General features: G+C 50.9%; 1 protein-coding gene across 1 annotated transcript; it reads left to right on the forward strand.

The window, feature by feature from the left end:
• Positions 1–11,848: 11,848 nt before the first annotated feature.
• DMAP1 (DNA methyltransferase 1 associated protein 1) lies at positions 11,849–60,292 on the forward strand. Its single transcript, XM_065409458.1, has 12 exons — positions 11,849–11,896; positions 12,746–12,828; positions 13,970–14,079; positions 16,986–17,077; positions 18,191–18,386; positions 31,165–31,323; positions 32,876–33,043; positions 34,312–34,497; positions 37,324–37,395; positions 53,558–53,630; positions 55,624–55,907; positions 60,209–60,292. Exons 3-12 carry the CDS (start codon positions 13,978–13,980, stop codon positions 60,266–60,268), a joined length of 1,392 nt encoding a protein of 463 aa, XP_065265530.1. The 5' UTR covers positions 11,849–11,896; positions 12,746–12,828; positions 13,970–13,977; the 3' UTR covers positions 60,269–60,292.
• Positions 60,293–60,948: the final 656 nt, after the last annotated feature.

The raw sequence follows: 60,948 nt of genomic DNA on the forward strand, positions 1-60,948 counted from the left end.
GAGACCAGGCATAGCAGGTCTGTCCTGGGCTGAGCTGTGGACTGCTCCAGACCACACGCCCTACTCAGGAGTCACCCAGCCCCATAGGGTGAGGGAGGGGAAATCTGCGCCCATCACAGCTTCCTCCTGGGGATGATGGCTCCAGTGACTGACCCAGCCTGCAATATACCTGTCCTGGCACCAGGGGTGAGGTGCCAGCTCTCAGGGGTGCAGCCCAGGGCCGGGCGGTCAGAGTCAGAACACAGGGAACAAGCTGGGACCCACGCAGTCCAGGGATTGTAACCCCCTGCCCAGGGGCTCTGCCCCCATCTCCATTCCCCCGCCACTCGGCCCTCAGCTCCGGCACAGCCGGGGCAGCCGGGTGGTGCCAACGACAAGCGGGCGCCCTGGCTCAGAGCTCAGCCCTGGGTTGCGGGGGGGAATGCCCAGGTGGGCTCTGGGCACAAACCTGCTGGCTGGAGAGACGAGGCCCAGCCTGGCCCAGCAATCGGAGCGGGGGGGGGGGGAAGGGCAGGAGTCCTGGGGGGCATGCTGCGGTGTGGAGGGGAGACAGGCGCTGCTGAGGATGGATGGAAAACGGCAATGGCAGAGAGCGAGGGCTGCAGGGGGCAGGACGGGCGGCTGGGAAACACGTGGCAAAGACCTTCGCCCTGCAGAGGGGCTGGGCCGCGCTGAGATCGCCTGGGCATCACGGTGGGCACAAGGGCAGCCGGGATGGGTGAGCGCATCTGACTCTGCCAAGGGCGAGGCTGGGAATGGCCCAGGGTAAGGGTGCACTGGACAGGCAGCACCAGACACTTCCTGCAGTGGGCCCACAAGCATCAGGGCTGGTGAATGGTACCTGCAGCGTGTGCATGTGTGTGCACATGTGTATGTGTACATGGGTGTGTGCATGTACGTGTGTGGGTGTTTTCCAACATGGGTATCCAGGCCGGGACACACACCCCCCGCCCCAAAATGCACATGGCCTCCCAAGATACCCTCTGTTCCACAAGCCCCTAGAATGAGGGGGGGGGGGAAGGTAATGGGGTTAATGGGGTTAGGTCAAGTTCACTTGGGGGGTAGCATTCACAAGGCCCCTTCATCGTCCCCCAGATCCTATTACCCGCCCCTTTCACTAGGCAACCGCAAAATGTAACGGCCTGGTGGCTCGGAGCAAAAGGGTTGTGAGGACCCCAAATCCAAGAGCAGAGCTGGGCCTGTCACCCGTCCGCCATGCTACCGGGCTACCCAGATCAGACCCCCCCCCCGAGGAGTGTCACCTCAGTGTCAGCCACTCAGATAAGGGCTCGCTCCAGTGGGGTTCAAACTGGGGGCCTGAGGCTGGGCAATGGCCCAGCTTGCCTGAGTATTTGGAGACATGGTCTGTATCTGGGTGCCCTGGAGCCCACGATTCCAGGCCTGGGGAAACAGTGCAGGGAACCCTGGGCTTTTGTTTTACAAACCTGCCTTCTAAGCAGTGCAGGGGTGTCTGCACAGAGCCAGAACTAACCCCGGGGTGCCAATTGCCCCCTTTATCTCAACAGGCTGGGAAGTGTTTCACTGCTGCTCCTTTAGCAGGAACCTCCAGCTACTGTGTTTAGCCCACAAGCCCACACTGCCTCCCCACCTTCTGTGATACACAATTGTGGGGCCACCACAAAACCAGGCAGCATGTTGAAATGCTAGGGGCAGGTAAAGGGACTGGAATGGAATATTCAAAGGGTTGGTGGGGTTTGCACTTTTGTATTCAGTTCAGTGCGGCCCAGATCCCCACAGGGGTTTAGATGACTAACTCCAGTTGATTTCTCTTTGAGGATCTGTGCCTAAACCCCTTCATCTGTTAGCATGTCCCCCCTCCGTCTTCTCTTCTCCAGACTACACAAGCCCAGTTGTTTCAATCTTCCCTCATAGGTCATGTTTTCTAGACCTTTAATCATTTTTGTTGCTCTTCTCTGGACTTTCTCCAATTTGTCCACATCTTTCCTGAAATGTGGCGCCCAGAACTGGACACAATCCTCCAGCTGAGGCCTAATCAGCGCAGAGTAGAGCGGAAGAATGACTTCTTGTGTCTGGCTTACAACACTCCTGCTAATACATCCCAGAATGATGTTCACTTCTTTTGAAGCAGTGTTACACTGTTGACTCATATTTAGCTTGTTGTCCATTATGACCCCCAGATCCCTTTCCGCAGTGCTCCTTCCTAGGCAGTCATTGCCCATTTTGTGTATGTGCAACTGATATTTCAGGAAAGATGTGGACAAATTAGAGAAAGTCCAGAGAAGAGCAACAAAAATGATTAAAGGTTGAGAAAACATGACCTATAAGGGAAGATTGAAAAAATTGTGTTTGTTTAATGTGGGGAAGAGAAGACTGAGAGGGGACATGATGCCAGTTTTCAAGTACATAAAAGGTTGTTACAAGGAGGAGGAAGAAAAATTGTTCTTATTAACCTCTGAGGATAGGACAAGAAGCAATGGGCTTAAATTGCAGCAAGGGAGGTTTAGGTCGGACATTAGGAAAAACTTCCTGAATGTCAGGGTGGTTAAGCACTGGAATAAATTGCCTAGCGAGGTTGTGGAGTCTCTGTCACTGAAGGATTTTAAGAACAGGTTAGACAAACCCCTGTCAGGGATGGTCTTAGTCCTGCCTTGAGTGCAGGGGACTGGACCAGACGACCTCTCGAGGTCCCTTCCAGTTCTATGATTCTATGATCTTCTCATTTAAACAAAGCTGCCCCAGAACCTGCCACCTCAGCGGAGGGTTGCAGGGCCTGTTAGGCCATGTAGGGCCAGGCCCTGCCACGCCCAGGAAGCAAAGGCAGCCACGTGGCTTGAGTCAATTGGGAGCCCTGTGGAACAGAGGGCAGGCAAGGATCCCGCACTGGCCCTAGCTGTGAAGCAATCAGCCAGTCAATCAGTGGAACAGAAACTGGTTAATTTCTCACGGGTGTTATACAATGGCAGCCAGCAGCCGTGGGGATTTCAAAGCACCTGCCTGGTTTAGCTTGAAGTGATTCAATCAGTCCATGAATGAAAAGCAGCTTGAACTAAATAGCAGGTCTCAGGGCGGGGCCAACTCACCTGTGCTGAATGCAGGTTTAAATACAGTCTGAGGCACACACCTCGGCCCCCTGCCTGCTTCCAGAGCACCGCAGCCCCCTCACTGATGCACAAAGCGCCAGGGCCGTGATGGTGCAGCTCTGCTCAACTTCAGTTCAGGGGCACCCCTCTGCTTCTCGTCTTTCCCCAGCCTTTCTCCCTTCCTGCAGTAACTCCCCACTTCTACAGGGGGCTTAACCCCCACCCCTTCCAGCTGCTGAAGGATCAGCAAGGAAGCGGTTAATGCTGCCATGTCACCATTGGGCACCCCAGTAAAACCGCTCAGGACCAGGGCAGTTCAGTCTGTAGAGCCATTTTTCCAGGCTGGCTGCAGTCTCAGGCAAACCTCACTGGGTTAGTCACACTCACTTCACATTTTGAAAGTCTCCCCCCCCCCCCCCCCCCCCTTGAAACTGCGAAGGCTGGATGGAAACATCCATTTTCAACGGAGAGCTGAGAATCTGCAGCCTGAAATGCCGCAGGGGTCAGGAGCAGCCCGGGGCCCAGGCAACCGACACCACGGGCCTATCTGGATTTATCCTTCTTATTGCTCTGTTTTGCTGCAGTGCTTAGGAGCCCTAGGGTTGGATCAGGACCCCATTATGCCAGGGGCTGTACAAAGCCCAGCCCTGCCCCAAGCAGCTTACAATCTAAGGCCAGGTCTATGCTGCAAAGGTTTCCTGGCACACATATTGGTCAGGAGTATGGAAAAATCCACCCCCCACCCCACAGCTGTACTATGTGCTAAAAGGAGGAATTTAAATCGGGTCAAAGGGGGCAGATGACAAAAACCCACCTGTAGGTCTATTAAAAAAAAAAAAAGTGACCTTAACAGAGGGCTGAATGTTGTGGGAGGGGGAAATGGAAAATTACAATAGGGTCATAGGAGCAACAAGAGGGAAAACTGTTGGAATCTGCTCAACATCTTAAATGTCTGTAGACAAACGCAAGCTCTGGAGAATACGCAGGAAGAACTGGATGAATTAGTCCATAATATAAATTATGACTTAATTGGCATCACCGAGATCTCATGGGCTCAGCCTCGGGACTGGAATGTTGGTATTGAGGGGTACAGCTTGTTAAGGAACACCGGGGAGTGGCAGGTTGAATGATGCACTTGTTCTGAGATCCAGCAGGACGGGAGAGGCAGACCAGTTGAAAGTCTCTGGCTGAAAATAAAAGGGGAAAAACCAGGGGCGCTGTCATGGTTAGGATCTATTACAGCCCACCGAATCAGGTGGAGGAGGCATTTCTAGAACAAACAACAGCAACCTGGTAGTCATGGGAGGACTTTACCCAGACATCTGCTGGTGAAGCAAAATGGCAAAACACGAAAGGCCAGTAAGTTTTTGGAATGTGTTGGAACTGTTGGGTTCAGGCAGTGAAGGAAGTAACCAGGGGGCAGCCAATTTAGATGTGATTCTGACCAACAGGGAAGAATTAGTCATGAATCTGAAGTTTGAAGGAAATTTGGGTGAAAGTGACCATGACATGATACATTTCATGATTCTAAGGAAAGGAAGGAGTGAGGGCAGCGGATGTCCAGAAGCAGACTTTAACAAACTCTGCAAACTGGTAGGTCAGGTCCTGTGGGAAAAAATTCTTAGGGATAGAGGAGATCTGGCAGTTTCTCAAGAAGACAATATTAAAGATGCAACAGTAAACTATCCCCATGCAAAGGAAAGATAGGAAGAATAGCAAGAGGCTCCATTAGGAGCTCTTTAATCACCTGAAAAAAATCAAAAGGAACGCTACAGAAAGTATAAACATGGACTAATTGCGAGAGAATAGTACAAAAGAACAGCACAAGCAGGTAGGGACAAAATCAGCCAGTCTAAGGCTGAAAATGAGTTACCCCTGGCAAGGGACATAAAAAAGCCATAAGAAAAGGTTTTATAACTACATTAGGAGCAAGAGCAAGACAAAGGAAGGTGTAGGTCTTCTGCTTAGCAGGGAAGGAGAGCTAACAATGGATGATACCAAGAAGGCTGAGGTGTTTAACACCCATTTTGCTTCAATCTTCACTAAAAAGGTAAATTGTGACCAGGTACTTAACACAATTAATATTAACATTAAGGGGGAAGGAATGCAAGCCACAATAGGGAAAGAACATGTTAATGAATAGTTAGGTAACAGCTGTATTCAAGTTGGAAGGGCCTGATGAAATTCATCCCAGGGTATGCAAGGAAATAGCTAAAACAATCTCAGAACATTAGCAACTATCTTTGAAAGAATTCCTAGCAGACAGGTGAGATCCCAGAGGACTGGAGAAGGGCAAACATAGTGCCTAGCTTTAAAAAGGACTTGGGGAATTATAGACCGGTCAGCTAAGCATTGGCCTGCTGAACCCAGGGTTGTGAGTTCAATCCTTGAGGGGGCCATTTAGGGATCTGGGGCAAAAATCTGTCTGGAGATTGGTCCTGCTTTGAGCAGGGGGTTAGACTAGATGGGGTCCTTTCCAACCCTGATATTCTATTATTCTACCCTAGGGCATCGCTTGCTGGAGGAATGAGTAAAGGTTCTGTGTATTCACCATCCACCTGGATTAAGTTTCAATCAAAGACAGTGAAGAGGGTTGGGAGGAGAAGGGGGGAAGAAATTCCTGCTATTAGTCAAACCATTTAAAAAGGACTTGGGGAATTATTAGGGTTACCATATTTACCAAATTAAAAAAGAGGACCCTCCACGGGGCCCTGGCCCCGCCCATTTCCCACCCCCACCCCGCCCCAACTCCGCCCCTTCCCCGCCCCAACTCCGCCCCCTCCTCCCTCCCACTCCCAGCCACACGAAAAGGGCTGCCCGAGCGCTACCGGCTTCACGGTTTGCCGGGCAGCCCCCAGACCCTGCGCCCCCAGCCGGCGCTTCCCCAGCGCAGCTGGAGCCTGGGAGGGGAAGCGCCCAGCCGGGGGCGCAGGGTCTGGAGGCTGACCGGCAAACCGTGAAGCCGGTAGCGCTCGGGCTTCGGGCAGCCCCCATGCCTCCGGACCCTGCGCCCCCGGCCGGGCACTTCCCCTCCCGGGCTCCGGCGGCGCAGGGTCCGGAGGCAAGGGGGCTGCCTGAAGCCCATAGCGCTCGGGCAGCTCGGCTCTTAAACAGAGCCGAAGAGTCAGGGGAGGAGCAGAGCAGTCGCGGGAGGGGAAGTGCCCGGCCGGCATTTTCCCGGACATGTTCGGCGTTTTGGCAATTCCCCCCGGACGAGGGTTTGATTACCAAAAAGCCGGACATGTCCGGGAAAAACCGGACGTATGGTAACCCTAGAATTATAGACCGGTCAGCTAAGCATTGGCCTGCTAAACCCAGGGTTGAGAGTTCAATCCTTGAGGGGGCCATTTAGGGATCTGGGGCAAAAATCTGTCTGGGGATTGGTCCTGCTTTGAGCAGGGGGTTGGACTAGATGACCTCCTGAGGTCCCTTCCAACCCTGATATTCTGTGATTCTATGAATACCTGGACACAAATTATGAAACAATCAATTTGCAAGTGCCTAGGGATACTAGGCATATAAGGAATAGCCAGCATGACTATTAGGAGTCAAGAACAAATCCTGCCAAACCAACCTAATGTCCTTGTTTGACCTGACCTAGTGGATATGGGGGAAGCTGTAGTTATGAGATATCTTGATTTCAGCAACACTTTTAACATAGTCCCACATGACATTCTCATAAGCAAACTAGAAAAATGTGGTCTAGATGAAATTACTATAAAGTTGGGTGCAAAATTGGTTGAAAGACCATATTCAGAGTAGTTATCAATGGTTCGCTGTCTAACGGGGGGGGGGGGGGGTATGTTTCCAGGGAGCTCTTGCAGAGGTTAGTCTAGGTCCGATACTTTTCCACATTTTCATTAATTATTTAGATAATGGAGTGGAGCGTATGTGTACAACATTTGCAGATGATACCAAACTGGGACGGGCTGCAAGCACTTTGGAGGACAGGGTTAAAATTCAAAACAATCTTGACAAACTGAAGAATTGGAAATCAACAAGATGAAATTCAATAAAGACAAGTGCAAAGTACAACACATAGAAGAAAAAATAAAATGCACAACTACAAAATGGGGAATAACTGGGTAGGTGGTAGTGCTTTTCAGCTTGGAAAAGAGATGACTTATGGAGTGGAGCGTATGTGTACAACATTTGCAGATGATACCAAACTGGGACGGGCTGCAAGCACTTTGGAGGACAGGGTTAAAATTCAAAACAATCTTGACAAACTGAAGAATTGGAAATCAACAAGATGAAATTCAATAAAGACAAGTGCAAAGTACAACACATAGAAGAAAAAATAAAATGCACGACTACAAAATGGGGAATAACTGGGTAGGTGGTAGTGCTTTTCAGCTTGGAAAAGAGATGACTAAGGGGAGATATGATAGAGGGTCTCTAAAATGGTGTGGAGAAAGTAAATAAGGAAGGGTTATTTACTACTCCTCATAACACAAAAACTAGGGGTCACCAAATTAATGGGCAGCAGGTTCAAAACAAACAAAAGGAAGTATTTCTTCACACAACGCACAGTCAACTTGTGGAACTCTTTGCCAGTGGATGTTGTGAAGTCTAAGACTATAACAGAGTTCAAAAAATAATTAGATAAATTCATGGAGGATAGGTCCATCAATGGCTATTAGCCAGGATGGACAGGGATGGTGTCCCTAGCCTCTGTTTGCCAGAAGCTGGGAATGGGCGACAGGGGATGGATCACTTGATGATTCCCTGTTCTGTTCATTACCAGCATTGGCTGCTGTCGGAAGACAGGATACTGGGCTAGATGGACCATTGATCTGACCCAGTATGACCGTTCTTACGTACTGCTGAAAAGGATTTGGGTGATAGTGGATCACAAATTGAATATGAGTCAACAATGAGATGCAGTTGCAAAAAAAGCTAATCTCATCTTGGGGTGTATTAACAGGAGTGTTGTATGTAAGACACGGGAGGTAACTGTCCCGTTCTCCATGGCACTGGTGAAGGCGCGGCTAGAGCAGTGTTCAGTTCTGGGCCCTACCCTTCAGGAAAGATGTGGATAAATTGGAGAGTCCAGATGAGAGCAACAAAGATGATCAAAGGTTTAGAAAACTTGATCTACGAGGAAAGGTTAAAAACATGGGGCCTGGTTAGTCTTGAGAATAGAAAACTGATGGGGTTAAGGGCTGTTATAAAGAGCACAGTGACTGATGGTTCTCCATGTCCACTGCAGGTAGGAAAAGAAGTGATGAGCTTCACCTGCAGCCAGGGAGATTTAGGTCAGATAGTAGGATTCAGAAAATCTTTCTAACTCTCAGGGGAGTTACGCTCTGGAACAGGCTTCCAAGGGAGGTTGTGGAATCGTCACCATTGGAGGTTTTTAAGAACAGGTTGGACAAACCCCTGTCAGGGGTGGTCTAGGTTTATTTGGTCCTGCCTCAGCACAGGGGCTGGGCTAGATGACCTCTTGAGGTTCCTTCCAGCCCTACATCTCCATGATTCTATGCTGGCATCCCCCATTTTTGTGGGTCTTCTCTGAACCCTCTCCAATTTATCAACATCGTTCTTGAAATGTGGGCACCAGAACTGGGCAAACTATTCCAGTAGCAGTTGTACCACAGTGCCAAATACAGAGATAAAATAACCTCTCTGCTCCTACTTGAGATTCCTTTTTATGCATCCCAGGATTGCATTATTTTTTTCGACCATGGCATCACACTGGGAGCTCATGTTCAGCTGATTATCCACCACAACCCCCAAATCTTTTTCAGAGTCCCGGCTTCCCAGGAGGGAGTCCCCCAGCCTGTAAGCATGGCCTACGTTCTTTGCTCATAGTTGTATACATTCACATTTAGCCACATTAAACGCATGTTGTTTACTTGTTCCCAATTTATCACGTGATCAAGATCTCTGTGAATCAGTGATCTGTCCTCTTCATTGTTTACCACTTCCCCAGTTGTTGGGTCATCTGTAAACTTTTTGAATGATGATTTTATGTTTTCTTGCAGGTCACTGATAAAAATGTTAAATAGCATAGTGCAAAAAACCAAGAGACCTGCTCAGTGACAATTGCCCTTTAGTTACATATTGAGACCTATCAGTTAGCCAGTTTTAATCCACTTAATGTGTGCGATGTTCATTTGATATCCTTCTAGCTTTTTAATCAAAATGTTGTGCCGAATCAAGTCAAATGCCTTACAGCAGTCTAAGTATATTACAGCAACACTATTATCTTTTTCAAACAAACTTGCAATCTCATAAAAAATAATGTTTGACAGGAACTGTGTTCTATAAACCCATGTTGACTGGCATTAATAGGATTACTCTCCTTTAATTATTTATTAATCAAGTCCTGTATTCTCTGCTCCATTGTCTTGCCAGGAATTTATGTCAGGCTGGTAGGCCTATAATTACCTGGCTCATCCTGTTTACCCTTTTAAAAAAAATGGCACAACATCAACTGTCTTCTGGAACTTCCCCAGGGCTCCAAGACTCATTGACAATCAACATTAGCAGTCCAGTGAATTTTTCAGCCAACTCTTTTAAAACTCTGGATGCAAGTTAGCTGGACCTGCTGATTTAAAAATGTCTAACTTTAGTAGCTGCGGTTTAACACTCTCCAGAGATACTAGTGGAAGGGAAAGAGTATTGTCATCACCAGATGATGAGGCTATATCATCTGTTTTCTCCCTGAATACAGAACACTTCTGCTTTTTCTGCATTATTATCAATAATTCTACAATTTCCATCTACTAATGGACCAATACCATTGTCAGGATTCTTTTTGTTCCTATTATATTTTAAAAACTCCTTCTGACTGTCCTTAACTCTGCTGGCCATAGATTTCTCCTTGTGTCCCTTGGCTTCCCTTATCAATTTTCTGCAATTCCTAGCTTCTGGTTTATATTAATTCCTATCAACTTCCCCTTTTCTCCAATTGTTTTTTTATATATATATATATATATATATATATATATATATAAAATCTGCCTTCATTTCCCCTCTAATTCCTCCTAGCTCTATCTGTGTCTCCCCCACCAGAATAAACAGAGTTTGGTCCCTTCACTACAAACTTTTGCCTTCATAGCTATGTTGGTCAGGGGTGTGATTTGTGACTGACAGAACTATGCTGGCAATAGCCCCTAGTGTGGACAAAGCTTTTACCAGTTCCCCAAATGAAACAAGCCATACCTACAAAAGGCACCTACACTGGGGCTTTTGCAAGCATAGCTAAATCAGCTAGGGGTTTGATTCCTGCCCTCCCCCCAGCTATGTTGGCAAAACTTCTATGTAGACCACGCAGCAAGTGGGGCTGGAATAAGCTATCCCACCCAAAGAACACTTTTGCTGGTGAAAGCTGTGTCCACATTAGGAGCGCTTTGCTAATATAATATACTGGTCTAACTACACACAGATCTGACCAAAGAGAGGGCCTCTCTCTCACACAGCGCTGGCTGCGGTGTGCCATGCTGAGCTATGCAAAGGCCAGGCAGACAGCAGCATGAAGTGAAGTAACACCCAGTCTCACTCAAGGGTCACATTTCCCAGTGCCCCCTGCAGATCTGAGCCACTATTTCTGAAACATGGAATCAGTGAATGGTGCTAAAGACACAACCTCATGTGGCTTCCTACAGGGCTAGTTCCAGGGCTTAAATTCAGTCAGAGCCGTCCGGAATGGTAAATATTTTCAACCCCCCTGGAGTTTTTATAGCATGGGGGGCTCCAGGAAATCCTCTATGAAAATGTAAGCCCAGGTTAGTTCCCTTAACTCCTTCTGCTGTGCTTGGCCATTAGGTAGCTGAGACAGGAGTGTGCGGGGGGGGGGGGGGGAGGGGGAGAGTGGCTCAGGGGTGTGGGTACAGGCAGTATGGAGGGGTGTTATGGAAAACAGGGAGGAGGGCAGCAAAGGTGGGCGGGGGGCAAGGGAAGCAGTATGTGAGGAGCTCCTCATAAGAAGCAGCTTGGACACTTTCTGCATTTGTTGCGGGTAAGGCCAGCAGCTCGGTCTCCCACTGTACAGAGGACAGGGAAGGGCAAGGGCACCCCCTAGCGGTACGGAGCGGCGGGTCCCGCTGAGCAGCCCATTCCCTCCGCCAGCAGACAGGGTAGGACGCCGAGTACCTGGTCCCTAAGCCATGAGTGCAGGGGCCTGGCCGCCGTGACTCTCCAGGAGGGTGACCAGACAGCAAGTGTGAAAAACTGGGACAGGGGGTGGGGGCTAACAGGAACCTATATAAGAAAAAGACCCAAAATCGGGACTGTCCCTATAAAATCGGGACCTCGGGTCACCCTCCATCCCACGTGTGCGGGGGCTGTGGCTGCTCCCCGCGGAGCTGCGCGAGGGGCTGGCCAGCCCCCAGGATCCAGGCCGCAGAGCCCCCCCCAAACCAGAGGGGGAGGGGAGGGAGAGCTCAGGGGTTGGTGCATTGGCTGCTAAACCCCGGGGTGGGAGTTCAGTCCTTGGGGGGCCACAGTCAGTCCCTGGCCCTGCGAGTGAAGGCAGGGGCTGGACTCTGCCCTGTCGGGGCCCGGCCGGCGCTAGGCGCTGGGATCGCTCCATGCGCTGGACTGAAAGCCGCCGCGTTCAGCCGCTGGCCGGGGGGCCGGAGCGTGTCCCGGGCTGGCTGCGCTCACACCGGGTCGGGCCCGCGGGGGGGACCCAGGTTCTCTCGGCGGGACCCCCGGGACTGAGGGGCCCGGCCCAGGCTCCGGAGCGGGCGGGCGCCGCGTTCCGGTTCCGCTCACGTTCCGGGCACTTCCGGTTCGTAGCGGCGGAGACCGGAAGTGCCTCGGGTCGGACCCGAATTGCTGTGACACCTGCCCCGGCTGCGCTGCCTAGGGTGGCACCGGCCCAGGTGGGAGAGGGGGGCGCTGGGAGGATGGGGTCGGGTCTGAGGATGGGGTCGGGGTCCTGGGGGGTCGGGGCTGGGGGGTCTGAGGATGGGGTCGGGGTCCTGGGGGGAGGGGTTGGGGGGGGTCTGAGGAGGGGGTCGGGGTCCTGGGGGGAGGGGCTGGGGGGGTCTGAGGAGGGGGTCGGGGTCCTGGGGGGTCGGCGCTGGGGGGTCTGAGGCTGGGGTCGGGGCCCTGGGGGGAGGGGCTGGGGGGGGTCTGAGGATGGGGTCGGGGTCCTGGGGGGAGGGGTTGGGGGGGGTCTGAGGCTGGGGTCGGGGCCCTGGGGGGAGGGGCTGGGGGGGTCTGAGGATGGGGTTGGGGCCCTGGGGGGTTGGGGCTGGGGGGTCTGAGGATGGGGTCGGGGTCCTGGGGGGAGGGGTTGGGGGGGGTCTGAGGCTGGGGTCGGGGCCCTGGGGGGAGGGGCTGGGGGGGTCTGAGGATGGGGTTGGGGCCCTGGGGGGTTGGGGCTGGACATAGGGTCTCTGGGCAGGGATTGAGGGAGTTTGCTCTGATGGCTCCTGAGGTGGGGCAGGTGGGGCAGGGATTAGTGGGCCCTGGGGAATCTGTATCCAGTTGCGATGCCCTGAGAGGTCACAGATGCAAGGCCAGAAGGGACCATTCTGATCAAGTCTGACTAGCTGCCCCCAAGAATTCCTAGGGCAGATCTGTTAGAAAAACATCCCATCATGATTTGAAAATGGATCCACCAGGACCCAAAGGGCCTTAATCGCCATCTCAGCCCCCTAGGGAAATCCCAGCCAGTTTTACCCCTGGGCTGTGACTGAGGGGTCATTTTGCATTTTCTCCTGTAGGTAAATCCCAAGGAGAAGTCAGCACTAGCAGCCTTTGCAGTGGGAGGGGGTCTGTACAGAGTGGAAGTCTGGGATCCGGGCAGGTAACAGGACTGATTTTCAAACCCCATCCCACTTGGGCAAGTGGCAGCTTCTCATTTACCAGGATTTTCCTTCTTTGAAAAGTTTATTTTTACTGAGCCCATGGGAAAGCAGCACAGCCATACTGGTGCCTGTGAGGAATGTGCTCTAATAAAAGTCATCCTCTCTTAACTGGCTGGGTATCTGAACGGATGAGCAGTCATCCGTGGGAATCTTTTATACTCTTAGGAGATGAAGATCTAAGAGGGGATATTTTAGCGGATTATCCATCAGGTTTGAGATGGCTAGTCTCCCTGGAACCACTGGTTCAAATCTCAACAGCCCTGGATCCACAATAAATAAGTAGAATTCCAGGCACTTTATTGTGTGTGGCGCTTTGGATAAGACCTTACAAATGCCGTCCTTCTCTGCTCTGTGTGGGCACTAAAGATCCAGTGGGGTCACTGTCATGATAGCGAGAGAGCATTTGGCTAGAAATGTCCCCTTTTTCACTGTGTGACAGCTGGCGCCACACCAGAGGTGGCTGCATCTCCGTTGGTGCAGTATATATAAAGTTGAAAATATTTGGTAAATTTTGCATTATTTTATGTTGGAAAAGTCATTTTTTTCCTCAGCTTGTCAGTAGTTTTAGACTTGACCTCTGTCCTCCTTGTCAAAATAATTTGGCTATTTTTAAGATATCTGAAGCATCTAGTGCTGGCCATTTTCAGAGACAGGTTTTTGGGCTAGAAATACCTTGGTGTGAGCCAGTATGGTGATGCTTATGTTCTTTTCCAGGAACAGGTACCCCGCACTGGTATCCCTCGTTTTCTATTGCTAAGCATCTGAAGAATAAAGTCCATTTTAGAATCAAATATCAGGGCTTTGGAGCTGTGCTCCGGCTCCTCTCCAAGTCCAGGCAAAAACCTACTGCTCTGGAGCTGCTCCGCGCTCCAGCTCCAGGCTCTGCTCCAAAGCCCTGTTTCTGCTGAACAAGGCTGAATGACTTGGTCTGTTTGCTCTGTGGGGAAGAGTGGCAAGGGCTGTTGTACATGGGAGGAGGATGAGCAAAGTGGTTAATTTTACAGAGGACAATCTGCCTATATGCCCTGTGGATGCCCGTTCATAGGGCTCCTGTTTTAATCGCTGTGTTTCTTTCAATAGAGAGCAAGATGGCGACGGGCGCAGACGTGCGGGATATTCTGGAGCTGGGGGGTCTGGAGTCAGAGAACACGGGAACCATCAATAAGAAGGACATCATCAATTCTGATAAGGTACTGGGGTTAAGGGCCTGAACTCTTTGCCCTAGTCACCAACTTGAAAATCACACTTGTGTCTGAAAACTTTTTACCTACTGTTCTCACAAGTGTCATCTCAAATGACTATAACTGAAAGAATGGGAGGAAAACAAATATTTCTTACTATTACAGTTGTTTACTTTTGGCATTTCCATGGAGTATCTGGCATCTTACATGTACGTCCATCTCCTGGCTTCCCAGTATCTTCAGTTACCCATCTCCTTGTGTTCCAGAGGGTTGTGTTCACAGAATCCAAACGTTTCGTCGGAAATCTAAACAGTCAAATGCCAAATGTCTGGCAAACTCAAGAAGGGAAGGCTTTGGGGTTAAGGCGTTGAAACTGGGACTTGGGAGACCCCGAGCTATGTCTCTGGCTTGACCACAGGATCTCTGTGTGACCTTGGGCAAGTCATTTAGGCCTTGTCTGTATTAAGAAAATTTGCACTGTATCCCAGTTTCCCGCCTGTTAAATGGGTATAATACTTCTTCCATACTTCACAGGGGCATTGTTGTGCTCAGACACTATGGGGATGGGACAATATAAACAGAGAGATGGACAGGAACTCCAGATCCAAGAGAACCATGACTGTAGAGTAGGTCCCAGACTGTCCAATTTGAGATGAAACTATATAATAATAAAATGCCACGGCACTCAAAGCACTCCCCAGCCACTGTTTCCTCTCCATTGAAATGTCTATCTCCACACAGAAGTGCAGCTTCCTGGGGTTGCCTTCTCATCAGTGCAAAGACTGATATAACTGCATTAATGAAAACTGGTGAGAGAATGTGCATGATTGGGGTGTTAAAATCACTAGCTATGACCTGCGTGCGAAGGACAGAGTGGGTAAAAGAGTTGGGGGGGGGGCACTCTGCCTTAAAGAGCCCATCACTTGTATGAAAGTTATGGATAACTCAGACCCACAGGATCTTGAATGCATATGGATCAATGTGCTAACTAACAAAGCCAGGGACCGGGTATTGGTGCAGATCTGTTATATGCCACCAGTGGAAACCAGAGACCAGGATGAGTTACTCCTTAAATACCTATCTATAATGTGTGGAAAGATAAACAGTGTTATGGGGTACTTCAGTTTGGGAGACACACTTTGGAGGTCTTACGCAGCCAGTAGTAAAACACCATTAGTGTTTCTAAAAAATATAGGTCATTTTCTAATGCAAAAGTAATTTGAGGTAACTCTATGTTAGACATCATTATGAGAGATAAAGGTGAATTTATCAATGTGCTGGAAGTTGGTGTTTGCCTAGGGACCAGTGATCATGACATGATTACATTCAATATGAGCAAACAGAGGACAGCACCAACTGGTAATGTATATACTTGGTGCTTCCAAAGGGTTAATTTCCCAAAGCTGAGGAAAATTATGAGCAAAATTGATTCAGAGGAAATATGTAGACAGAAAAATGTGAATGAAAATTGGGAGTTTTAAAAGAAGTGTATTAGATGGCCAAAAAGCCACAATCAAGAAAGAGGACAACTGATTAAAATCCCATCCTAGCTCCATGACAGAGTGAAGGCAGTAGTTGGGGAGAAGCAACATATGACAAATGGAGTAAAGGGGAAATAGATAATACTCAATATAAGTTAGGAAGATATCAAAAGTAGAAAATTGATAAAGGAAGCTAAAGTCATAAGGGAAAACTCCACAGATGGCAGGACTAAGGAAAATAAGGAGTTTTTAAAGTACACCTCTACCCCGATATAATGCTGTCCTCAGGAGCCAAAAAATCTTACCGCGTTATAGGTGAAACCGCGTTATATCGAACTTGCTTTGATCTGCCGAAGTGCGCAGCCCCGCCTCCCCGGAGCACTGCTTTACCGCGTTATATCCAAATTTGTGTTATATCGGGTCGCGTTATATCGGGGTAGAGGTGTATAAATAGAAGTAACAAAAGAAATTCCAAGAATGGTATAGGCCCATTACTAGGTGGAGATGTAAAACTGTTAATGATGCAGGAAAGGTAGAAGTGTCCAATAAATATTTCTATTCTGTATTTGGAAAGATGCAGGACATTGAAGTAGTTTCCAGTACCTTAGTAACTAAGGAGGGTGTTAAACAATATTTCCTAGAAATAAATACTTAAAAATCAACAGGCCTGGATAATTTGCAACCAAGAGTCGTAAAACAGTTGTCTTGAGGAGATCTCTGGCTCACTGATGTTAATTTTTATAAATCTTGGAATACTAGGATAACTCCAGAAGAACAGAAGAGCTCTAATGTCCCGATATTCAAAAAGCGCTAGCTGGAGGAGTAGGGAGGTGATTTTATCTCTGTATACAGCATTGGTGAGATCGATACCAGAATACTGGGTCCAGTTTTAGTGTCCACATTTTAAAAAAGATGTTGAAAAACTGGAGAGGGTGCAGAAAAGAGCAACAAAAATGATTTGAGGGCTGGAGAAAATGCCTTACTGTGAGAGACTTTAAGAGCTCAGTCTGTTTAGTTTATGAAAAAGAAGACTGAGGGGTGACATGATTACAGTGTATAAGTACCTTCCTGGGGAGAAAATTCCGGGTAGTAAAAGACTTGAATCGAGCAGAGAAAGGCAGAACAAGGACCAATGGCTGGAAGCGGAAGCCAGACAAATTCAATAAGAAATGAGGCACACATTTTTAACAGTGAGGGTGATTAATTAACCATTGGAACAAACTACCAAGGGAAGTGGTGGATTTCCCATCACCTGCTGTTTTCAAATCAAGACGGGATACCTTTCTGGAAGCCAAACACAAGTTATTGGGCTCTATACAGGGATAACTGGGTGAAATATAATAGCCGGTGATATATAGAAGAAGTCAGTCTGTGTGATCGAATGGTCTCTTCTGCCTTAAACTCTAAATCTATAACCAAAATCTTCTGTTTCAGAAAAAATCCAAGAAATCATCTGAGACGCTGACATTTAAGAGGCCGGAGGGGATGCACCGAGAGGTTTATGCACTTCTCTACTCCGATAAAAAGTAAGCGCGTCTGGTTAGTGTTCTGCACAGTCTCATGGGAGAACTGGCACCCACCCCTGGCTCCAGTCTGTCATTGCCTGGCCTAGTCACACTTGGAACCTTTGACAGTCCAGCCCCTAAAATTTAGCTCCTTGAGTCTCATCTCCTCCAGGCTTTTTATCGTTTTTGTTTCTCTTGTTTATATTTCTTTCTCATTCCAAAATGGGGAGGCTTTGCTCTGCGCATGTGATGAGAAAAGTGCAGTCACTCCAGAGCTACATCGCCTGGGGCAGCATATATGCCCTTTTGTATCTCATTCCCCTGTATGTGCCACCGGGAGTAACAACTGCTTTTGTTTCCGCAAGCGTTATGCTGCAAACTTGTGGACTTTAAGATCAGAAGGGACCATCATGATCTAGTCTGACCTCTTGCTCATGGCTCCTTGCACAGAACCTCACCCACTCACCCCGGTAACAGACCCTTAACTTCTGGCTGAGTTACTGACATCCTCAACTCATGATTTAAAGACGTCAAGTTATGGAGGATCCCCCATTGACACTAGTTTAAACCTGTAAGTGACCCATGCCCCATGCTGCAGAGGAAGGCGAACCCCCCACATTTCTTCCAATGTGACCCAGGGGAAAATTCCGTCCCAACCCTAAATATGGCATTTGCTATGGACTGTGCCATCGGCCCAGAGGTCTCTAGCCTGTCTGCTTTCCAGACAGCTCTTCCTTTCAAACGCCTCCGTGCTGTTTGCTCCGTTTCCGGGCCAGGCATGTGCCTTTCCATTGACACAGAATGACTCTAACCTCGCTAGCAGGCTCTGCGCCCTCATCACTCTTTACATCGTGGTGGCTTTGTCTCCCCTTTGGAGCCCATCAGCGGTGGGCTTGAGTTGATTCAGGGCGATTGGGGGGTGGATGCTGTTGCGTGACACAAAGCCAGAGTGTCACCCCGGAGCTGTGTGTGGTGTCTGTCCGTCCTGGGGAGTGCGAAACCAGGAATGGGGCTTGAACCTAGGTCTCCTGCACTACCTACCGCGCTGCCAGGATCCATAGCAAAGACTCTCCAGAGGAGTGCAGTGCAGTGCAGACTGCTGCTTCTCTCAACCTGGCCTTCTCTGCTCTGCAGGGATGCGCCTCCACTGCTGCCCAGTGACACGACGCAGGGCTACCGCACAGTCAAGGCAAAGCTGGGTTCCAAGAAAGTACGGCCCTGGAAGTGGATGCCCTTCACCAACCCCGCGAGGAAAGACGGGGCGATGTTCTACCACTGGAGGAGGGCTGCAGAGGAGGGAAAGGATTACCCCTTCGCCAGGTTCAACAAAGTAAGTGGGAGCGTGTGGGGGTGGGGGAAGTGGACAGGCTGGCTGTCATCACACAGCAGGGAGCTACCCTCTGCATAGTGTCTCAGATGAGAGCCTGAGAAGTCCCTTCCTTCCACACACGGACTATAGTGCGCTATATTGGGCAATAACATTTTCAGTTGCAGTCTGGCCTGCGACCTCAGGCTGCAGTCTCACCTGATCCTTCAGGCTAAGTGGGTTCGGAATGGGGTCAGAGCTTGGCAGTACAGCCTTGGTGGTACTGGGAGTGCTGTGGGTGATTCAATAGGTGGCAGTGTTGTTCCCGCTGCATCAGCACTGACTCAGTGCCCCATTATGGCTCTAGGAGGTGCTGTGTAGCAAGAGGGCTCATATTTTGAATGAGACTTAGACAAGGTCTTTACCCTTGACACCCTGGATCACGTGACAAATTTTGGGTGTTGGCTGCAGTTTCCTCGCCAAATTACAACACAAATAATTACGTTCCACCTACCTGAAATTTCCACTGGGGTTTTGGTTGGGTGCGGTACAGTTAGTGTTCTGTGTTTTCAGTTTTTATTTGTATAAAAAAAATTAAAAAAAATCTGGGAACTTTTCAGTGTTTATTTTCCAAACGTTAATACTGGGATGAAATTGGGTTAAAAATAAAAAAATCGGGGGGGGGGGGAGAAAAACGAAAAAACTTTTGTAATATCCACATTTTACTGCTATAATTTAAGCTTTTTTTTTTTTAAATGTACAAAGGTATATTTTGTCTCTCAGCGCTAGTAGCTTTTCCAGAAATCCTGGTTTGCGTTTGCTCGTGTAATGTTCTTCAAAAGTCTGCTCACTCATGTTGAACCTCTTGCTGTCTTGGAGGTAGTCCAACTTTAAAAATAAGCGCTCAGTGTCGGTAGGTCCAGGGGGTACCCTCCAAGCTCGCTGTGCCACTTTGGTGAAGTTGGGAAGTGTGTCTGGATGACTGTTCCACAAAGCCAGCACATCCAGTTTTGCATTGTCAGGGGTAGGCAAGTTCATGTGAGTAGTACATTCCCTTTTCAGATTTAAAATTTCATCTTTAGTGGTAAATGGTTGAAATGCTCTGGCATAACAATCGTAGTCTGCTGCAAAATTCACCTTGAGGAAGGGGTGCAACACCTGGATGACATTCCAAAAAGAATCTTTGGCACCAAACACTTTGAGGTTCAGATTACGGGCTGCGGTCATCTCCCATTTCTCACAGGGTGTTGTGTCGAAGGTTTTGAATACTTTTTTGTTTTCTCATGTTCCGGGGTCAGAAGAATTTCTAGGAACAGCTGGGTTTTCTCGCTGTATCTTTCTCCTGCAGCTTTTGTGCTTAATTCAATTGAGACTTTGGTTGTCAGGATCCGGTAAACGTCTGTATTGGCAAACGTGTTGGCAGTAGTCAGAGAAAACTCAGTGTTTTCTGTGTGTCACATGCTGATTCCAAGTTTTCAACAGTGACCATTATCTTGGTGCACAGAATCTCACAGTCATTCTGGTTATTTGCCAGTCTCTTCAGAGTTTTTGCTTTAGAACCAACAAACTCAGGATGATCTAGGAGATGCAGTGGCCCAGTCCACGCATGATTTACATGGCAGGCAGCGAAGTACCGATGTGGCACAGCAGGGTAGGTAAACAGCAGTCGGCTCTGCACTCGTCTCGCACCATGTAAAACAAAGCCTTCAGCTTGTTCGCATGCTTGAGAACAGCCCCAAACCCACGACGCCAGATTTCACGTCTGTCATTTCCTCTGGAGCAGTAGCTGCTGACAGCGCAATGTTAATCAGAGGAGAAGACCGGTAATACGTAGCAGCTCCGGTTTCTGATGGAGTTTAATCTCTGTGCCATGCAGGAAGCAGAATCTGTGTTAGTTGTGACCACGTTCTCCCAAGTTAGTTGGTACATCTCCAACATGCCAGTTATTGCTGTGTCGACTAAACGCGGTCAGCAGAGGGGATGAATGTCATGTGGGCACAAAACAATGTGGGTTTATTTGCCTTGAGATCAAAACCTGAAAACAAAAGGCCAAGAATCGGACGGTCCAAGCATCAGGAGACTTGTCAAAAATCAGATTAGGCACCACATTTCCATCAAGTCGTTCCATCGGTTTAGGTACCAAAGTGTCGTCATTTTCCTTCAGATACTTACAAGTGAGGTTGTCTGTGTTAGGAAGGGGTTTTGCAGTTGGACAGGATTGTCGTATAAAGTCACCAATAGGCTCCTCTGCAATTAACAGCGGTCATTGGGCGAAACAAAGAGCACGTACAGATTCATTGACACACTCGTGCTGTGTCCTCCCTTTCATTAAAGCCCTGGTGAAAGCTCCTGATATTGACTGTTTGTCCCGAAGCTCGCTTTCTTCTTTAAGCTTCTTGTGTTGCTTGCTTTTGACATGCTCCTTTATTCTGTCAGCGCGAGCACTGACTTCAGTGCTACAGTATGTGCAGCGCAATGCATCTTCTTCGCGCCTGTCTTTACTTTCCTTGAACATTTCTAACTACTTGCGTCTGATGAAGCGGGTATTCACCCATGAAAGCTTATGCTCCAATACTTCTGTTAGTCTTAAAGGTGCCACAGGACCCTCTGTTGATTTCTAACTACTGATTTTCTTATTGGTATTTGGGCATAGATTTGCATTTTTTGCCCCATGTTTACCTTTTTACCTTATCTTTACCTGTGGAGGATTGATTGTTTAAATTCAGCACTGCACTAAACAGACAGGCAGGCAGCATCTTCTTGTGAGCCAATCATAATGCTATATTAACATTGCTTCATTTTTCTGACCTCCATCGTTTGTGTGTTCTGTGTTTTCCACTCCGGAACTGCTTCATTCTCAGAGCTGCAGCACACAACAATCACGTAAAGTGTTAGTGTTTAACAAAAATATGTACCTATAAGAATGGCCAAACTGGGTCAGATCAAAGGTCCATCTAGCCCAGTCTCCTGTCTTCCAACAGTGGCCACTGCCAGGTGCCCCAGGGGGAATGAACAGAGAAGGGAATCATCAAGTGATCCATCCCCTGTCGACCATTCCCAGCTTCTGGCAAACAGAGGCTAGGGACCCCATCCCTGCCCATCCTGGGTAACAGCCATTGATGGACCTATCCTCCATGAATTTATCTAGTTCTTTTTTGAACATTGTTGTAGTCTTGGCCTTCACAACATCCTCTGGCAAAGAGTTCCACAGGTTGACTGTACGTTGTATGAAAAAATACTTCCTTTTGTTTGTTTTAAACCTGCTGCCTATTAATTTCATTTGGTGACCCCTAGTTCTTGTGTTATGAGAAGGAGTAAATAACACTTCCTAATTTACTTTCTCCACATCAGTCATGATTTTATAGACCTCTGTCATATCCCACCTTAGTCGTCTCTTTTCCAGGCTGAAAAGTCCCAGTCTGATTAATCTCTCCTCATATGGCAGCCGTTCCATACCCCTAATCATTTTTGTTGCCCTTTTCGGAACCTTTTCCAATTCCAATATATCTTTTTTGAGATGGGGCAACCACATCTGCATGCAGTATTCAAGATGTGGGCGTACCATGGATTTATATAGAGGGAATATAATATTTTCGGTCTTATTATCTATCCCTTCCTTAATGATTCCCACCATTCTGTTCACTTTTTTGACTGCCGCTGCATATTGAGTGGATGTTTTCAGAGAACTATCCACAATGACTCCCAAGATCTCTTTCTTGAATGATAACAACTAATTTAGACCCCATAATTTTATGTGTATACTTGGGATTATATTTTCCAATGTGCATTACTTTGCATTTATCAGCATTGAATTTCATCTGCCATTTTGTTGCCCAGGCACCCAGTTTTGTGAGATCCTTTTGTAGTTCTTCGCAGTCTGCCTGAGACTTAACTATCTTGAGTAGTTTTGTATCATTTGCAAATTTTGCCACCTCACTGTTTACCCCTTTTCCCAGATCATTTAGGAATATGTTGAACAGGACTGGGCCCAGTACAGACCCCTGGGAGACACCACTATTTACCTCTCTCCATTCTGAAAACTTACCATTTATTCCTACCCTGTCTTTCCTATCTTTTAAACAGTTACTGATCCAGGAGAGGACCTTCCCTCTTATCCATGACAGCTTACTTTGCTTAAGAGCCTTTCGTGAGGGGCCTTGTCAAAGGCTTTTTGAAAGTCTAAGTACAGTATATCCACTGGATCCCCCTTGTCCACATGCTTGTTGACCTCCTCAAAGAAGTCGAGTAGATTGGTGAGGCATGATTTCCCTTTATAAAAACCATGTTGACTCTTCCCCAACAAATTATGTTCATCTCTGTGTCTGACAATTCTACTATAGTTTCAACCAGTTTGCCCGGTACTGATGTCAGACTTACCAGCCTGTAATTGCTGGGATCACCTCTGAAGCCTTTTTAAAAAATTGGCATCATATTAGCTATTCTCCAGTCATTTGCTACAGAAGCTGATTTAAATGATAGGTTACAGACTACAGTTAGTAGTTCTACAATTTCACATTTGAGTTTCTTCAGAACTCTTGGGTGATACCATCTGGTCCTGGTGACTTATTACTGTTTAGTTTATCAATTTATTCTGAAATCTCCTCTATTGACACCTCAATCTGCGACAGTTCCTCAGATTTGTCATCTAAAAAGAATGGCTCAGGTTTGGGAATCTCCCTCACATCCTCAGCCGTGAAGACCAATGCAAAGAATTCATTTTGTTTCTCCGCAATGGCTTTATCGTCCTTGAGTGCTGCTTTAGCATCTCAATAGGCCAGTGGCCCCACTGGTTGTTGAGCAGGCTTCCTGCTTCTGATGCACTTACAATTTTTTTGCCATTACTTTTTGAGTCTTTGGCTAGCTGTTCTTCAAATTCTTCTTTGGCCTTCCTAAATATATTTTTACACTTAATTTGCCAGAGTTTATGCTCCTTTCTATTTTCCTCACTAGGATTTAACTTTCACTTTTTAAAGGATGCCTTTTTGTCTCTCACTGCTTCTTTTACTTTGTTGGTTAGCCACGGGGGCACTTTTTTGGTTCTCTTACTATGTTTTTTAATTTGGGTGATACATTTAAGTTGAGCCTCTATTATGGTGTCTTTAAAAAGTTTCCGTGCAGTTTGCAGGGATTTCATTTTTGGCTCTGTACCATTTAGTTTTTCTTTAACTAACCTCCGCATTTTTGTGTAGTCCCTGTTTCTGAAATTAAATGGTACTGTGTTGGGCCACTGTGGTGTTTTCCCCGCCACAGGGATGTTAAATTTAATTATATTATGGTCACTATTACCAAGCGGTCCAGCTATATTCACCTCTTGGACCAGATCCTGTGCTCCACTTCGGACTAAATCAAAAATCCCCAAAAATTGAGTGAATTGATAAATGGGTGTAAATCAGTAAAAATGGAACGCCATTAATTAAAAACAACTTATTAATTTATCGGTGAAAATCGGTAAAAACTGAAAACGCGGAGCACTAAGTACAGTATACTTTGCTTCCTGTCCTAGAGTGCGTAGCTGATGTTAGTCACAAACTGTCCAATTTGAAATGCTGCTGTGCTTTGTTATAAATAGCTGCTGTCTTCTGTGTCAGACATGGCTGTGTTTCAGTGAGTACATATATTTCAATAAAAACACTAAAACCCACAAGAAAAGTGTTAAAAGAACATTATTAAGGTGCAAAGTTAAGCACTGAAGAGCTAGGAAATACCAGAATTAAGGTTGCCTAGGCAACTTAATTCTGCCCCCTTGCTCATGTGCTTATGATAGTCATTAGTGACACGATCACATACTATTTTTTTCCATAGGACCCCGCCCTCATTCAGCGCTCGTCAGGGTGGATGAGGCTCACTTCCTGAGCAGCTGTCCATTGTGTTGCCCCAGGCCTTACAGCACACTATTCAAACCCTGCTCTGAAGACAGAATGACTAATTTCCTCCTGGGCTTTGCTATGATGCATTACTAGAGTATCTCAGTATTTCACAGACGTGAATGAGTTTATTTTCACAACACCCTCTGAGGTGATTGGGTGTTGTTTTCCCCATTTTACAGTTGGGAAACTGAGGCACAGAGCGGTTAAAATCCAAAAGTGTTTACTAATTCTGGGTGCCCAACGTGAGACAGCTCAGACCTGATTTTTCAGAGTATTTAACATTATACAACACTTGATATGTTCCAAACATAGCTCTCACTGACCAGCTGCAGCTGCATGCTCAGCCCCTCTGCAAATCAGACCCCAGAGTCTCAAGTCAGGCACCAGAAATGAGGAGCACACAGGGACCCCTGTGAAAAGTTTGGGTTAAGTGACTTGCCCGACATCACACAGGAACTCTGTGTCAGGGGCAGGGATAGAATCTGGTTCCCCAGGGCAGCATTCAGCTCCTTTAACCATGAGACCATCCTTTCTCTTCCGCCAACAAACGAGGCCGGGTCCTACAGACAACAGCCTCCTTCACTGCACAGCCCTGATTCGTCCCCAGGGCAGGGCCAGCCTGTGCCAAACGAGGCAGGGTCCTGTAGAAAAATAATATGTGACCATGTAATTAAAGACTATATCCTGCATATGCACAAGAGGCAACCTGAACTCTGGCGTTTCCTAACTTTGGAGGGCTGGGCTTTGCAGCCTTCATAATATTCGTTTTTGTGTGTAACTTCCTAGATTTTAAAATCAAACTGAAGGAACAAATTTCATGACCTGGCATCATATTCACACCCACACAGGTCATCAGCAGCGTTGGAACCTTTAGACCCTCCACACACACCTCTGCCACTAGAGCTAAGAGAGTAACTGATCGAGGATGGCAACCTACTACTGCTACATGGACCAGCATTAGAGGGGGATAAAACACTCTGCCACTGGGTTACACAGATATTGCTGGTGGCAGAGGAATGGTGAGACTCAGGATTCTTGGGTTCCGTTCCAGGCTCTGGAGGGGAGTGTGCTCTAGTGGGTGCAGACTCCTTTGCCCATTTCCTCCCCAAGCTTGACCCCTTTTGCCCGTCTCTTTTCCCCTTAAAGTCTTTTCATCACAGTCTCAGTCACAGTTCCTCCTGCTTAGGCCCTCGTTTGATCTCTCTCCCTCCCTCCCACCAGGTTCTCCATCCCCACTTGCTTCCAGACCCCTCTCCAATCTCAGTGCTCCCCCTCCGCTCGATTTCGTGTCAGCCTGCTGAGCTCCATGCAAAAACCCCCACTAAGGAGCCAGGCAGCTGCACTCCCTGGGAAGTGCCAGACTGGATCAGACCCAGGGTCCATCCGGCCCAGGGTCCTGTCTCCAACAGTGGCCAGTGCCAGACACTTCAGAGTTAAAAAAACCCTGCAGTGGGAGATTTGTAGAATAGCCTGCTGCTGTTCTTTTAATTATTTATCATTTATACTGCAGCGGCACCGAGAGGCCAACCCATTAAGGGCCCAATTGTGCTGAGTGCTGGGCAAAACGCGTAGTAAGTGACCGTCCCTGCCCCAAAGGGAAGTTTTGTCCTGCTTCCTGTCGTTTAGTGTTCAGCTAATGCCATGAAACACAAGGGTTTCCCTCCCTACCTTTTATCTGAGCTAACCCGACTGGCTGCTCTCAGTACCCATATATGGGTTTAATGGGTCTTAGAATCCTGCTAGGCTCTTATCAATGAGATCTGGTGGAGGTGAATTTCACAGGTTGGTTCATTTGTTTGGCAAACAAGCTTTTCCTTTTTTCCATTTGAAATGTTCTGCCTTTCCCTTTAATTGAGTGTCTCCTCATTCTTGCATTGTGAGAGGGCGTTCAGGGAGTGAACAGTGAAGGGGTGAAATTTGCAGATGATACAAAATTATTCAAGAGCTCATAAAACTGGAGGTCAGGGCAACAAAACGGCAGATAAAATTCAACACTGATAAGTGCAAAGTGATGCACATTGGAAAACGTAGTCCCAACTATACATATAAAATGATGTTTCTAAATTAGCTGTTACCTCTCAAGAAAGAGATTCATAGATTCTAGGGCTGGAAGGGACCTCGAGAGGTCATCTAGTCCAATCCCCTGCCCTCATGGCAGGACCAAATACTGTCTCGACCACCACTGATGGACATTTATCTAACCTACTCTTAAATATCTCCAGAGATGGAGAATCCACAACCTCCTTAGGCAATTTATTCCAGTGTTTAACCACCCTGACAGTTAGGAACTTTTTCCTAATGTCCGACCTAAACCTCCCTTGCTGCAGTTTAAGCCCATTGCTTCTTGTTCTATCCTTAGAGGCTAAGGTGAACAAGTTTTCTCCCTCCTCCTTATGACACCCTTTTAGATACCTGAAAACTGCTATCATGTCCCCTCTCAGTCTTCGCTTTTCCAAACTAAACAAACCCAATTCTTTCAGCCTTTCTTCATAGATCATGTTCTCAAGACCTTTAATAATTCTTGTTGCTCTTCTCTGGACCCTCTCCAATTTCTCCACATCTTTCTTGAAATGCGGTGCCCAGAACTGGACACAATATTCCAGTTGAGGCCTAACCAGCGCAGAGTAGAGCGGAAGAATGACTTCTCGTGTCTTGCTCACAACACACCTGTTAATGCATCCCAGAATCATGTTTGCTTTTTTTGCAACAGCATCACACTGTTGACTCATATTTAGCTTGTGGTCCACTATAACCCCTAGATCCCTTTCTGCCGTACTCCTTCCTAGACAGTCTCTTCCCATTCTGTATGTGTGAAACTGATTGTTCCTTTCTAAGTGGAGCACTTTGCATTTGTCTTTGTTAAACTTCATCCTGTTTACCTCAGACCATTTCTCCAATTTGTCCAGATCATTTTGAATTATGACCCTGTCCTCCAAAGCAGTTGCAATCCCTCCCAGTTTGGTATCATCCGCAAACTTAATAAGCGTACTTTCTATGCCAATATCTAAGTCGTTGATGAAGATGTTGAACCGAGCCGGTCCCAGAGCCGGTCTTGGAGTCACAGCGGATAGTTCTCCGAAAACTTCCCCTCAATACACAGCAGCGGTCAAGAAGGCTAACAGAACATTAGGAAAGGGATAGAAAACAAGACCAAACAAATCATAATACAGTACCATGATATAAATACCTTGAATACTGTGTCTAGTACTGGTCGCACCATCTGAAAAAGGATATGGTGGAACTGGAAAAGGTTCAGAGAAGGGCAACAAAGATGATCAAGGGAGTGGAACGGCTTCCATGTGAGGAGAGACTAAAGGGGTTAGGGCTGTTCATTTAGAAAAGAAGACCGCAAAGGGGGGATGTGATAGTCGTCTATAAAATCATGACTGGTGTGGAAAAAGTGGATAGAGAAGTGTTATTTACCCTTTCTCGCAATACAAAAACCAGGGGATACCCAATGAAATGAATAGGGAGCAGGTTTAGTACAAACAAGAGGAAGTACTATTTCACATCACACACAATTAATCTGTGGAACTCATTGCTATGGGATGTTGTGATAGTCAGAAGTATACCTGGATTCAAAAAGAACTAGATAAATTCATGGAGGTTCCATCAGTGGGCATTAGCCAAGATGGTCAGGGCTGCAACCCCATGCTCTGGGGACCCTAAACCTTTGACTACCAGAATCTGGGAGTGGAAGACAAGGGTGGGTCACTCCAGCTGCTCTGTTCTGTGTGCTCCCCCTGAAATCCTGGTACTTGTCACTGTCAGAGAGACAGGATACTGGGCTAGATGGACCATTGGTCTGATCTAGTGTGCCCATTCTTATGTTCTCATTCGTCTCCTCCCTGAGCTAATCATTCTTGCTCCCGCCTCTGAATCCCGTCTCTTTTCGCTGTCTCTCTGTTGAGACGGGTGACCAGAAGTGGAGAGTGTTCCAGATGAGCAGTAGCCCTAATGGTTTCCGGGTCTGAAAGTGACCAAGACCTGAGTAATGTCCATGTCACAATCTTCTTGCCATGCAGTGAGGAGGGAAAGCCTCGTTCGCAGCTGCTACTGATTGGAACTCCAGGAGAAGCCAAAAATCCAGCAGGGCTCCAAGCTTGTGCTCCTTGTTCTGAGGGTAGATACAACCCCCTGAATTGAAGGAGCAGATACAACGTCTGGCGTCTGGAGGGGCCGTTCCCATCTCATTTCAGTCCTGTCCACTCTGCCAGCCATCCAGCTCTCCTCCAAGCCCAGCACTTGACAGGCACTGCAGTGTCTGGGCCTTTGAGAGATGTGAGAACGGAGCGTTGTCAGCCTGTTTCTGCGCTGCAGCCCAGGCCTTCTCCACGCCTCCTCTGGACGCTCCCTTTGTGACAAGGCATGGAGGATGCCACGGGAGAGAGCTCCTGGGGAAAGGATCCTCCTCTGGGACCTCTCTGGGAGGCACACGTGATCTACTGGAGCACAAGTCTGGCGGGGCATGCCATGGGCAGCGCACCAGCGTCCCCAAATGGTCACTGGTGTCAGAGGCTGCTAACAGAGATCAGATCAGCACATGGACACCTGTGCCAGGGTGGCCACCAGCCATCAAGACCAGGGCGGTCTCTGTGCCTCTCCCAGGTCTAAAGCCAAAAACAAAGGAGGTCAGGGAAATGTGAGGAAGGGTCCAGGGGCTGTCAGCTCTGCCTTGCCAGCACCTTTCTGCAGGCCTGGGGTACTTCTGTGGCCCTATTCCCATAATATTTGGGAATATATTCCCAACGCTGAGCCCGGCATTGGCTTTGTGCTCCCTGCCCTGACAGCGTTTGGGGACTCAGGAGTGAGGGCCCGCTGTCCGCGCGCAAGGGCCAGTGATGGTGGGGAAGAGAGCAGGTGGCAGCTGGGTTGGTGGCCCTTGGTGGCCACAGTCTTAAATGTATTTCTCCTCTCAGCACCGCTGGGAGACAGGGCAGCAGACGGGGCACTGAGGCACGGACAGCCCAAGTGACTGGCCCAGGGTCACACGGGAAGAGCAGGGACTTGAACCCGCATCTCCTGTGTTGGCGCCCTACACGTTGGCCATCCACCTCTGCAAAGGGTTTGGTGATTGGCGCCTCAGTGAGTGTATCTGTGCAGTGAAGCGCTCGTGCAACGGGAGGCTCTGAGAAATTCAGAGCCACCTGCTCATGCTGGCCATCCTGCTGCGACGTGGCACTGAGCTAACACCGGCAGGGGATGGCCCCGCCTCCGCCCCGCTTCTCACAATTCAAAAGCACCCGCTGTTCTCGCAAGCCATTTCTGCTGGGCCAGCAGCTCTTGTTTCAGAGACCCCTCGCCGTCCGAGAGTAGCAGTCCCTGGGTGGATGAGAGGCTCTGGGGCCCATTCCGAAATCGGTGAGCCAGCCAATCTCTTCTCCTCCGCTCCCCAGCCTGGTCCGTTCCCAGCCCCTGTAATGATCCCACTGTCTGGGTGTCCCATAAGCCGTCTGAGGCAGTGCTCTTGCCCTGATTTCCATGGTTAAGAGATGCTTCCTGAGTGCCGCGAGGTTTGCCCAGTGCACGGCCAGCTGACAGGCTGCCTCCCTGTGCCCAGACAGACCCGTCACCTGTGAACAGAAGGGGCTGCCCCTCAGAGATGCTGCTCCGAGGTGTCTGGAGCTGGGGCAGATGCTCTGTATGCTTGGCCTGGGGCTTGGCAGGGGATCTGGGTTTCCAGGGGGAGTGTGCTGCTCAGGTGCCTGGCACTGGGGACCCATTAAAATGTGTGGGGGGGTATTTTTGTGAAGGCGAGAAGTTGCCATCCGGACTCGATGGGGGTGGGCGTGTAGGGGGGTGGGGGTTAAGGGAGCAGCCCTTTCCCCAGGATGCAGGCTCTACTCTCACCCCGTTGCGTTACCATGTGTTGTGACTTCAGCCGGCTCTTCTGCTGCTCTCTGAGCATCCGTGTGATGCCAGTGATGTGCTGGCGTCCAGTGTCCAACCCTGTCAAAGCAGGCTGGGGGCTGAGCCCGGCGTTGGCTTTGTGCTCCCTGCCCTGACGGCGTTTGGGGACTCAGGAGTGTGGGCCCGCTGTCCGCGCGCAAGGGCCAGTGATGGTGGCGGCTGGGTTGGTGGCCCTTAGCTGCACCACAGCCAACCTTCGGACCTTTGTGCCGGGGGAATACAGGGCCAGGTGCTGGCTGTAGGAGGGGCTCACAGTCTGCTGGGGGGGGTGTATGACGGCGCAGGAGGCTTCCTTGTTTGCTAGGTCACAGTTAATGCCCAGGTGTTGCTGCTGGAGGGGAGAACGGACTGGGCTGGGAGGGCTTTGTGGAACAGGGAGGAGGGTAGCTGTGAACACGAGGTTGTTTGCTTTCAGCCTGTCCTGAGTCAGGGCTTCCAGGCTAGGGCCTGGTGACCACTGCCGGGCCATGTCGTTCCCTCTCGGAGAGCAGCCGGAATGGGGAACACGGTTGGCCTGAGAGGAGAACGATCCCCAGAACATAATGTCTGAGACCCTGACTCCGAGTCCCTGCCTCTCAGAGAGGTCCCTCTTGGTCGTACACCTCCCCTTGGCTGGGGGCTGGTGGAAGTGAAACCATGCTGGGAGGCCTGGCCAGGTCTTCTGGACCTCTTGGTGCTTGGATACTGTGGCAGTGGGCACATTGGAAATGCACAGGGATAATTACCAAATAAACCCTGGCAGGTCAGGGACGGAGGATCCCACGTGACCCCTTCCACTTGGCCCCATAGCTCCATCGTGGCAGTGGCTGCCTCGGGGCATGGGGCACGTGAGTGTCCACAGGGGGTGCAGTTGGGTGGGTAAGGGGACCAGTTGGGCAAAGACTCATGACCCCCTTGCCCGTCTGTGCCCAGTGGTTTTGGTTTGCTCCGTCTCTGCCGCCGGTAGGGCAGTTCGAGAGAGGTCCCAGCTATTGGTGGGGGGCAGCCCAATGAGTGAGACACCTCCCTTCTCTCTCCCTGTGCAGACGGTGCAGGTGCCTGTGTACTCGGAGCAGGAGTATCAGCTGTACCTGCATGACGACGCCTGGACCAAGGCAGAGACGGATCACCTCTTCGACCTCTCCCGCAGGTTCGACCTGCGCTTCGTGGTGATCCATGACCGCTACGACCACCAGCAGTTCAAGGTGAGCGCCGGGAACGTGCAGCCGGGAGGAGCAAATTACCCTTTGTATCAACTTAATTAGGGGAAAAGAATGAATTATTGGCAGGGAGGAATATTGAATTTCCAGCACAGGGTATTACTGCTCGTTTTGTTTATAATTAAATCCGCCACAACTCGCGTCAGTTCCCTGTTGCATTTTATTAGGAAGTCAGAATCCCTTGAGAAAATTGTCCCTGCCAGGAAAACAACTCACCAGCCACCGAAAGAGAGGCAGGCTAAGCTAGTGGGGAGTGCAGAGGCCTGGAGGTCAGGACTCCTGGCTTCGCGTCTCACCTCTGGGTGGGAAGATCATCTAGTGTTCTGTGAGCAACCAGCATCCTGGGTTCTTCTCCAGCGATTGCTGCTGACTTGTGCCGTGACCTTGCGCGAGTCTTTGTCAGGCCTGTGAAGAAGGAGCAAGTCACTGAGCTGAGAATAGAACCCAGGAGTCCTGACTCTTCGTCCTCTCCACTAACTACTACCCCACCCTGTTTCCCTGTGAGGTATCCGAAGAAGTGAGGTTTTTACCCACGAAAGCTTATGCCCAAATAAATCTGTTAGTCTTTAAGGTGCCACCAGACTCCTTGTTGTTTTTGTAGATACAGACTAACACGGCTACCCCCTGATACTTGACACCTGTGAGGTAGGGGAGCGTTCTGGGGGAAACGGAGTCACTGCCTGGTTCTGAAGCTTGTAACAGCCTGGGAGATGCTCTGCTGAAGGGCGCGGTAGCAGGACAGAGTATTAGCTTTATAACAAAGCACAAAGGGCAGCTGAGGCAGCCCGGGCTCTCCTTGCCCCGGTTCCAGCCAGGCAGGGGAACCCAGGGGAATTGGTGCATCTTGCACCCCTGTGTCACGTTCTGTTCAGACCTCATTCGGTACAATGCAGCGCAGAGAGTGAATCACTAGTGCTTTGTCACGGGGCCCCAGGGCATTTGTCACGTGCTCTGTGTGAAATCCAGGCCTGTGGCTGGGAGCTCAAACACCAGGCCCCATTGTCTGAGAACAGCTTTATCTTGTGGGCTGTCAGGAGGAAGCTTTGGGTCCCTTCTGCATGTGCCAGCCTCTGCCAGCAGGAGAGAGAAACAGCAGCGCGACAGGGATAACACTGGTGACGTAGGGCTGTAGCACCTGCCTGGAGGATCTGAAAGCACGTTATAAAGGAGGGACAGTATCCTCATCTCATGTTAGAGATAGGGAAACTGAGGCATGGTACAGGCGCTCTCCCAGTCACACCATGAATCAGTGACTGTCAAGGCTAAACCCAGCTCTCTTCACTTCCAGCCCTTTTCTGTAACCCTGAGACAGTAGCAGTGGCAGGCACGTAGTAAAGGGTGCTTACAGCAGCGTGCGGGAACCTGCACAGACCCTCCCAGAAACTGGGCCAGTCAGGAGGGACAGGCCTTTCCACTCTCTGCCATGTCTTCTCCCTAGCCTTGCTTCTGGAGGCGTGGTCTCCTTCCCCCAAAGGCTGGGAGCCAGGTTTCCTTCAGCCCTCTTGTAACGTTGTCCGTTTTGCGGGGTATTCCACAGAAAAGGTCAGTGGAGGACCTGAAGGAACGGTACTACCACATCTGCGCCAAGCTGGCCAACGTCCGCGCTGCTCCGGGCACCGACCTGAAAATCCCCGTCTTTGACGCCGGCCACGAGAGACGTAGGAAGGAGCAGCTGGAGAGGCTGTACAACAGGACTCCAGAGCAGGTAGCTCAGCGGGAGTGCGGGAAGGCAGCCGGGACTCCCCTTCCCAGACTGTCTCCACCATCAATCCTACTTCCCCAGCGCAGCCCACAAGGCCTTCCACAGAGGAAGCCCTGTAGGATTAGTACTTATCTGTATTACTGAGCATCTACGGGCCCCAGGCATGCCTCAGGGTCCCGCTGTGCTAGGCGCAGCACAAACACGGCACAAAGATGTGGCCCCTGCCCTCCAGGGCTTACAGTTTGTGTGTCTGGCGAGTAACAGGTGGCTGTACCAGACGGGCCGAGCGCAGTGAGACCATGATTTGGCACAGTTATTTGGCAGAAGGTTGGGGGGCAAGGAGAGAAGCAGGGTTATGATCTCTAGCAACAGCTTCTTTGGGGCTCACCAATTGACAATGGCTGCTCTAACCCCAGCACGGGGTTCCAGCCTTTAGCACAGGTCATGGCCCGGGCCTTGTTTCCCTGGGTCTAAGGGCTGATCCCTGGCCGCCGCTCAACTCTCTCCAGGGTGTGCGTTTGCTGGGCTTCCCCCCAGCTGCCTCAGACTTCTGGGGAGCGCAGGCAGTACCTAGCCATAACGGCAGCAGGCCGGAGCGCCGAATCCCGGGTTCTTCGGTAGGAGTGCCAGTCCTGCTGGAGTACACTGGGGACTGTAATGTCGCACATGAGGCTCCGATCTTCCTCTTTGGCTAATTAATGGTAGCTAGCTGCAGACGGTCCCAGTGCTCCCAGGACAGCTCTTCCGTGTTCCCAGGGAGCTGGTGAGAGAGAGCAATCCCCTCCAGTTAATCACCCGACTTCCTGCCCCTCGGTTTATCCCAGTCCTGCTAGTCTCCCTTGGCCCATGGGAGCCATGTCACCCATGTCACCCATCAGTGCAGGGGAGCAGAAGTCATTGGGGTGATGCAAGGTGCTGCCCCCACAGTACTTTTGTCCCCCCTGTTTGGCCAAGGAGCCCTATAGAACGAGTCACACTGAATTCTCTTCTTCAAGGAAAAACCAAGGGGTCGGGTTTGTCAGGGGAGTAACTTGGGCCCAGGGTGGGATCTAGCAGCCACCCGCTGGGCCCTGAATGCCTGCTGGAATTGCAGTATTGGGTGCCTGGGCTGGGTAAGGCAAGGAAGCTAAAACCTGTGTGCAGGGCCAGGTGTGGGGCCACTGGGCGGTGCAGGACTGGCGTGGGAGCAGAGCTGTTGTCGGTAGGTGGCCCCCTTGCCTTGCTTTGCCGCCTCGGCTGCTCTAACTGCCTTCCCTCGCTCTGGCCGGCAGGTGGCGGAAGAGGAATATCTGATCCAGGAGCTGCGGAAAATTGAAGCCAGGAAGAAAGAGCGAGAGAAGAGAACCCAAGACCTGCAGAAACTCATTACCGCTGCCGACACCACCACCGAGCAGAGGCGAGCGGAACGCAAGGCTCCCAAGAAGAAGCTGCCGCAGAAGAAAGAGACAGAGAAGCCTGTAAACATTGCTTGTCTTTGCTGTCACTGGGTAACATTTATTCCCTGAGTTCTCCTCCCAGGACCGGTCCCGTCCTGCCAGTGCCAGGTGCTGGGCTTCAGGTGGGGCGGGGGGAGGCTGCTGTCTGGACCCAAAGCCAGGTATATTTTCAGTAGCAATGTGGTCTAGAAACTAGGGAGCCCAGATTTGTGGGTTTCAATTCAGCTCTGCCATTGACCCGCTCTGTGGCTTTGGGCAGTTGTCTCCCCCCCCCTTGTGCCTCAGTTTCCCCAGGTAAGATGGGGGTGATGCTACTTACTCTCCTCCCAGGAGGGGTCCTGATGCTGGATCAGTTCATGTTTGTGGAATGCTAGGGGTTATTTGAACTATGAAATTGCACCCAACTCAGCTAGCCGAGCCACCCGATCGCTGGGAATTGGTGCTCCACTGCATTTTGAGCAGCGGGCGCGTTGTGCCGCTGTCCGCAGCCAGGACTGTTCTCCTCTAGCTGAAGCAGGGTGGGTGGAGGGAGGAGAAGGGCACTGCTGGCTGTTGTTGCTTCATGGTGCTTGCCCAGCTACTCACCAGGCACCTTCTTGCTCCAAAAAGGGGGTCTCTGGGCCATGAAGCCAGGGCACAGTGCTGTGAGCTTCCCTTGGCTGGCAGAGCACAGCTCGCCCACTGCCTGAGCGTCCTGCGTTCTAGGGGAGAGAACCCAGAAGTGGTGGGAGCAGAACAGGGGTGGTGATGGGAAATGGCATCAAAGGTGTTTAAAGCTCCCAGCTGGTTTGGTCTGCGCCCCCCTGAGTGGCGGCTGTGGGCTGGCGTCTGGCTGCATGTACGTCCCCAGGTACGTGTGGCAGGGCAGGCAGGGAGGCGGTTTCTGTTGTTACACGAGCGTCATTTCAACCATGACAGAGTCCATTAGGAGTCAATTACCAACTCTAGCAGGGAGACGTTAACAAAAATTGCATTTTAACTAAGAATTTGAATCGAGAGCTGCATCAGCATCATTCCAACAAAGGAAAATCATTTACCAAAGAGTCAATTGAGGTTGAAGCGTTTACAGCTTGTACAGGCGTGCGAGGCAGGAGAACCCCTTTAATTACTTATGCACTCGGCACAGTCAGAGCTGACTCGGCTGAGCAAGAGCCTTGGTTTTATCCCCACTGCCCCCGGGGGCCTGGCTGAGGGCCACGCTGTGTAAAATGGAGCAGGGCGCATTGTCTTGAATGTGTTCTGGAGACTACAGGTCTCCCACCCCCTGTGCTGCCACCAGAATCCAAGCTGTAGGCTGCACCTACCAAACATTAAAATGGCTGGTGCAACTCGATGGGTTTGTTTGGCCGCGGGGGCATGCTTTGGCCACCCCTGTATTTAGAAACGACAGTGCCTGGGGCCTTTAGGGACTGATTATTTGGCCTGTGTCACCCAGTTACTGGGTCAAATACTCCCTGCTTAGGGCTAACTGTGAGTGCCGTTACTGCCTGGTCTGCCCGTTGTCCACGCGGCACAGCGCTGGGCTGGCCAGGCAGGGGCAAGAGGTGAGATGCATTGTATAGCACATGGCAGAGTTCTGACTCAGGTGGTGACTGTTACCAGGAAACCCGGGGAGTTGAGTCACTGTCCTTGTAGTCTTAATCCGGGAACAATAGGAAGAGCAAACCGGAGAGCCTCTGAGAAATGACATTAGACAGCAGCGTGACTGATTGTGTGGTTGGAGCAGCCAGGACTTTGAGATGGCTTTTCCTTTGGGGGAGATACGAGTGAGCAGGAGAGAGAGACGGTTGACAGGGAGAGCACAGAACCCACCAGATCATATTCTACAGGTGTATCTCCCTTAGTGGTTCCCTTAGGGTTGTGTCGCACTTGTTCACTCCAGAGGGCCTAGCAGATTGTATGTCTGGGGATCATGCACCTGCTAGTGAAATGCAGTTGCCTCTAGCATAGAAATGTGGCTGCTGTCTGTGGAAGTGACTCGATACCCTGGTGACTTTCAAGGGAGAGAAGAGAGATTTCTCCAGCTGAAACTCCAGGGGGAATTTAAGGGAAGTAGAATACAGCTCCGGAGCTTGTTACTTGGGCAGAAAGGGTGAAAGCCAAACATGAAAAGATCTTGCAGGTATTTTATTCCCACTGATATCTTCAGGTTGGTGTAGTTGTCATTTAAAAAGGCTGTTCACCCAATGCTCTGATCAGTCGCACAGCATTCTGCAGGATTGCACTTTAAAAAACACCCCCAACCAAACCTCGCCTGCTGAATCAGGTGCCCTGCTCGCCAGTGAGCACCTTCCAAGCAATACAGAGAGGCAAGCCGTGGTCAGAGTGTGAGGAGGGAAAGGGGAAGCTGCGAATGAATGACTGAATACATGGTAAAATGCAGGCCTCAATCAAGGAGAACAGTCCATATTATATAGAGCCACATGAAGGTGCTCGGAGCTGTACAAATCATAGACTGCCTGGCTCCTGCCCCATAGGGCTCGCAGTGGAAAGGCCAGATCCTGTGAGTGCTGAGTGCCTTCAGCTGCTGAGTTGGGCCTTAAATTAGACGGGGGTAATGTGGCCACATTCCCCCATCGGAGGTGCGTTGGTTGGGGTTCACGCCCTCGTGCGGTGGCTGGCTGACTCAGTGGAAAGCATTGCACAAAGGTGGCCTTGTGTTTTCCAGAGATTTTCTTGGAGCTGAGTATTTTCCTCAGTGGTTTCTATGGGGTTTGCTTGGGATTTTCCTTCCCTTCAGCTCTAGCAGGTGGCTGTGTGTCAGGAAATGGTGTTTCCCCTTCAGATAGCCTCTGTGTTACCCCGTGCATTTCCTCCGTCGACACATCCTGTCTCAATCTCTTTCAGGCTGTTCCTGAGACTGCTGGCATCAAGTTTCCCGACTTCAAATCTGCAGGTGTCACGCTGCGGAGCCAGAGGGTAGGCTGCTGCCCTGGCCCTTTGGGGCCGCTGTTAATATCTTTCTCCCTGTCTCTCTACTCCTATCCGTTCCCCTTTTATAGCTGTGGAAAATCAAGATCCTGCCTCTAAAATAAGCAGAGTCTGGTCTCCAGCAGCAGTGTGGGCTGTAGCCAGGAACGCTGGCTGTGTTTGAGCGATAGGCCAGCTCTGCTTTACATTATAAAGTCAAAGGCCCTCTTGTATGCGAACACCTGAACCTGGCGATGGCTTGTGACTGGTAGTCGTCACCTGAGCAGTCAGACCCACACAGCCAAGCCAAGGGAAGCTGCCTGGCCCAAACAGAGCCTGCAGCCGAATGTAATACGCCTCCTAGCGTGTAGATGTGAATGGATTGTTGTAAGATGTCTTTAAGGGCAGATTCTCCCATGGCGACTTGCACACACGTTGGTCCGTCACGGGTGCATTTTTTTAACTTCACTAAATATTGGTTTGAGAAGCCCCAAGTGCCTGTTTTCCCCGCAGGGTGAACAAGTAATAAACCCTCACATTGTTTTATGTGCGAGAGTCGACATCTCTCTCCTAGCAAGAGGCTGGGGAGTATTGATCCAGGGAACCCACCTGTGTGACTGACTGCTCTCAGAGACCTCGAGAGCAGCCTTACAAAATCCCATTTGCTGGGAAAAGAGCATCGTTTTGTATAAGCAAGTAAAAAGCACCCTTAGTTACTTTATTGTCGTCATGGTGATGGTGGGCAAGCAGATATGTTGTCTAGCCCGGTACATTTTCTGGTCTGCTTCAGGGGATGCTCCTTTGATGTCAGGAGATGTTCGGCCCTTGCACAGAATGCATTGGGAAGCAGAGAGCGGTCTCTGGGGAATCATGCCGGCTGTGTGTGTGGGTTAGCTGTGGCCTAGCTCAGGCAGGCTACCAAGGAGTGCGAGCTGTGGCGATCCCATTTCTTGAGGAGCTGCCACTGCCCTCAGCTTTGCAATGCGGTCGGGTGGTCACCGTCTCTGGTACGTGGGCTCTGGGGCGGCGCCACACGTGTGAAGATTCATGGAGACACGGCTGATGCGTTCTCCGGCACTAAGATAAATAGAGTCATTTACGGAGATTGAGCTGGATTTTGAAAACTAATAAGGGGTGGCTGGAGTTTTTTTTTTTTTTTTTTTTTTAACTGGAAGCAAAGCGGAGCAGCAACATGTCGGTGACAGAACCATCTGGCGGAGCCGGCAGCTTTCTTCCGGCCAAACAGCCGGATGGGAGTGCTGTGGGCTCTGGCTGTATAGGGTGGGCAGGGCAGTCTAGGGGAGCGGGCGGAACGTGGGAGTTGGGAATTTCGGAGTCCTGAGTCCGGCTGTGGAACGGACTCCCTTTGCTGCCTTCGCCCACTCACTTGAACCTCTTTGGTTGAGTTTTCCTATGTGTAAAATGGGACTGAGAGACTCCCCCGCCGGCCCCCCCCCCCTTGGGAGGGCTGAGGATTCCCGAGCTGAAGTGTGTGCGGTGCTTTTGAACCTGTAAGGCACTGTAGCAGTGCCAAGCAGCATTAATGTAGAATTGCAAATTCTGCTGACCTGGGCCTTGTTGTTCTCTGCTCTGTACACCACTCGCAGCCAGGCCCGGACACACCCCACAGCACGCAAGTGACAAAGGGAAGCAACCGCTCTGGTGCGAGGGGTGGCGTTTGTACAAAGCACTCGAAGCTCCAGTGTTTACTGTCAAGGCTGGGTGTAAGGGATTTGACCCTGGGCTCTCTCCCTCTGCCCAGTCCTCTTGCTTGGTAAGCCTGTCTGTGAGAAGAGCTGTATCAGACCTAGGTGTTGTTGTTTGCAGTCAGCTGTATCTTTTATGTTATGTTTTATTAGGCACCAGTTGCTACTCCACAGTTGTGGCCAAGTTGAATTTTTCACTCAGAGCAGGGATTAAATTTCTTTGTTTTGTATGAAAAATGCCCCTGATCCTCCTCAAAATGACAGCACTTACTCTTTGGCTATAGAATGGATTGCTTAGAATTCATCTGTTAATTGAAACTAATTGTTTAGTTACTTAAAATTAATGTTAACCTGTTCCTTGAAGAACATTAGTCTCCAGTGTTGGATTTGATTTGTCTTTAGTGGTCGTAATAATAGAATGACACAGACTTTTCAAACTTCCCGTCTATTTGAAGCTCACGGAAATCTTGTGCATCGCCTGCACATAAAGACGTTTGTTTTAGGATCAGTGGTCACTTATTGCCATTATTCTTCGTAGCTGATTGTTTCTCCTTCCACAGATGCTGAAGAATAATTGTCAGGGAGTCCCACAAGCTGCCTTCATTCACAATGGCTGCAAGCCCCTATTGTTCTCAGTGGGACGGAGGCCATAGGCAGAAATGGCCTCCTGTCACCTGCTCCTCACAGAGTTCCTTGCCGCTTCCTGACGTCTCCGTGAGGGCAGCGTGGAGTCAGTGGCCGTGTTAAAGAGGGTGTCCTAACTGAGGGCAGCCTGTAGCATCAGTCCCATTGAGAACAGCTGGAGCGGGTGGACATTTTGAAAGAGGGTGATTTGTTGTGAGTTCCTCGGAAGGGGATTTTAGGCTGCAGAGGAAACGAGGCATGGGTGGGGTGCGTATGCAGGGAGAAGTGGGGAGACAGGAGGGAAGGAAACTGGGGGTGGGAGGTGCAACACTATGGGAGAAAAGAGAAGAAAAAATAGAATGTGCCTTTAAAAATCCTTGGACTCTTTTCTAGGCCCCAAAGCACTAACAAGCCTTAACCCCAATCATATGGTTATTACGTGGTGTCGCTGCAGGGCAGAGTTAAGGTGGTTTGGGTGTCGTAACTGCATTTCCATACCTTAGTGGGTTTGGATTGCTTTCAAGCTTAACCTCTAACTCTGAATTTCCTGGGTTTGTTGTGCTTGGTTTGGGGATAATTACAACATTTCTGTAATGTATTTTACTCTAAATGGTTTATCTGTGCTCTCAGCCTTAACTCCCCCATAACACTTTTGTCTGGGAGTGATGAGTTGTTATTTTAATGCGGGAGCAGGCCCCCGTGGTAACAGAGCACTTGGCCACGGGAGAGGAGGAAGGGTGGGAGCATGCAGCCCTGTCCCACGTGCTGGGGGACTGAGTATTGTCCTGTTGTTAAGTGTGTGTGTGGGGGGGCCAGATGGCTGGAAGAGAAAGAATTAAGTGTTGTCTCCTTTGGGGACAAAGCAAAACCCTGGGATGAAAAGGAGTTCTCTCAGCGCTCAGATCCGCAGAGTGCACCGAGGGACGCTCCAGCTCACTCGTTTAGTTCACAGCCGGGCACTTCCCTCCAAACGAGGCTTCCAGCCAGCAAGCTGGCTTGCTACCCGCTAACTAGAAGCTTGTAGACAAATTGCCGGTCAGGCCAATTAAAAAAGAAATAGAGGAAGAAAAACTTTGAACACAGCTTTAGTTCCCATTGATTCAAATATTCGCCCTCACTGGCTTTTAAATATTTACTAGCTAGCTGAGCATTTTTTTAGCACTGATTAATGAGTTACAATTTACTGTGGTTGGGTTTTTTTTCTTTTTCTTTGGGGCAGGGTTTGGGTTTCTGCCACAGCTCCAAGATGAATGAGGCTTCCCGTGAAAGATCGGGGCGGGGGGTGGGGGTTTGTATGCGTGTCTTTTAAAATGTTTATTCTTCATATTTGATCTGACCCACAATTAAATGGCCAAGCACGCTGCCTGTTTACTCTTCATCAGAGGGTCTTGACTCTGCTCCTTGCCTGACATTAATGCAAACCCAGACCTCCTCAGCTGCTAACATGGGAAACATCTGTCTCCCCTCCCTTGATCAATATCGGCCCTTCAGAGCCTGGGCTTGGAAAGCAGTGACATAAAATATCAGTTATATTTATTTGGATTTGATAAATTTAATTACTTGAAGCAATTAATAATTTATTTGTTTAGTATTGATTGCACTCCAAGCTGATGGTAATCAGCACATCCGTAGTAGGCAGGAAAGCATGTTTCTAAGTCTGAAACGTCCTATGGATTAGACAGTGAAGTGTTCCTGTCACCTCTCCTGTGGGGAAATCGCTGGGTGCAAACCCTGCTGCACACTGCAGTAGACTTGGGTACGAGACGTTACTCTTCAGAGGGGGAAATGCAGGCTGGACCTGGTGCTATGATGGGGCTTTGGTTTGAATTTGTGGTTTTCACATTATCCGTGAGTTGTGAGGGCCTGAGCAAGTTATGCAGGTTGATCCAAATTCATGCCTGTGGAATGTGCCAGTGGGTGTATTATATTACTCCTGAGGGCATTCTGCGCCCCAAACCCAACAATTCTGCACCCAAAACCCAACAATTCTGTGCCAAAAACCCAACAATTCTGCACCCAAAACCCAACAATTCTGCGCCAAAAACCCAACAATTCTGCGCCCCAAACCCAACAATTCTGTGCCAAAAACCCAACAATTCTGCACCCAAAACCCAACAATTCTGCGCCAAAAACCCAACAATTCTGCACCCAAAACCCAACAATTCTGCGCCCCAAACCCAACAATTCTGCGCCCCAAACCCAACAATTCTGTTCCAAAAACCCAACAATTCTGCACCCAAAACCCAACAATTCTGTGCCAAAAACCCAACAATTCTGCGCACAATATTTTAAAATTCTGCAAGTTTTATTTGTCAATAAATAAATGCTGAGGCTCCAGCATGGCAGTGGGGAGCACTGACCACTGGTTGTATGAAGGTGGGAGATCAGCCTGCAGCCTCCCCACCCCCACCCCTGGGACACGGACTCAGTGGTGAGGCTGCACCCGATCCTGACACAGCACACAGGTAGGTTCAATCAGGCAGGATCCAAGTGCGGAGGGGCTCAGTGTGGGGGGATCCAGGTGCGGGGTGAGAGGATTCTGTGTGAGACAATCTGGGTGCAGGCAGCTCAGTGGGGGGTCGAGGTGTGGGGGGGATCTGGATGCACAAAGGTTTGTTGGGGGGGTTCCAGGTGCAGGGGCGATGGGACTCTGAGGGGCTTCCAGGTGAAAGTGGTTGGGGCTCAGCACAGGGGTCTGGGTGTGGGGGGCTCAGCAGGGTGGGTCTGGGTGCAGGGAGCTCAGTGGGTGCAGGTCCGGGTGCAGGGGGACTCCAGATGCAGAGGTTGAGGTTCAGTGGGGTTCGGGAATGGAGGGCTAGGGGGGTTCTGGCTGTATGGGGTGAGGCTTGGGGGGGGTGTCTGTGTATGGGAGGTCCAGATGCATGGGGGTTGGGCGGGTGGGGGAGCAGCTCCCCGCACAGTCACCCCTCCCCCCGCAGCTGAGGAGTGATGGGGGCAGGAAGCTGGGGAGGATGCTGAGCTTCCTGCAGCTGGGGGAGGTTTCTGGGGGTGGGTCTGACACAGCCCCAGCCACTCCTTGTGGGGGAAGAGGAAGTCTTGTCCTCCCCTGCCTCCAGGCCAGCCGGGACTAGCAGCTGATCCTGGCTCAGGGTAGGAGCCACTGGCTGGGGTGTCCCCAGCCCTGCAAGTGATTTATCTCTCTGCCAGCTGCTCTGGGTGCCTGAAACAATGTACCTGCGCAGCTAGGGAGTGGTGCGTAACTGCACTTGCAGCTTCCCTTTGCTTCTCTGTCAAAAAGTCATTTTCCTGCGGGGAAGCAAAGAAATCTGCGGGGGACATGAATTCTGTCCATGCGCAGTGACGCAGAATTCCCCCAGGAGTAATATTTATATATAGCATAACTAGTAAGGGATGTGTGGGAGTGCACATGCATTCTTAATACCTGTATGTCTATAAAACGTACCTGAATGTGACAATAAGGAGTGGAAAATTTGGGAAAATTTGAAGAGGTGATAAAGGGATACAAAATATTGAATGGGCTAGAGAAGGTAGAGCAAGTGCTTCTGTTCATCTTTGCTCCGAGTACAAGAGCAAGGGGGGGGGGGGGGGGCAGTCAATGAAATTGAAAGGCAGCCAATTTAAAATTGCTAAAAGGAAATACGAAAAGGGTTGAATGTTATGTGGATAATGAGATCACGCAGAGTTACAATAGCAAGGATTAAAACAACGTGGAATTGATATACACATTCCTGCTTCAGGGTCAGGCAATCTAGAACTGGCAAGGTCTGTCCCTGACATGGTTAGGGAGAATAGCATCCTACTGCAAGATTTGTTGTGCCTGCCTCTGAAGCATCAGGTACCAACCCGTGTCAGAGACAGGATACTGGGCTAATGGCCTGATCCAGTCTGGCAGTTCCTGTGTTGAAGTCAAGAATTGCCAAAGTTAAGGCTGAGTGTGCAGCCGTAACCCTGTTGTGCACATTCATTGTGATACAGTCTTTTGTGTCATGATCACGTTATTTTTCAGATAATGATTGCTTTGTTTCAACCTTAGGTACAAGTCTGTAACATCTTGTACAATATATTTTTATTCTTCCAGTAAGTTATCATGTAGTATACATCTCTTCTCTCCATTTTGGGGTACATGATGAGTTATTTATAAAGTATTCTTTACGTTAATAATGTAGTCACCAGAAGTATTGTACGTTGAAACAAAACATTGCCTTTGGAGATAGTTACACCTAGCGCAGTTTTCTAATTGATTGTAGTTACTCAAACCATGTATCAGGGCAATGCAGTGTCATCCATCTCAAAGGGTATTTTTTTATTTTTCTATATCTGTTATTTGGAAGCTTAGCTAACTTCCTCTTTCCTTGCTTCCGAGTCTCTCTCACACCCTTGAGAAAGATTTTACAATCTCCTAAAGGAAATCTCGCTAGTAAAACCTCTTCCTTCATTTCCTAGAAGAATTTGTTGTGTACAGAATTTATACTTTTTCACTGCTGATTTGAAAGTTAGCAATAGATTTACCTTCAAGCCAAGTAAACTGTAAAATAATCCTTTCCGTAAATCAGCATTCCCAAGTTTGTTTCAAAGAACATTAGTGTATTGACTAGTAGCCTGTACCCCAGGTGGTATTGTATTGAGCATCACCGATACTGATGCGTAGCTACTGAGAGTTCATACTGTAATTTAACTGTAAACCATCCTATCTGCCAACCGAGAGTACAAATGACATGCAAGTATGTTTTGCTGTTGTCTCCTCATTTAAATGACCTTCCTGAACTCTGTTATTGTGGCTCACACACATCACTGTGCAGAACGACAGGATTCTGCACGGTGGATCTGAGGCTGTACGAGGGAAAAGAGTGTCGTTTTATTTGAGAAAGAAAATGTGATTGTGTAATTAAAACCTTATAATGTATGCACACAAGGAGGCCAAGGTCAGATTGCACATTCAGTCTTCATTTCCTCCCTTCTTGAGTTTAAATGCTCGCTCCCATAATCGTACTTTTTGTATTTTCATTTCCCTGTTGTTTAAAATTCCAGATCTGCTAGGCTCCTCCTGTGGTTCTTTCAAGCTGTGGGAGAGAGGGAGCTACGTGCTCCTGCACCCCAGGGGAGAGGCTGCCCTTGCGCCTCCTCCTACGCCACCCAGGACAAAAGAGCGTTCCTCATGTGCAGCTTTGGGCTCCCTCCTCCTGCAAACCTCCAGGCTCTGCAGGAGGAGAAAGACGTCAGCACCGAACTCATTCTCACACGGAAAGCTGGCTACGGAGAAAGTTTTCTGCATTGAAAACCTTCCTTGTGGAGGCTAGCTGCAGTGCTAATGAGGGCCCGGTGTCTGTCAGCATTACGAGCGTGTATGCACACAATTGACTCTTTAAATGCTTGAAGCTTCCTTTGCAAAATGGTGGAAGGGCACAGTCCTCAGGGCTAGCAATGCTGAGGGTTTATAATGGCAAAACTCAGCGTGAGGAAAAGGGTGTCCTAAAATTGAATTAAAACCGGGAACAACTTGTGTGAAATGATTTAATAAATGCTACTCAAACTTTACAAAACAAAACCATTTTAGTGAGAGACCAAGCATGGAAATTTCAGCCCCAGAAGTCAAGTTTTTGAGAGCGTTCTGAGCTTCTGAAAGTCCTAAGTTTATAGTAGGCCATGGCAGAGCATCCAATATGATATAATCATCCTGCAGCAGGACCTCGCTGAGTCCTTCCTTGTTAATCCGTAAAGCTGTGAATTCTGTGTACAGACCCCCAGCAGTCTGTAACCACTTCCCAGCAAAGAAAGAATCCCTGGGCACTCTGTGGGGAGGTCTCGCGTTACTAAGAGTTCGTTATTCTTCCAAGCGAGACTCCAGGAAGTTTACTGCTCTGCTCTGACATATTATCATAAATCAGGAAAACTAAACGACGCACAAAAAACAAATGAACCAAGTCTGTTTTGCGAGGCCGTGTCCTTGCCTCTTTGTTACCATGTTTTGTTTGTTTCGTCACTAATTGGCAGAATTCATTAATCTGCAGTAGGGCTCGCAGTAATCAGCGTGAATCAGTGAGTTTCCATGTAGGTGCGGCTTGGACCCAAATGGAGGTGCAGATAACTCTGTTGCCCTCAGGTGCTCAGCTTTGAGACGAATGTCAAAGTCTTACAGTGCCCAGGTCTGGACAGGCCTCTCCCCCACCAACTCCAGGGACTGCTCCAGGAAGGAACTGGGCTACGAAAGTGAGCTTGCTTCTCTCTGTTCGTTGCATAACCCACTTATTGCCCAGCATGCCCTCCTGCAGTGGTGAGCAGGCAGGCACCTGGGTGCTTCCCGCAGCTTCCGGGCCAGGTGCATTGCCTGCCGCAGCTCCTGGGCCAGGTGCATTGGCCTGCCCAGGCCAAGCGTCCTTGTCTATGTCTTGGGAGGTGTGGCTACCGTAGCTGCGCGGCTTTGCGTGACACATTAGTGTGTTGCCCTTTATTTATTTTTCTCTTGATACACCCAGTTCATGCGCTTAGCACAGGTTGTTTATAGCAAGGACAAAGAATTGCAGTCCTTAAATCAAAAGCGATGTTGGTGTAATTATAAGCACGGGCTGTCTTGCAAAAAGAGCTGTTAGGAGACGTTGCCGGAGGAGGAAAGCATCCAAAATATATTAACCTCCAAAATCCCAGCTAATCATTTTTGTGACTAGAGCAATCTATTCCCGGCTATTGTTATAGGGGGACTTTACAAATAGTAAATAACAAGAACAGCTTCCTCTGGAGAGGGAACGAAAAGGGCAACTGCCACTCACCTAGGAAGCTCTGTGGGAATTCTCCCTTTAAACTTGAGGAGGGACGTACTTCTCGTCAGGATTCTGCAGGGGCAGTGCCCAAGCCTTGCTCAGCCCAGGGCCACATTGGTAACTCACCAGGAGCTCGAGGGCCAGGCCTGCTGATCGCTCTCAGCACCCTCATCTAATACAGAGGGGTGATCTTCAGACACCACGTATCCCAGCATGCAGTGCTCTACTTTGAGCCAAGCAGCCCGGCTCTCCAGTTCAGGATGCAGCACTACATGCTGGGACCTGTGGGGTCTGCAGATTCATGTTAAAGATGCACCTCTCACGACTGGGCATAAATCCAAGACCTGGAGCGGGGTTTGAACCTATCGCCGCTGGCTCAGCAGTGAGCCAGACTGACGCCTGTCTTTTTGTCCTCAACCTCGGCACGTCTCCTGGTCAGTAGTGCTTGGTGGGAGCGCTGCCATCTTTCTTTGGCCTTCCAGATTGTTTTGGGTGGTGCAGCTCTAACAAAGCCGTGTCTGCTTAAAACCCACAGCTGTTTAAGCCCAAACCAGGGCTGGCTCATGCTTGTTCCTGCTCGCCTTCACGCCGGGCACCAATGCTTTCCCCCGCTATGAGACAGCCTAGCTAACGGAGCCTACCTAACAGATTATCAGCGGCATGTGAGTAATAGACTCCTCATTTAGTTTTAATACATTTTGCATAGAGAGCAATCAACCTTCATCAGTCTTAAAGATGAATTGGCTTAGCCAGCTAAATTTTAAAGATATTAGTCCGACAGCAGCCACATAAATCATAACATTTTCTTAATGATGGTAAAATTAAAATATACTCTTGCTTTGAGAAGCCGATGAAGCCTTCCTGTTCACAGACCAGATCCTCCCCCAGAATTAAAGGGAAGCTTAATTGATGTGTTTTTAGCCTAAACAAACCCAAACAGCCCTGCTCCTCTTGTGCCACCATTCTGCGCCTTTTCAGTGAGGTCTGGGTCCATTGGTGCCCCCATCCCTGCCCCCACTCTCTAGCCCCCCAATAGCTTTGACTGAAGAGCTTGACAGTGAGAAGGTGTGGAGTGCTCCCAGGCACTGTCTGGCCAGGAGCGTGTGTAGTTACAGTCGAAGGCGTTGCCAGAACAGTCAGCGGAGCTGCTGATAGGGCACCAGGTTGCCCCTGCTCCTTATGGTGTGTCCCTAGCAACCGGCCAGGCTAGGACGGCCCTGTGTGGTGACATGCTGTCCTGCGGCACTGCCTGGGTCAGGAATGCAGCGAGCTGGCACGGGTGTGGCAGGCTTGCAAAGGACTCCTGTCTTGGCTAGAGAGATGGTGGCCCCCGTGCAGGCCTTAGAGGTGAGGCTGAGGCCTGGTGCCCAGGGCTCCAGCGAGGTGGAAAATATGTAGCTACAGAACTCTGTGCCGAGAGAGAAAACAGAGGGAAAGAATTGCAATTCCTTGGCGATGGGTTCCCCGTAAACACTTCATGTCAGGGGAGGTAGGGATAGCAAAGACCTGTTAGATCATCCAGCCCATCTCCCTGGGGGGGTTTCCAGTTGTCCCACCTCGTTTTAAAGCTCCCAAGTGATGGGATAAACCCCACTTCCTCTGTTCTACAGCCTCATCCGTCCTGCTGTCAGAAGCATCTTCCTGCTGTGCAGTCTGCCGGCTCTCCCTGTCCCCATGTGAAGCACACTGAATAATTCCTCTCCTTCCTTGGCTTTCCTACTAGTCACACAGCTGCCGGCTGTAATGGGGTTCCCTGCGTGTCGTGTCTCAGCCGAACGAGACGTGTTCGGCTCCTTTCATCTTCCTTTCCCCTGTGTCACCTAATCATTTGTGTGGCTCTTTTCTGAGCTCCCTCCCGTTGGTCGCAGTCCCTCCGGGAGCATGGTGCCTGCGGGACGCCCCCCAGAGCTGCGGAAAGAGGGACTGACCCCTCCCAGCTCCCAGATCTGACTCTTCTGAGCATGCGGCCTCAAAGTGACACTGGCCTTTTGTGCTGCCGTCTAGCACTGCAAACGCCTGTCCAGCGTGTGGCCTCGCTGACCACAGCATGTGTCTCAGCTACACCCACTTCCCAGAGGATATGGGTTTGTGGATTACTTTGTCTTACCTGTAGTAGCTGCTCACTCTGTTATTCCCTGTCTCTAACCTCTCTAGGTTCCCTTCTCTTACATTTATTATCCTCACTGAGGTTTGCAGCTCATCCCAGTTGAGTGTCTTCTACAAGCTTCGTTAGGGTTCTCTTCACTTCCACGTCCAGATGGTTAAATGTAACTGTTCCTTAAACCCAGTGCCCCAAGGCCACCCCAGCTGGAGCCCTCCTTCCAACCTGACCCACTGCCAGAGCTGTAGATTCATGATTGAAGGATCATAAGAACATAAGAGCGGCCACACTGGGTCAGGCCATGGCCTTCTAGCCCAGTACCCTGCCTCCAACAGTGCCCTGTACCAGAGCTTCAGGGGGAGTGTATAGAACAGAGCAATTCTGGAGTGATCCACCCCATCTTCCTCTCCTAGCTTCTGGTATTCAGAGGTTTAGGGTCACCCCGAGCATGGGGTTACATCCCTGACCCTCTTGGCTAATAGCCATCAATGGCCCTATCCTCCAGGAACTTACCCAGTTCTTTAAAACCCAGTTGTACTTTTGGCCTTCACAACATCCCATGGCAATGAGTTCCACAGGTTAGCTGTGCAATGGGTGAAAACGTCCTTCCTCTTGTTCGTATTAAACTGCTGCCTGTTAATTTCATTGGGTGGCTCCTGGTTTTTGTATTTTGGGAAAGGGTAAAAAACACGTCTCTATTCACTTTCTCCACACCACTCATGATTTTATAGACCTCGTCATACCCCCCTTAGTCCTCTCTTTTCTAAGCCGAACAGCCTTAATCCTTTTAGTCTCTCCTCGGATGGAAGCTGTTCCATGCCCTGGATCATCTTTGTTTCCCTTCTCTGGACCTTTTCCAGTTCCACTGTATCCTTTTTGAGGTTCAGCAACCAGAACTGGACACCGTATTCGAGGTGTGGGCGCACCAGAGATTTATCTAGTGGCGCTGTGATATTTTCTGTCTTATGTTCTATCCCTTTCCTGATAGTTCCTAACATTTTGTCCACCTTTTTGACCACCACTGCTCACTGAGCTGAACTTTGCGTAGAACTGTCGGTGGTGACTCCCGTATTTTCTTTCTTGGGTGGTAACAGCTAATTTAGAACCGATCGTATATGTATATTTGGGATTATTTTTCCCCAGTATGCATTACTCTGCACTTATTGATGTTGAATTTCATCTGCCATTTTGTTGCCCAGTCACCCAGTTTTGTGAGATCCCTTTGTAACTCTTCACAGTCTGCTTTGGACTTAACTATCTTGAATAGTTTTGTAAAGAACAAATCATGTCAAACCAATCTGATAGCTTTCTTTGATAGGATAACGAGTCTTGTGGATAAGGGAGAAGCTGTGGATGTGGTATACCTAGACTTTAGTAAGGCATTTGATACGGTCTCGCATGATATTCTTATCGACAAACTAGGCAAATACAATTTAGATGGGGCTACTATAAGGTGGGTGCATAACTGGCTGGATAACTGTACTCAGAGAGTTGTTATTAATGGTTCCCAATCCTGCTGGAAAGGCATAACGAGTGGGGTTCCGCAGGGGTCTGTTTTGGGACCGGCTCTGTTCAATATCTTCATTAACGACTTAGATATTGGCATAGAAAGTACGCTTATTAAGTTTGCGGATGATACCAAACTGGGAGGGATTGCAACTGCTTTGGAGGACAGGGTCATAATTCAAAATGATCTGGACAAATTGGAGAAATGGTCTGAGTTAAACAGGATGAAGTTTAACAAAGACAAATGCAAAGTGCTCCACTTAGGAAGAAAAAATCAGTTTCACACATACAGAATGGGAAGAGACTGTCTAGGAAGGAGTACGGCAGAAAGGGATCTAGGGGTTATAGTGGACCACAAGCTAAATATGAGTCAACAGTGTGATGCTGTTGCAAAAAAAGCAAACATGATTCTGGGATGTATTAACAGGTGTGTTGTGAGCAAGACACGAGAAGTCATTCTTCCGCTCTACTCTGCGCTGGTTAGGCCTCAGCTGGAGTATTGTGTCCAGTTCTGGGCACCGCATTTCAAGAAAGATGTGGAGAAATTGGAAAGGGTCCAGAGAAGAGCAACAAGAATGATTAAAGGTCTTGAGAACATGACCTATGAAGGAAGGCTGAAAGAATTGGGTTTGTTTAGTTTGGAAAAGAGAAGACTGAGAGGGGACATGATAGCAGTTTTCAGGTATCTAAAAGGGTGTCATAAGGAGGAGGGAGAAAACTTGTTCACCTTAGCCTCTGAGGATAGAACAAGAAGCAATGGGCTTAAACTGCAGCAAGGGAGGTCTAGGTTGGACATTAGGAAAAAGTTCCTAACTGTCAGGGTGGTTAAACACTGGAATAAATTGCCTAGGGAGGTTGTGGAATCTCCATCTCTGGAGATATTTAAGAGTAGGTTAGATAAATGTCTATCAGGGATGGTCTAGACAGTATTTGGTCCTGCCATGCGGGCAGGGGACTGGACTCGATGACCTCTCGAGGTCCCTTCCAGTCCTAGAATCTATGAATCTATGAATCATCTGCAAATTTTGCTACTTCACTGTTCACCCTTTTTTTCAGATCATTTATGAATATATTGAACAGCACAGGTCCTAGTACAGACCCATGGGGGACCCTGCTATTTACCTCTCCATTTTGAAAACTGACCATTTATTCCTGCCCTTTGTTTCCTGTCTTTCACCCAGTTACTGATCCATGAGAGGACCTTCCCTCTTATCCCATGGCTACTTAGTTTTCTTAAGAGCCACTGGTGAGGGACCTTATCAAAGGCTTTCTGAAAATCCAAGTACATTATATCCACTGGATCCCCCTTATCCACGTCCTTGTTGACTTCCTGAAAGAGTCCAAAAGATTGGTGAGGCCTGACTTCCCTTTACAGAAGCCACGTTGACGCTTCCCCAGCAAATCGTGTTCATCCATGTGTCTGATCGTTCTGTTCTTTACTGTAGCTTCTACCAGCTTGCCTGGTACGGAAGTTAAGGTTACTGCCCTGTAATTGCCAGAATTGCCTCTGGAGGCCTTTTTAAAAATCGGTGTTACATTAGCTACCCTCCAGTCATCTGGTACAGTCCAATTTAAGCGATTGGTTACGTATCACAGTTAGTGGTTCTGCAATTTCGTATTTGGGTTCCTTCGGACCTCTAGGGTGAGTACCATCTGGTCCTAGTGACTTTAGATTTGTCACCAATGAGGACAGCTCCAATGTCGGAATCTCCCCCACATCCTCTGCAGTGAAGACCGCTGCAAAGAATTCATGGAGCTTCTCTGCAGTGGCCTTGTCTTCCTTGACTGCTCCTTTAGCACCTTTGTTGGCCTGTTGGGCAGGTTTTCTGCTTCTCATGTACTTCATTTTTTTTTTTTTACTGTTCAATTCTGTGTCTTTAGCAAGTTGCTGCTCAGATTCTTTCTTGGCCTGGCTGATGATATTTTACTTGCCAGAGTCTGTGTTCCCTCCTATGATCGTAACTAGGACTGGAAAGATGCCTTTTTGCCTCGAATGGCCCCGTGACTCTGCTGTTCAGCCATGGTGACGCTCTTTTGGCACCCGACTGTCTTTTTGGATTGGGGTGTAATTGAGTGTGAGCCTCTCTCTGGTGGTTTTATGGAGTCTCCATGCTGCTTGCAGGCTTTTGACCCCGGTGACTCCTCTCTTTAATGTCCCTCTAACTAGCGTCCCCGTCCTGGCGCCATTCCCCCTTTTAAAGTTAGCATGTAACTTTGCATCTGGTGTGTTGGTCCGGACTCACCCCCGAGGACCGTTTCAGCCAGTTGCCCGTGGCCCTCCTTGTGGCCGTGTGACGAGACGCATCATCGTATTGTCTGCGAGCCCCACACTCCTGGCTGATGTGGGTCCTTAAGACAGGGCAGGATTCTCTGGGGCACGGGTGACTCTCGCTAGGTGTCGCACCCAGTCTGTGGTGCAGCTGGGAAGCGAACCCCGGTCCAGTGTCCTAGCCACTAGGCCGTCCTGCCTACCCTGCTGGTGTTTGTGGTGATAGCCCTGGTTATTTCATGGTTCCTAGCACATCACTGAATCATTCCTCGCCTGTTGAGCTCCCTGTCCCCATGATAGCTGGGCACAACTCGCAGGGTCTGGGTGGGAAGCGTGCATTGCGTTGTGGGGGCCGTGCCCATCCTGGCTGGTCTCCTAGCACTGACGAGGGATGGGAGGCACCATGGATTTCTCAGCTCCCTTCTCTGCGAGAGCAGAACTCCCCTGGCTGAGAGCTTGGCTGGCCCCTGGGTATGTTGTGCTGGAATCCTGTTCTTGCCCGGCGTGTTTGGGCTGCTCATGCTCTGATAAATGTCTGGTGTGAGCAGCTAGAGCCCAAAGGGAATGCGGCCAAGACCCTGCTAAGTGTATGCGTTCTTCCTCCTGCGGCCAGCTCCGATTCCCTTTCATAGCTCACATCTGATGATTTCTCACTCCCCTAGCCCCTTAGCTCCAATGTAAATGTGTGTTCACACTTCCGCCAGTCAAGTAACTGTGCTCTCTGTCTCTCCCTTTGTTATAAAGCCCGCTCTGTAAATGAATCCCACAGGTCTGGGGCTCAGCAGGGACAAGGAGAAGTGAGTCTGTTAGCGCATGAGTCTAATCAAGGCGGCTAAAGCGAATAAAGTAGGGCAGCATTGCACATTAGCCGCTGTGTAAATCAGCCCTTTGATGGGCCGGGCGCCGCAGGAGAGGGTTTGAAGCTAAGAAGAACTTTTGTTGTTAATTCAGTGACATGTGGAAGCTGTAAAACAGCGCGTCTTGCACACACACACGAGGGAAAATAAAAGCCCTCACGACCAGGCTTTTCAATACCTGCCCTCGGACCTAGTCTGAAAACTTTCAGCCCCTGTCTCCCTCTTCTACCACTTGATTTTCCTTTCTCTCGCTTGCTTTCTTTTTTTTCCCCCTGCACTATAAAAAGAAAAGCTCTCTTGCCTTTTGAACTAGACGGCTGCGAGTGAGGGCTAACTCGGAGCTGTGTGGCTCGGTTACCTTTGTGTTCCAGATGAAACTGCCAAGCTCGGTAGGACAGAAGAAGATTAAAGCCCTGGAGCAGATGCTGATGGAACTCGGAGTAGGTGAGTAAAGGGGGCATGCAAGAGAGAAAGAGACACACAGCGCAAGCCTTTGTCGTCTAGATGGGCTATTTTTTCCCCTAGTAATACAGCCAGTTTCTTAAATAACAGTATGTGAATGGGGTTTAAAATAATATTTTATGTTTTTTTTTTTTAAAAAAGGGCAAAAGCCAGAACAAGATGCGCAGGGTTTTTTCCCCCCCTCCCAGAAGAAAACTGGTTTGAAAGGGCCTTTGTCTCTCTCTTGTTTGGGGCTTTTTTAACCATCAAGAGTGGCAGCACAGCACTGCGAAGGCCAGTCTCAGCCGTGCCTGCTAAGTGTGCTAGTGACCATGGCATGTGCATTGTTCAGGGGTGCCCTGGCTCGCTTTCAAGCTTCCTTTCCTCCTAATGTACTGCTCCTGGGGGCAGCTCCGTTCTGTAGCTGGCCCGCTGGGTAACTCTCCAGCGTGCCGCCACTGAGTAAACACACATCCCTCGCTCTTGAACTCTGTGGCTTCACAGCAGAGAGACGCGTTCACTTAGCACATACAATGCGCAGTCATCGCTGGGGTGGCCGGAGCGCAGCCCACAGAGTTCTGGGCCGTGCCCGGCTGCTGAAATCCATTCGCAGGCTCACCCAGAGCGACGCCGGATCCCAGCATGCAATGTTCCACCCCCAACCCCCCAAAAAAGCAACGTTTCCGAGGTTTGGAAGAGGTCACTGAGCATGCTCAGTAACTGCATGGCCTAACCATTGTTAGTGTTCAGGCTTCGTCGTCTGTGGCCTGTTGTAATGCCTCGGAAGCAGCCCTGGCTATGGGCAGCGCTAAAGGCCTTTGTCACAGGTCCCCCCGTGCCACGCTAGCGCTGCCAGGCTGGTACACGATCCCCGTGGGGGCACCGACAAAGCCCCCCTTCCTGCCCACAGAATCAAGGTGTGTCAGTTGTTTTTCCGGCTTAAAAGCGCAGATGCTAACCCAGGGAAAGCCGGGGCTGTGAGGTACTCTAGGAATAAGAGGACAGGAGGGACGCCGGGGGTGGGGTCAGGGTCACAGGCTTCGGATAGCTTCAAAGGAGCCTCCTGAGGGAGGGCAGGAGAATGATCCTGCCTCTGCAGCTGGCGGGACGAGGAGCAATGGCTGCTGCCCGGGGGCCTGGGATGTGTAGTCTCTGAGGGCAGGCAGCGAAGGCCCCATTGCAGCAGAGGTGCTGCTGGGAGCTGGCTGAGCCCTGTTGTCTCTGGGCCTGTGAAGCTGGAACAGAGCATGCCTCCGGCTCTGGAACGGCAGCGCCACCTGCGCTCTCGGGGCAGCCTTGGGAGCCGTCGGGGCCAGCGCATGGCAGAGGTTCTGCACCTCCGCCTTCCCCCTCTGAGGCAGGAATGTTCCTGCTGCCCTTCGCCCGGCATGCGCTCCAGCATGGCCACACGCGAGGTTAACGCGGTGCAGGGGAAGGAGCCGGCTCGGGAGCCCTGCACACAGGCAGGGCTGCGTGGAGAGGGATCTGCGTGTGGATTTTCTCCCCCTCTCCCACCCCTCAGGCATTGCTCTTCATAGCAGGGGCCTGTCCCGCTGGGGGGGTCTAGGTATGAGGTGGTGCCGCGGGAGCTCGGCTCGTCCGTAAGACACGGCTGTAACGCAGGGCCGTGATGGGCAGCAGCAGAGCCAATGGCCTCAGTCCTGCCCTGGAGGAAGAGGGGACGTCACCGGCTGGGGTGTGTATTATCAACACCCGTCCACTGGGAACTGGCCTGAGACCAGGTCCGAGGTGGAAGCCACGGCCAAGTCCTCCTGCCTGGAGTTGGATTTGAACCAGCGTCCCGGAGGGGAAAGGCTCCCGGGCCCCGACCTGGCGAGGTTGCTTTTCAACCCCTTGGCCAGAGCCCTCGGCGCTCTCTGGCCCTGTTAACTGCGGTGAAAGCACTGGCTGGGGATGAGGCCCCTGCAGTGGGCGTGGGTGTGGGATCTGGGGTGTCTCCCCTCTCCCAGGCTCTGAGCTCCCTTTGCTCCCCCAGATCTCAGCCCCATGCCGACGGAGGAGATCGTGCAGATGTTCAACGAGCTGCGGAGCGACCTGGTGCTGCTCTACGAGCTCAAGCAGGCCTTCGCCAACTGCGAGTACGAGCTGCAGATGCTGCGGCACCGGCACGAGGCGCTGGCCAAGGCGGGCAGCCTGGGCCCCGTCAGCATGGAGGGGGCCCGCGCAGACGGGCAGGCCGGGCTCAGCGCGGAGGAGGGCAAGGGAGATGCCAAGGACCAGATCATTGATGTGGTTGGAGCTCCGCTGACCCCGAACTCAGTGAGTAGGCAGATGGGGGCGTCTGGAGGGGGCTCCCCATCAGGTCTACTCCAGGGATTGCATTCTGAGCCCTGCGGGGGGCTCTGCCTGTCTCTCCCTCCAGGGGCGAGCGCTGGTGGGAGCACAGCGCCCCCTTTAGCCTAGGCTCCAAGTCTACTCTTGGTGTGCCCACCCCGGGCCTGGCACTGCCCGTGGTGGCACGCGTGGGGCGGTTCCTGCACCCTGCGTGGGGGGGGGCTGGCATTGCAGGGAGTTGGCAGAGGCAGGAGTGGGCATGGTACCTACCTGGTACTGTCCCAGGGAGCTCCCCTGCGAGATGCAGGCCCATGAGGGAGGAGGAGCAAAGGCAGGCGAGTGGGCCATGGACGAGTTCCGGTGAGCTCCAGCGACACCCAGGGGCAGGGGGCGAGGGCAGGAGGGAGGGGTGTGAAGACCGGAGGGGAGGAGCCTGTGAAAGCGCTGGGACAGGAGAGCCAGGGCACTGAACGCCCTGGGAAAGCCGAAAGTCAGGCGCACGCCCTGGCGGGGGCTGAGCAAATGGGGTGGCCCCTGTCTCCCCGCAGCTCCCCCCCAGCGCGGAGTGCTGTGAACGGTGGCTGTCCCGCCCCCAGAGGACAAGCCTGGCCTGCCCTGCCCTGTGCAGCCCCGAGCGCTGTCCGACGTGCCCCGGGCTCAGCCGATACACTGCCCCGGGAGCGGCACGGCCCTTCCCTTTTCCAAATGGCTAATGTATCCGGGGCATTGAGAACACCTTATCTGTCAACGACAGAGGTGACACATTCATCTGGACTTGAGTAATGTCCTGTTCGCTTGTGACAATCTGGAGTTGTGAAGCAGCGTTCCGCGGAGGCAGGCTCATGTTTGCAGAGGAGTCTCTGGAATTTCTTCGCTGCATTCAATCTTTGTGGGAGCGTGAAATCTCGACCCTCCCTGGGGTCCGGGAAGGGCGAGGCTGCAGCCATTCCAGGCGGATTCACAGCACACTCGCTGTCCCCGGAGACCTCCCCAGAGTGCGTGTGCTGGGGGCGGGCGGGTTTGTGCGTCTCCAGCCACATTCTGCCTCGGTGCCGCTGCCTGGAATTGCAAACAAAGAGGCGAGGCCGGCAGCATGGAGAGGGTTAAAATGACCTGCTCTCTGGCATATTTGAAAGAAATATAATCACGTTAATTCACTGCAAGGCAAATTCGGTACCTAAAGGGCCCCCACGTTAAATACAGCTCTGACCTTTACCGGCTGATTACACAAAGACGACACAATTAGATTAGTCCAAGACAAAAGGTCAAGCGCATTCACACTGTGACCATTTTACGCTACCTTTGGAGGGGAAAAAATTACATCCCAGCTGGAGGGGTGTCTGGGGGAGGAGCAGACTTGTGCTGCTGCTCCCCGGCCGGCTGGCTGCAGGTGTGCTGGGCGAAGGCGGACCCAGCGCTTCACCGGGTCTGTCTGCCAGCCCGCTCCCCGGCAGGGTGTGTGCTCGGGGGCTGCTGGGGCACAGGGTTGGCTCCAGGCTGGAGATACCAGCAAGGCCACGCAGACGGCAGAGCCGGCTGAGCACCTGGGGCAGGCCGGCTCCGTGGCTGGCGGGCAGGCGGGTGTTACAGGGACCAGCCGGCCTTCCTGTCACCTAATGTTTATATTCCAGGAGCTCCGAAGGGGCTGTGTGAACGCAGGGGGAGGCCCGGTCCCTCCGCGTGAAGTGAGCCCCCGAACCAGCACCTCCTGGGGAGCTGGTGGTTACTGTCCCCATGCGGCAGCGTGGGGAACTGAGGCCCGGGGCGAGGAAGCGACATGCTCAGGGTGTTGCAGTGAGTCGGTGGCAGAGCACAACCCTGACTCCCAGCCTGGCTCTGTTCCCAGGGCCGCCCTTCCTCCTTGGGCGCTGAGTGTTCTCAAGGAGCCTGGCAGCGCCGCCGAGCTCGGGGACCGGGCTGCGAGCCCAGCGCTGGCTGCGTGGAGGGACCCCTGGGGCTAGTGTTGCCACCCCCCACTGTCGCACGTGACCCCGCTCTCAGCTGTGAGACGTGGGAGCTTGGCCCAGGCAGAGCCTTTCCTCTCCGCGAGGCACCGGCTTGGCTCGCCTGTGCGTTGCAGAGGGAAGGGAGGGGGCTGCAGGAATCCTGTTGGGAGTTCCACCCCCACCCACGTGACAGGGCTGGGGTGGTCTTGCCCTGGTGTCCCATGGGCAGCAGCCTGTCCTTGGCCCTCTCTTCCCTGCAGCGTCCCGGGGCAGCGTCTCCCAGCCCCGCGGGAGCTGCTGTGGCTTAGCTCAGGGGAGCACGTTGCAGGAGCTCTCGGCTCTTTTGGGGTGGGCAGCAGCCCGTCCTGCACGGTGCTTTGTGGCGAGACCCTGGGTCTAGCTGGTGGGAAGCCTGGTACCAGGGCAGCCCTGCCGTATCCCTCTGGCCCTCCCTACCACTCCAGCCTGGCCGTCCTCCTCCGCGGTGGGGTGGTGTACAGCTCCAGCCATGAAAGCCAACCCAGGGTCCCCCCCAGTGCAGCGTGTCGCTGACCCAAGAGGGACTTTCCTGCCGGCCTGGGGGAGGTGAAAGGTGAGCCGAACTTGGAACAAATTAGTTCCAAGCACAAGTTCAGCCAGTTACTCCAGATTAGAACCTTTGATTTGTGCGACTCAGACTCCACTCACTGATCCCTAATGAGTTGACTCTCAGAATTCCTCCCTTTGTTCCCGAGCTCACAAGTCAGCCCGTTAATGGGGAAAGGAAAAGACCTCGAGTCTAAGAAGTCTCGGGTTCAGAGTCGGAATTATTGGACTTTTAAGCTTCCTTCATCTGAACTCCTGCTGACTTCTTGTTTTCTGAGCCGGTTTGAAAGCTGGAAGTTACATTGTTAAGATCAATCATTCTTTCTTTCCAGATGGAGTTCTAATATCGGCCTCTTTGTGTATTGAGACAGACGGTACATCTAGCCCAGGCTGGGTGTGTGTAGCCCTTTTCAAACCCTTCCTTGCCATGAAAAGCAACTAGACTTGGAGGCTCGTGAAAATTATAATGTCAAACATTTTTTTTAACCAGACAGTCCCCAGTGTTGCCCGAGGCGACAGGAAGAGCCGGGCACGGACGGCAAAAGGAGGGGGATCAATATGAATTTGTGACACATTTGAAAGATGGGTCTTTGGCCATATACAGATGATCAGACGCACACGCTCTTCTCCATCAGTTCCATGCCCTGCCAGCGAAGCCGCCAAGCCCTGGCTCCTTTGTTTCCAGGCGGGGGTTTGGTTTTAAATGTGCCTTTGGGCCTCTCGATTGCCAAGGATTGGATTTTTTCAGAGGGCTTCTATTCACGCCGTTGGGCGAGTTCTCGGGCACTTGTATTGCTCCGATAATGGAGCCTTATGAGGCAGCCGGGCCGAGGCCGAGGCCTCTGATGAAATCCCCCGCACAGACGGAGGTTCGGGGCGGGGTGTCTGCTGGGGTGAGGGCAGGCGGGGCTCCCCCTGACACATAGGACTGGCAGGACACCTCTCCTCTGCCTCCCTTCCCGGGCTGCTGGCTGCTGGCTCGCCAGCAGTGCCACTGGAAGGCTGGGGGTGTGGGGTGCCCAGGGATTGAACCAGGCGCAGCTGACGCTGCTGCATGTGCCCGTCTGGCCCCTCTACAGCCGGCCCAGGACACGCGTTGGGGGGGAAGCCCTAGAGCACAGGCTCTGCCAGTCACCTCCCGGGAGTGCCACACGCTGGGGCAGAACCTAGGGACGGGAGTGATGGAAAAGACAGGTTGGATCAGCAGGGTGATGCCCTGGGGCAGGACTGAGCCCGTAGCCCGTGCTCCCAGCCTTTCACTAGCCCAAAGAACGGCTGCATCAGGCTTCCGTGCAGTGCAGGGGTCTCGCTCGCTGCCTTAGTGCCCGGCATCCCCAGGGGACTGGGCCCTGTTCCCGGGCGTGGGTGGCACTGCCTGTGCACTGGGGCTCTGCCCAGCTGGGAGCTCTCCCGTTCTGATTTCAGCAGGGTACGGAGTGGCCCTAGCTGGGCTGTGGAGCCAGACAGCATCGGCCATGGGGCTGGGCACCGCGCCTGGCTTTCGTGCAGCGTGTCCTGCGTTGGGGCTGCCAGCCGGGAGCCCGTGTCCCTTGGGAGGGGAATTCCCTGCCTGTCACGAGTGGGCTCGGCTGAGGCTCAATCTCACGTCTGGCTCTGGGCCCGATCTGCTGGGGGCTCCAGCTCGTGGCATGGCGCGGCGCGGCGCCTGCTGGGCTAGTGAGCCGGCCAGGTGCGTTTGCTCGTGGGCACCCGCTGACCCTGCTTCTCTTTTGTTTCCCGTCTCCCTTGGAGCAGAGAAAGCGCCGGGAGTCGGCCTCCAGCTCCTCCTCCATCAAGAAGGTGAAGAAGCCGTGAGCCCGTCGGGTCAGCACCAGGCCGCGGCAACAGACTGACTGTGGGAGCCGGGCAGGGGAAGGAATCCAGCCGGGGCCGTTCCCTTCCCAGCACTGCCCTCCCCCCCCCCCGAGCTGCCAGCAAGCCCTGGAGCCGTGCGAGTGGCCACGGCGCAGACTGACATGCTGGATTTGTGTGTCCCTGTAAATACAGCCCTGTCCCCCTCCCCCGAGTGTGTCGTCATTAGCCTGGGCCATGGCATCACTCGAGCCGTGACTCCCAGCGCCCCTGGGGTGACCAGAGCCGTGTTGAGCTGTGGCAGGGAGGGGCAGTTCCTCCTGCCTTGCCCTGGAGTCCCGGCTTCCTGCCCCCTTGGAGCCGGCCTTCCACTGAGGTGCCCCCCAGCTGTGGCCTCCCAGGCAGGCTGGGGGGCAGCCTTGGCTCCTGGCATGGCTGAGGGGGGAGGTGGGTGGCTGCTTCCCCAGGAGCTGGAGACCCAGGGCTGCTCTTTAGCCACCCCGAGGCTGGGGTAGGAGCCAGGCCTCGAGCCCGGCTTGCAAGGTGCTGCGTGGCGCATGGGCCGTGCTTTGCTAGACGGTCTCTGGCCCCGCCAGCGCCATTCCGGAGGGAGCTGCCCCTGCAGACCTGGGCTGTTCTGCACGCTGCCATCACATGGGTGTAAAGCCCAGTGTGTCACCCGC

This window comes from Emys orbicularis, chromosome 8 (assembly GCF_028017835.1).
Source record: "Emys orbicularis isolate rEmyOrb1 chromosome 8, rEmyOrb1.hap1, whole genome shotgun sequence".
Taxonomy (NCBI): Eukaryota; Metazoa; Chordata; order Testudines; family Emydidae; genus Emys; species Emys orbicularis.

Excerpts from the sequence above, each read along its gene's own strand:
- DMAP1 (XM_065409458.1), top strand. The coding sequence starts at position 13,978 with ATGGCGACGGGCGCAGACGTGCGGGATATTCTGGAGCTGGGGGGTCTG. Across the intron at positions 34,498-37,323 it reads AGAAAGAGACAGAGAAGCCT|GCTGTTCCTGAGACTGCTGG; the intron begins GTAAACATTGCT and ends AATCTCTTTCAG. Across the intron at positions 53,631-55,623 it reads GCTGATGGAACTCGGAGTAG|ATCTCAGCCCCATGCCGACG; the intron begins GTGAGTAAAGGG and ends TTGCTCCCCCAG.